The sequence below is a fragment of the Micrasema longulum genome, unplaced genomic scaffold, assembly GCF_059751315.1.
Source record: "Micrasema longulum isolate JH-2025_06_02 unplaced genomic scaffold, ASM5975131v1 h1tg000419l, whole genome shotgun sequence".
NCBI lineage: Eukaryota > Metazoa > Arthropoda > Insecta > Trichoptera > Brachycentridae > Micrasema > Micrasema longulum.
In genome coordinates this window covers 18,029-90,117 of record NW_028277619.1, presented here as the reverse complement: position 1 = coordinate 90,117, position 72,089 = coordinate 18,029, and the positions used below count along the sequence as shown (strand labels likewise).

Here is a 72,089-nt window from a genome sequence, read left to right as displayed (position 1 = left end):
AAATACCGTTCTGTGTGTGAAATAGAACCAGAAACTGACGAGTGTTTTCGACTCGATGGCTGCTCTCAGGTAAGAATCCTGAATAATAAAATCGAGTTGGCTCGTTCGCCTACCATTCTTGAGGTCCTGGGTTCGTTTCTTAGCAGGGCGGCCGAGAAATATAAATGCTAAAGATTGTTGAAACTGCAATGTTTCATTGTTTCTGGACTGGCAACTGAAGACAAAGGCTGATCACTTTTCGTTCATGCAACAGATGATCAAGATACGCCTGCATCCTTTTTTCCAAAAAAATATCGGCGTTCTTATAATTTACCCAAATATTATAATTTTGGTAGCCATTTTCAACAAGTTATAAATAATTCACTCTTAGAAAATTGAAATAAAGTTGGGGAAAGTGGGGTTCGAACCTTGGACCTCTGATCCATTAGTCCGCAACACTAGCCACGGGACCACAACCCGATTCAATTTTGTTTTAAAATGCCGTTCTCAATGCACCACTGGATGAAGGAAGGGAAATGACGGCGATAATAAGTTCTTAAGATCTTATGAACTATTTGCGAAAAATCATAAAAAAAATATTCAAAAATGTTATAAGGATACCTACCAATGTATTTATTTTGTGTAAAATCACTCAATTCAAATTAATATGTCTACTGGTATTGGAAGGCTATTAATTTAATGGTTAACGATATTCAAGATTAATTGGTGTTTCAAATTTTTCATAAAGCGAAAATGTAGTCTGGTTATTTACAAAGCCTGTCGATGGCTATAATTTTTTGTTGTGTGTAGAGATGTTGTTTTAAATAACAAATAATTTTACTGTAAAAAAAAACTGGTATTCAAAACACTAGTTTTGTGATTTTCACGTTAATATTAAGTAACATTACTATTGTGATTAAATGTTAAAATTTAATTCTAAAATGCCTGAATCTTCGTACTTTTGATTTGAATATAATGTTTCCTCTAACGTATCTTTGTTCTAAACTCAATGGCTTAGTTTATAAGTCTTTATTCTTAGCCCCGACCTTTGCTCATCATTACTCATCAAGTCATTAGTGCTTGTAAATTTGATATATTAGGGTTGTGAAACATAAACCTAGCCTAAACGGTTATAAATAATGCCACACGTTATTGCACTTTATTCGTGTACCTTTATATCACAGGAAAAATGGTTTGTAAAGGTTAACTATTGTATTGAAAATTATACTGAAAAATACCAGAAATTCTCTTTTATAGTCAAAAACAAGTTAACCATTTTTATAAAAGCATTAACATCATCATCACCATGCACCTATTTGTATCCAGTGATGCATTGGGTTTGGCATAGGTACACTAAATTGTATTTCGATCATCCGTTACATGAAAGAAATACTTCGAATAAATAAAATTTGTTGATCCATAGAATGTGCATCTTAAATATCTTTATAATTTTTAATATTTTACCTTTTTAGCTTGTACGTGTAACTTAAAATACTTTTTAAATGATTTTAATGCTTTACTCAACTTTTTTGACTTTTATTATGTACATGTAATTTGAATACGCTTATTATACTGCTTGTACGAGGTTTTCCTGTAATTTGAATTATTTAATACCAAAAACACGTACGCTTTTTGCTTGAAGAAATTTCTGTTTTGTGGCCCGAAGAGTATTCAATATCCTGGATGAACATATTAAGTTCTCCAAAACGAAAGCCGTTTTAAGGAGAAGTGTACAAATTTGGATTTTGCCTTAGGGAAGAGACTATTGGAGGAGACTGCTGCGAGATATAGCATATATTTATTAACTATTAAGCGTGTTGTCCCGATGTTAGTAATAATATGTTTGTGTAATAATTTTTATTTTTCTAGCTATTGTGTAATAAAAACTGTTTTCATATTTTTTTTAAAACAGGTATTTTTAATTCTTCGTCAAACTTTTTTTTCGAACAAGATATGCAATGGATTCTCAATTCATTGAATTAACTTTATATGACCACTCATGTGTGGTCTTAAATGAGTTAAAATTCAAGAATGTACTCATTATCGCATTTGGTAGTATGATTTCTCAATATTGGAGAAAAAAGGCGACAGTCTCCTTCTCGCCCCGGTATGCAAATGTGTACAGGGGGCAAGCCGTGTCAGGAGATCGAACCCTGGACCCTGTGTTGTCGCTTAATTAAATCCTCAAGCGATGGTATCCACTACTGTACGGCTGGGAGGAACAAATCGTGGACAGGAAGGATACTCATCAGCTCTAATTGGTAATTACGGACGTGTCCAGACTTTTTATTGTCTCTAATTATTGGCACCACGATATATTTTTTTAATGTTCGTGGAATGACACCGCGGAAACGCATTTTTGAATTTTCATACGGCATGTTTGAACACATAACCTGCCTAAAGAGGAAATGCGGTGGCAATGAAATTTAAGGAATAAGTATTTAAAGGTAGTTTTTTCGTCATTTCCTTGCAAATTAATTATGCTTGACTGAAATTGATAAAATTGAGGTTTCGCCGTCCCCTTTTCCACATCCCAAAACTGAACTTATTTTGTTTTTTTTTTAGAAAGAACATCAGAATTAAATTTAATGATTCTGCACTCTTCCCGTTTTTCTAAATTATTTAACGTATTTGTATAGGTGGGTCCGAAGCGGCAGATAAAACTAGGGACTTTTTTGGGTTTTTGGATGATCCTAACTCCCATAAGAAACAATTTATTAAAAAATCAAAACGATTTAAACACGTCAATGCTAAATATCTATGGTCATTGTTCTTTTTCCATTATCCAAGGAGAGAATACTAAGAAAAATCAGACCGTATTTAATTTTCATCGATTTGTTAAAAAGTCACAGAAAAAGTCTGATTGCCTGACTGCGAAGGTTTTTTGATACTGTGAGATACAAAAGTATTTTTATTTTAAAGTAAACTTAAAGTTCATTTTAATTTGAATACTTTTAAAAGAGAATTTTATCATAACTTTTGGGTAAATCAATATTTCATATCCTTCCAATCCATCTTCATTGTAATACTAAATATCTCCGGATTAAAATCTAAATTTAAAATTTTAATTTATTGCAGGAGAAAAGGAAAATTTTGAGAAGAAAATACGAAAGTCTCGACATTTACAAGGCCACTTTACTCACTGCGTAACATTCACTGACTTGCCAATGTTAACATCTACAATTTCCTAAAATCTTCCATTGTTGACTTTTGTGAAGTAAAAGAGTTGAAACCTTTATTGACGTGGGTGCGATTCGTTTGTCTGGGTTGGCGCTTTTTAATTTTTGCACTTCTTTTAATACCAGTTAGTTATAAATAAAAATGTTTTGAATTGGACGCTCATGTTAAATAAATACTTTAAGATAGACAATCTTCGTAAAAACATGTTCAATTTCACATATTTCGATGTAACTAAAATTTCTTTATTAAGTGTTTTAATTATTTGTAAATAACCACTTATCGACTTTTCTATGTTTACCGTGTTTGAGACGTAACCGTATTTTTGTCAGGACATCAATTAAACCAACATGCAAAACCCACTATACACCTTCACCATAGCTGTTGCAGAAAAATATAAAACCAACGGCATGCGTTTTATTTGATAACATTTAGTAAAATGTTTGATCACAAAGGCTTTAAATATAAATGATTTTTTTTTATCTTACTAGTATAGTAACAAGTAACAAGTAACAAGTAACAAGTAACAAGTAACAAGTAACAAGTAACAAGTAACAAGTAACAAGTAACAAGTAACAAGTAACAAGTAACAAGTAACAAGTAACAAGTAACAAGTAACAAGTAACAAGTAACAAGTAACAAGTAACAAGTAACAAGTAACAAGTAACAAGTAACAAGTAACAAGTAACAAGTAACAAGTAACAAGTAACAAGTAACAAGTAACAAGTAACAAGTAACAAGTAACAAGTAACTAGTAACAAGTAACAAGTAACAAGTAACAAGTAACAAGTAACAAGTAACAAGTAACAAGTAACAAGTAACAAGTAACAAGTAACAAGTAACAAGTAACGAGTAACGAGTAACGAGTAACGAGTAACGAGCAACGAGTAACGAGCAACGAGTAACGAGCAACGAGCAACGAGTAACGAGTAACGAGTAACGAGTAACGAGTAACGAGCAACAAGTAACAAGTAACAAGTAACAATAATGTGTGAGTAAAAACATATTTTTTTATGATTATTTTTTGCAAAACACAATAAAATTATTTACAAATAATACGGCTTACAACTATAGTCAGAAGGCGCAATTCGGAAAAAATGCCCACAAAGACTTCAACGTAAGAGCGCGGGCTATTTCTTTTTTATTACTCTATGTTAATATATAGTGCATACATAAAATGTGTCCTGGGCTCACATGGTATCAAAAAATACAAAAGTAATGAAAATAAAATTTATGCACGAGTAATAAAAAATAAAAAAAACATGTTATACAGTTTGAATGAAAAACACGTTTTAACAGTTTTGCTTGCATGTAACTTATATTATTTTCAGCACAGTCCTATAAGAGTTATTTCACTATACAAATCGTGGGCGGCGATTATGATACTATTTGATCATTTCGAATTCTTGTGTTTTGACCAAAAGGATATTAAATATTATGTTTTTAAAGTACCGCGTGGTGAAATAAGGACAAATGGTTTTAAAAGGCAAATGCAGTAACATCAACATACTCGCTGGAAAAGGGTAATTCCATTTCCAGAAATCAAGAATAGAACACAATGTGCTTATGGTCCATTATTTTGAACTGTCTGTGTGGGCAGAGCATCAAGTATGATAATCAGATGGAGCTGTGTCTTGCTATTGTTCGCAGTTTACGCAAGTACTTCAAATTCAATAAATCTCAATAACGCGTTGACAAATCCGAGTAATGGCAACATTATACGAATCAAAGAAAGAATCAATCTGTGGAGAGAGTAAATTACTATGAACTGACTTTGACAAGACACTAAATTTGTCAGGGCAAATTAGTACCTTGCTTGTTAGGAAATTTTTACTCGTGTTTCGATTCACTACATAAAGGAGGAAAGTTGTCCTTTTCTCATAAAAAAATACGATTGTTATGTTTTAAAATACTGGTGATGATATTCTAGAACAGAATGGAATGTGTTGAATCCCGATTTATTTATTTTTTACTAGGACGTTATTTAAGTTAAGTATCGATGGATGGATATTTTAATATAAAACAAATCATGTCGATTGAAATTTCACGTAAACGAGGTTTCGCACGGATTTGAATTTAGAAGCAAGGTCTAAAAAAAGCTTAAATCAAAATAATTTATTAAAATGGTTGAATAAATGATAGTGCTATGCGTCGCGTCAGCTGGTGAAGATTAGGAAGAATCGCAGTATAACCATTAACACCAAAAAGAGACAGTGAAGGCCTCGGTTTTCCCAGTGTTCATGTACGGTGTGGAGTGTTGGACACGGAGAATCTGAAAAGAAAAGAATCGAAGCTTTCGAAATGTGGTGTTCGCGGCAAATGCTGCGGATTCCGTGGACGGCCAGACGTACAAATACGAGTATATCTATACTCTAGGAACTACATAGACATAAAAGTAAAACTTACATCCTTGTGTTGGAAAAGATTCTTGTCGTTTTTTGCACACCTTTTCTTTTGACAATTAATATTATATTTGCTTTTTGTATATACAGTATTGACATATTCGTTGCCTTAATATTTTAATATGATCTTTAGCGTATTAAGTAATTTTTGTAACGTTTTAAATAGCTAAATTAGATTAAAATTTATACTGGAACTTTCTAGAGCCTCAACTAAGGTATGTATATGAAATCCAGATTTTGGTTCCTCACTCTTCAATATTGACATGGTATCAGTCACAATAAAATTGATAATCTGAAATTTTGGTGTTATTTTTTCCAATTTTTCATTAATATAAAACTCGCATGGAAATAAATAAATATCAAATGTGTAACCGATTAGCTGATAAATATTTTATTCTGTTATTAAATCTATCTTTGAAGAATAACTGCTTGGATTTTTTTATTATTATTATTATTTTTATTTTTTTAAAGAAAAAGAAATATTTGCGTTCTTATGATTTACCCAAATATTTAATTTTGAGGGCCATTTTCAACGAGTTGTAAATAACTCACTATTAGAAAATGGGAATCAAGTTGGGGTAGAGTGGGATTCGAACCACGGACCTTTGATCCGTGAGTCCGAGACGCTAGCCACAAGACCACAACCCAATTTGATTTATCTAGGTTTAACGTTATCGTAACGGTGATCTTCGCTGAAAATTGAAAAAAAAACCCACTCAATAAAAAGAAGTTCTAATTTTCTGCTATAATCTATTAAAATATTCTGATATATGCAAAAAAACGTTAAAGCAATTACTGACATTCCCATCTCTACGCCAGTAAACTATCATTCAAATCCCACTATACACCTTCACCACAGTAGTTCCACAAAGAAATGCTTGAAAAAAATAATGTCCTTTAAAAATAACCCAAATACCTTTTAATATAGTAAGTACATTATACGATGTTCCAATGTAATAATCACCCTATACCTAGAAAATTCAAGATTTTTCTTTTCTCTTCTCCCCCATAGCATCAAACATGTTTTGTTTCTCCTACAACATCTAATTTTTTCATAAAATGCAATCAGTGGACGTAAGGGTTAGTTACTAAAAGCATAAGTTGTATCAGCACGTCGGTAATTGGTAATATGCAATTATTTTGTAACATTTAATATGGTAAAATATGAATAAAACTTTATATTAGGTCCTCATCAATTGTAATATTACTGCCAAACAAAACTAATTTGATCAATATTTCGTTTATTTGTCTTTACATAACACAATGTTCTTTTGCTTAAGGATAGCATGCATTTAATATCTAAACAACAAGAAAAGATCACCATTTATAACATTCACCTGCAGAAATAAGATAAGATAAAAAAAAAGATTTCTGGTATAAAGCCTAAAGTTAATAAAGGATATAAATATAACAATTTCAGTAAATTACTTATGAATGAAACTGAATTAACTTATGCGAGGATTGGTAATGAGATACATACATACATCTATGCTAATGTAATTATATGTATTCGTTATAAATCAATTGTAGTGATTTTCTGTATACATAATTGCATAAATATAGATGGTAGGTACTTAGTATTAATGTATGTTCGATCATAATGACAAATAATGTTAATTTATGAAAAATGGTATGGGAATGTTAATGTCTAAAGTATACTTATAATCCTAGTCTCTTCAATGAGGGTTTTGACACGGGTTAATTTTTGGATTAGCCCATTTGTTCACATCAAATCATGTTTACGTGAGTTAGTTGTTTATCTATTATTAATGTTAGTAAACATAAGTATTAAACCACTTAACGACTTTTTACGTCTACCGGTTTCGAGACGTACCCGTCTCTTAGTTAGGACACTCACTACACCAACATGCAAATACTGAATACACTTACTCCTTTACTATGATCGTAGTATACATAGTATTTACGAAAAGTCGTTTAAGTATGTTTCGAAACCGAGAGACATAAAAAGTCTAATACTAATATTTACTAACATTAATTAATGTGTTTTTTTCCATAAAGTTAATGCTTTGATCATAAATTATATCTCTTATTTTATTACTTAGACCAGTTATATTATTTTGAACAATGAAAATTAATTTGTAAATATTCAGCAACTTAGCAGGCAACATAGTCTGGTTGTGGTCCCGTGGCTAATGTTCAAACTCTACTCTACCCCAACTTGATTCCCATTTACTAATATTAAATTATTTACAACTTTTAAGTAAAGTGGCCACTTAAACCAGCCAATTACAGGTCATAAGTCCTGCAGATGCCTAAACTTATATATTCACTCGCGTTTAATCGAGTGTTCATGCATTGCTCAGTGTACGTTCAAGATGCTGAAAATTGTTGATTTATTTGTTGGTAAATAATGAAAGAGAAAACATTATAAGTTGTTGGTGTTAACATAAGTTTTTACGTATTTTTGCCAAATGAACACAACCATAAAAAATAGTCGATAATGTATTCTCCTCCATTGTTTTACAATATCTTGATAGAGCAAAAATTTTTCTTTTAAACGACGTATTACCTTTACCATTTTTTTAAAACTTTTTGAGCTGATTTTTAAATTTGGAAAAAAACAGACACACCTTACATCAACACGAATTTGTCGTTGAGGTAACACACTTGCCATGTCTGTCTAGATTATGCCATGACTATATTTATTGTACATTTAAATATTTTCTTTCAATGTTTAGGTTAATTAATCGATTGCATTTTGTATCATTAATGCCAATCTATTAGGTCTCTCATAAACCGTTAATTGGCATAAAAAACACCTAATACTATGGTTAACATATTACAACAGAGATGAAGAAGGTGATATAGAAATCTAGGCATGAACAGGACCTGTCATAGGCTGGTTTAAGCCGCCACTTTACTCACTGTGGAACATTCACCATTCTGCCCATATTTAAACATATATATTTCTACAATTCTTTTATCTGTTGATGTTTGTAAAGTTTAAGAGCTATTAACTCTATTTATGCGGATGAGATTCATCTTATTGAATTATTTCACCTACATACTAGGCAACGCCTGAAAACCTCATTTTTTCAATTTATATACTTCTTCACGGACCAGGTGGATTGTTAATACTACGGTTACTCTTAAAAATATTTTTTAGTCTCTTTTACGATATCTACCTGTATTTCACATATTTTTGGATAGCTTCTTAAATCAAAAAGAAAAAAAGAAATTATACAACATTTTCTATGATATGGTCAAAGGAAATGTTTTGATGGCCAGGGCCTGTAAAAAATTGATTCAACCTTTTGTTTGGTAATCACAATGTGAAGTATGAATCATTAAAGCGATAGTTCAGCAATTAATGCGTGGGTTGTGAATTACCTTAGACAAGGACGATTGTATAATATTCATGGCCGATTTTATCTCTCTCGACGGAAATTTATTTGTGCAACGCCAGTTTGCAGACGTAACAAGAGTTTCAATAAACATTATTGATCTTGAAATTACCTGCTAAAGGATTCTTAAGTGCAACAAAGATGTTCATAGGTTAATGCTATGCCCTATAGCTCTTAAATTTTATTCAAAGAAAAATAATAACAATCTTCTGTCAAATAATTTTATGTGTATGTGAGAAAATTATAAAATAATAATGGAAAATTTGAATTATGATTTAAAAAAACTCTATGGCCAAAAATTAATAAATTGAAATTTAAAATAAATAAAGCAAAATATTTGAATTTAAGAAACAAAAGAGTAAATGGAATGCCGTAAACTGTAATTTTATTTTTTATTTTATTTATTAGGGATATCAACAGTAATACATGTAACAAAAATACAACAAATAAAATATACAGTGAATAAAACCAATGACAGATATCCACAGAAATACATTAAATACACGTACAATACATACTAGTGTGTTTGTGTGAGTGTAAGTGAGTGAGAGGGTGGGTGTTATATTGGAATGAGGGTGGACATGTGTGTAAATATTGCACAAGTGTCAAGTGTCGAAAATATAAATATATTTTAAATATTAAGAATTAGAGATAAAATATAATAAAATAAAATAAAATAAGATAAAATAAGATTTTATTATTGAAACTAAGTATAAGAAAAAAAAGTATGTTTTAAGACGCGCATTTTAAATGTTATTTTTTTACAATCAAATGGATCAATAAGGGGAAAGTTCAAATTATATTCACTAACAAAACGTATAAGTGGAGAGTTCTGGGCATAGTTCGTACGAACTGCTGGCAGATGAAATAGAGAGCTCGACGTGTGACGGGTGCTTAGCCGGGGACATTTAATGATAACTCCGACAAAAGAGCCGGACTATCAAGGCGTTCACTAAGTATGTCATGAAGCACCCCCATGTCCAACAGTAGACGGCGATCTTCTAAAGTAAGCAAGTGGTGTTTTTTGCAGGAAGACATATAATTGAGATCGATATACCTGCATCTCCAGTTAAGATGTCTAAGAAATGTCCATTGAATTTTCTCGAATTTTTCTTTATGTGTGGCATATTGTGGAGACCAAACAGAAGAGGCATACTCGAGCAAACTGCAAACATGAGCAAAGTAGACCATTTTAATACACGCGATATCTTTAAATACCTGACATGTACGAAGTACAAAACCAAGGTTTCTATGTGCACGGGTCAGTATGTCATCGGAGTGATTCTCAAATGTAAGTTTGCTATCAAGAATAACACCCAGATCGCGTACGGTATCAACTCCTGAACAGGTTGGTTTTCTAATATATAATGATATGGGATGGGATGTCGACCTCGCGAAAAAGAAGATGTATTATGAAAAACTGAATGAAGCTAGTGAAATGAAATGTTTGGGTGTAATGATGGATTCGAAATTTACATTTCATCAAAATACTAAGATGGTAATGAAAACGGTTGCAAAAAGAAATTCAATTTTGGGAAAAATTAGACGATTTGTTGAAAAGAATTCAAGCAAAATTATTTACAAAACAATTATTGAAACGAATATCAACTGCGGCAGCATATTATTTTTATCAAATCAAAAAAAATTAAACAAACTAACTATATTAAAGAATAAAGCCTCGAGAGTTATTTTTTTTAAAACCTATAAAACAGTGTCAATTCGATGTAAAATATTTAACAATACGGTGATATTTGTGCATAATATTATAAATTGGCGGCCTCCGTGGTGTAGTGTTCAAGACGCTCGACTCACAGACGGAGGTTCCGGGTTCGATTCCCGGTGAGGTCACCAAAAAAAAAAAAAGTGATTTTTCTCAAGCCTGGGTGTTCTGTGATGTAATTCACCAGTGTAATTGGGCCTCCTGGCCTGTTGTGTTGCAAAAATAAAATAAAATAAATTCTTTCAAAAAACACAGATTTGACCATAAACATTAACATGATCACAATACCAGTGAAAATGTTAAAATCAGACTCCCATTAATAAAAAAGGCAAAAATCACAAAATTTCATTTTATATTAGATTTTGTAAATAGGGTCTAAAATTCGAGCCGTCCATGCGCTTAGTAGCTGCAGACCTGTTGTAATCTAACTACTATTTTTATAACCAATTATTTTGGTTTTTTAATTTTTTTTTTATGTATTATCGTTTTTATTCTTAGTTATTTTTCTGCAAATTATAAATGGGGACTAGATTTTTTACAGTCTATGCGCCCTGCAACCGCAAGACGTACTGTAATCAAGCTCCTACTCGTATATGTTATTGAAATACATCATAAGTGGAAACGAGAAACTAGAATCCCAACCATCCATGCGCTCTGTAGCTGCAAGACGTTTTCGGGTATTTATTTATTGTACAGTGCCTTTAAGGTACTTTTATAAATGCAGATTTTATTTCATCTAAATATGTTACGGATGACCGATAAAGATACTTAAAATTTTTATACAAATATACACATTATAAATTTCGATTTTACTATATTTTACTATTTTAGTCAGGTGAAGACAACTTTTATGAATTCCCATTGTAATGAATAATTAGTTTTTTTTTTCGATTTTATAAAACGAAAGCACTTATTGATAAAGCCGCCATTTGCAACTACTCGGTAAAAAAATGATTTACATAAATAAATAATAAAAATAAATTTACTGTCGAATGAGAGCATGATAGATGTGTCAGGGGCAATACTTGAATGTTTTGAGGATTTATTTTTAATAGTATTTTGAGAAGGTATGCCTATCATTGTAAACAAATACTGGATTTAACCTTTCTGGTTCTTAATATGTATATATTGAGACGGTGTAAAGGAAAATCGATATTGATGTACAAAAATGTGTATATTTAAATAGGTGCGAAGGATTTCACGGTCACTGTTATCAAGATGTTTATTTTTTGGGTGATTTAACTCAACATGGTTCCCAGCACTACATGCAATAAAAATGAATAGAAATGTGCCTACTGCCGACTGCGACACGGTACAAATTACTAGTACTTAAACACATACTTTTATCTACAAAACGCTCAGTTTACCCTAAAGATGGCTCCTGCAATGGTGGCTGAAACGTCGGAACAAATCCAACACACACGGTATCACCCAAAAAAGAAACATATTGATTTTTATGAAAAATTTAAATAACTTCCTTGGTAACATGTAATTGAACATGTTAAAAAGAAAATTATGCCTATTTTATTTTTCAGACAGAAAACATAATTTGACTTTATAGATAATATTGAAGATAAATGTTTACTTCCCATTGTAATATGAACCAGGTGTTTATTTCATAATTAAATTACAATTAATCGAGGGTGCTTCTGTTTTCTGAATAAACACACTATATTGTATAGGACTCTTTTTGTAGAGCCGTTAGGTTTACCCGCTTTACGCAGCATCAGTTTCTTTAGTCTTGGACACTGCTGATAGCTCGTCTTCTGTTCGTGTCTGAACTCTGAACTATAGAACTAGAAGCGCTCTGTAGACTTTATACGAAAATAAAAGTACATACATTAGAATTTCTTTGATTGCATTAGTAAGACTGAACTAACATGACCCGCTTCTCATGCTTAGCTTGGTAAATGACCAAGTTCAGGAGTAAAGATCACGAAAGGAATAATTATCTCCCGGGAACGATTTTCTCTTTGTCCCAATCCCCGTTCTTAGATTAAGCCTTTATCTTTATACGCGCTCTTTATAGGATGGACACGTTCATCTCACTCGTCACGAGAAATCCTGATGTCCTGATACTTCAAACACAGTATGATTTATTTTGTTTCCTTTTTAAATTTAAAAGGCATTTTTTAATTAACTTTAAAATAAAAATCATTATGGTTCTAAACTTTGAGTGAAATTAGTAAGTTTAGAACAGCAAATCAAAAAAATGTTTTTTTTTTACACGATTTATTTTAGGATAAAGATAATGTTTTTTTCGTATAAATGCCCCGTTTTTCTTACGGACGGAATTTTGTTAGGAAAACAATGTTATATAAGAAACAATAAAAACAGTCAAAACAGACTAAACAATATTGCATTTTAACAATGGCGTATTAATATTTGTTGTTTTCATTTAAATCATGAATATTTCTGAAGAAATGGGAGTGGCTTGCTCACTGTTATTTATTCCTTTTAACTAGAACTTAATGAGAACAAGTGGAACCTAATCGATTCACAGAAAACACCCATTAATACCGCGACACACTCATATAATATAGTATACCATAAAACTGATGAATAAACCTCATGACTAACTATACAAACAGTCAATGCTTATTTTTGTAGCGATCAGAGTGACTTCAAAAGAATTTTCTTAGTATGTAACCAAATATGTTTATTACATTTATCAAATACGATAAGGAAGTTCAGCGGTTATTTATTTATTTATAGACTTTTAAACTAAGACAATAAAAAAATAAAAATATGTATCGTTTTATCATAGCTATGATTTTTAAAGTTTTGTAATTTTGAAACTACTCCGCCCGTGACCTCATAAGTTGTGCTTCTATTTAAACGTAGAACCCCTTAGCTGTCAAATACACTGCACGTTGAAAAAAACGGCTACCCGAAAACCGCAAATCTATCACAATATCTAACAACGTTATTTATTTGTTCACTCAAGAACTCGTGACTTTTCAAAATAGTTCAGTTTAATTTTTTCATGCGTTTTCGAGGAACTTCGCCACACAATTAAATGCTCTAATTTTTTACCGCATGTAAGACAACAATTTTTTTATATACAATTACTCCAAGCACTAAACTTCTTCCTTCGATATCGTTAAATGTTCTATTAAAGAAAAACAAAAACACGTTACGTCAAATAAAGATCAAGTGTACCTTAACAATACGATATTTATAAACTTGTATTAGGGAACTGTTGGCTTTGTTATTATCAGTAATATTAAATATTATAGTCTAACGTTTTATGCAGCAGCTCAAATTGCAGTAATTCAGTTTTCTTTTCAATCAATATTTTATATTGATGCGATCTGACAAAGTCGTAAATGGAATCGTAACTATTTGTGCCATGAGGCGAAATTCAAATTAAAAACTTCGAAATCATTAATTTATTTCCAGCTTCCCCCTGTAATTGTAATTTAACATACTTCAATGATAAATTGTTTGAGGTTTCCAATTCCGCTGTTGATTTGCGATCTAAGTATTTGCAGGATCAAAGATTTTCAATCCTGCATCCGGTGTTTGCGGGATCCCGCATGATCCCGTGTGAAACATTGCAGTTTGTCAAACTTTAAAATGAATATTTTACGCCCTACCAGGAATTGAACCCAGAACATCAAAAATTGTTGGCAAACGCACGAACCGCTTCTCACCGCGGTGGAGTTATCTCCAATCGATTGTCTTATTCAGAATGTTTGCCTGAGAGCAACCATCGAGTCTAAAAAAAACACTTGTCAGATTATATTTAACACACACAGATCTAGAACCCTAGCTACTCTGTAGCTGTGAGACGTATTGGGGTGTTATTGTGCACGCAGGTATGAGAAAGTTTTCACAAAACTGTTCTTGAACGGAAACCGTTTTCCTGAGGAGTGGAGCACCAGCTATCTTTCCATGTTTTTGGCGGTCTTCCTTGCAGGTGATGTCCTACGTATATATAGTGGGTAACTACACGCGGAATTATTATACTATCCATCCTTTTTCTGCGGTCTCTCCGGAATCTCTTATGCCACCGTCTCTTCCTGCTCTATTTCAATGTTATCTGTCTGACGGGTCTCTCTTACAGAATTTCAAACCCTCTCCCTGAGAGTCCTTCTTGCTATATTGCGCAGTACTCTCATCTCAGACGTACGAAGAAGGTTTTTGTTACTAGCTATGTCAGCTCCAGTTTTTTATGTCATATGTCATGATGGGCCTGAAACAGGTCTTGCAAATTCAGACCTTGCTATCTGTGAGCACGCGCTTGTTTCGCCATGTTGTGTCTTTCAAGCAGCCGAGTGCCGCTGTTGCATTATTAGTTTGCTCCCTAAATTCATTGTAGATTATTGGAGTAGGTCAAACGTTAATTATTCTTGATAATTATGCGATAAGGTTTTTGCATTTAATAAATAAATAAGTAAATATGGTTATTTGTTAGAAATAAATGTCCGTGACATTACAAAACTAATTCATTTCAAGTTGCGTAGGAAAATGCATTAAATAAACATAAACATTATTGGCATTCTCGAGTCGAGTTCGAAATAAATGTGTTGCGAACGCTTTATGTTATGTGGTGTGACGGTAAGCGACCGATGAGCATTGATTCAAGTATTATGTCTCTGTTACGTCACCCGTTCTTGTGGCCATATATGGCTGGCAATTGACCACGGCTTGGCCAATAATTGGTCCCCTCACAATCCATCCGTTACCGGACCCGTTTTGCTCTCGAGTCTGATTTTCAGGTGTTTATTTGTCAGCTTTTGCAGGGCCGGACAATGCAACTCATTTAGACGACACTTATTTAAAAAAAAAAAAAATGCGGTTCATTCAAACCTTAAATCAACTTTGCTTGTGTATGCGTGACAGAAAGTTTTCACATAAAATATTTTAGTGTGCCTCCGAAGACAAATAAAAAGTCTGTCTTTATCTAGTTCGCCTACAGGCACCATCATAGGTTTATTAAACATTCAACGGCCTCTTCATATTTTGAAAATAATCAAGAAAAATATTTTATATTTCAGGTTTTTTAAAAAAAAACATATTTTGTTGACTTGTTAATTTTTTTAATAGACTCTTAAGAATTTTTACATATTTTGAACATAAGAAAAAGTTATAATATTACATGTTGAGTTTATTTGTTATTTAATAGACTTTGGATCTCGTTAAAATAATAGGGCATTTTCATACATAAGGAATTACGTTGAAGATGTTTTTTACGTTAAAAGCTTTTTTTACGTTTAAAATGATATAAACATCAATATTATTTTTAAAAAAACGTGTTTTTTATATTTTTCGGGTTTAAAAACGAGCACATACAAAACGGCTCGCAGTTGGCGTTACGTCGTTTTGACGTCACTTGTAATGATTGACGAGTTCACTTCTAATAAGTTAGGCGCAGTAACGTTATTAGTACTTGCCGTTTGTCCCATTGGGCGCAAAATGTCTCGTTTTTACGTAATTCAAAATATCCATATTTTAATCTTGTGTAGAAAATTTACATTTGTATTTTTGAAATCGTTTATTCATTGTGCTTCGATTAAGTAATAATTTATAAATTACGGATATATAAATACGTAGAATTGACTTAAATGTACTAAAATTACAAAAAAAAAACAAAGTAATAAACTAATGTTACCATTGTGCATTAATTCGCAGTCCACGCAATTCATATTTTTTAGTGATCGTTTCACAAAAATCAACTGTTTCTTGAAACTGTTTCTAAATAACAGTTTAGTGCAACGTGAGCCAGCACGTTTTACTACCATCCAAGAGGTCATGGGTTTGATTCCCGACATGTTCGATTTGAAACGTTTACTTGAAAACGTTAGAATATTTTATAACTCCAGGTCTGCCTTTTGAAGCTTAAGACCAATAATTTAACTTTCATGCAACAAAAAGTGATCGAGTTACGCTGCGGTTGGTGTAATAATTCAGTGCCCTATGCACTATTAAGTGTGGATTGAGAAACGATGACGATGATGAATTTATATGATTTTGTGTTATTTATTATAATATTGCCTACCTACTAATAAATAAAAACATAAACCTTTTAGGTATGCACAAGAACAATCTCAACGGTCACATGTTCCTTTTTTGTCGAACCAAAAAATAATAAAAAAATGGGTTGATGAAAATACATAAAAATTATTTTTTTTTAAATCCCGAAATCCAGCCCTGAGCTTGTGAAGTTATTGCCCCGTGAGAATCCCCAAATGTTGACGCTTCCCATTCATGTGTCGATGGTCTGGTAATGAGAACTTTTGGTTAACACTTTTCATGGGACTTTTGGGTAACAACGACCGCAATGCGATGTTAATTATAATAGGTACTTAAGATGAAGACCTGAATAGCTAAGTCAACAAAGCGCTACTGAAATTATTAAGTTCCTTTTCGAGAGCTTTCAATCAAAAACGGTTTGATTTTGTAGTGAACCTGAAATAAAAAATGCATACTTTAAAAGTACATACTTTAGGTTTTCGTGACATAGATAAGATTTACGGATTTTTGGATACATAGACAAATATCTCATTAAAGGCAAATTAGTGATTACGGTGTATAACAGTCAAAGCATTTACAGGATAACTTATTTATTGGGATACAAATCTCAACTCCATCATCATCATCGTAAGCTCAACAGCTCTGGGTGAGCCTCGGCTGTATCTAGGAGTCTCCTCCACTCTTGCTGGTCTGCTGCCCTTCCTTTCCAGTTCCTCACTTTCAATTTTGTCGTATCCACACTGATGCAGTCCATCAGCCCCATTTTGGGCCTCTATGGTCTTTGTCGTCCTTGTGACACGGATAGAGTTAGGCGTTTTATGGAGTTTTTTAAAAAAAATTTTTTTATTTAAATCTTAAAATAGGGCACACATATCATACATATTGTTATGTGTGTTCTAATAATAACATTGCAAATATATTTACTTTATAAATTGTTTATCACATATGTCTTGACCATTATTTTAAATTTTGAAATGTTTTTTTCTTCATAAATATTTTTTCCATTTCGTAATACTTTTTAATTGCTTTAAATAAAATTGAATTTTGTGACTTTGCCTTTTTTCTAAATGGAAGTCTAATTTTGTTCTTTTCTCTAGTATTGTGATTGTGTTCATGCTGGATCCGATCAATTTTTTTCCAAAATTCTGTTTTTTTATTAGAGTTTATAATTTTATGAACAAATATCATTGTATTGTAAAATATTATTTGTTTATATGTTAATAATTTCATTTCATTTACCATCGACTTTACCCTCGTATATCTGTTTTTTTTCAAAATGATTCTAAAGGATTTATTTTGTAATACAGTTAGTTTATCTATGTTTTCTTTGTTTGATAAAAATAAAATGCTACTACAGTAGTTAACGTGTGGTTCAATAATTGCTTTGTAAATAGTTTTGCAGGAGTCCTTATCAATAAATCTTCTGATCCTTCCCAAAATTGATATTTTTTTTGCAATCTTATTTATTACCATCTTAGCGTTTTGGTGAAATGTAAGTTTTGAATCCAACATTACACCTAAACATTTAATTTCAGTGACTTCGTTTTCGTCATTCCAACACCACGGGATCAAAAACCCGCGTTCGTTTCTATCATGTCCTGTTTTAATTGGCTGATTTAAAGGATCACCATATTAACAGTTTACATACTCTGTGAAAAAACTTCCTCGAGTCACTGTATGGTAACCTGAGGTTACCTTAGGTTAACCTTAGGTAACCCGAGGTTAGGAAATGATAACTTGATACTCACCGTTTCTTTTCAGTTTATTAAAATTACATGTGTATCTTGCTTAGTGGTCTAATAAGATTGCATCTGTTTTTCTAAATTAAATGTTTTATTTTTGATGTTTTATTTTTAATATATTACAACAGAGATGAAGAACATATCAAAGAAGAGAATACAGAAGTCTAGGCATCTACAGGGCTTATGACCTGTCATTGGTTGGTTTAAGAAGACACTTTACACACTGAGTAAAATTAACCACATATTTTACTATTCACCTGCCTATAATTAAACAGGTATATTCCTTCAATTCTTTCATCTGTCGATGTTTGTAAAATAAAAGAGGTGAAATATTTAATGATATTGATGATATCCATAAATGTCTCACGTATGTCTCAGGATACTAGATATTTTGTCATTTTTGGAAATCCTGATAGACAAAATATTTCATTTAAATTTATCTAATATACCTAAATATGTAATATTTCTTGGGTGTTAAGGTTTACTTAAAAATCCGTGGTTATTCTCACAGTAGTTGCCTATATATAAATTAATTAAGTGTAATTGCACGCCGGTAATATCAGAGGAATAGGCGAGTAAATAGTGTTACATTTTAACTTAGTTATGCAGAAAGCAGCCAGTCCACAATTTCGAAAAAATGAGATATTGATGTTATCGGGTGCAGTAAGGTCGATTCTATGTTCTGCTAAAAACAGCCAGACCGCTTTCATATAAACAAACTGTATTAATCACCCCTGGAAAAAGGTGTTGATCATAAAAACGGCATTTCTCAATTTGCAGAAAACACCCACAAAACTAGAAAAATCTTATGGTACTTTAAAAATCTTTTGAACTAGTCAAATACACAATAAGATTCTTGTTTGTAATATATAAAAAAAACTTATGTATTCATTGTTTATCGTTTGTTAAAGTGAAAAACATTCAAACTATTGTGTAGATTTTATAATTCACTCTTTTCACGAAATGGCTATTATCTCAGTTTCACTTTTCTATGGCTGGCTGCTTTCTGTATAACTAAGTTTATTTAGTATTCTGCCTTTAAGTTCTTAGGCCGCAGAAATAAAGCAGTAAAAAGCCGTTATTAAGATAAATATTTCACGTCAACCTACCAGAAATAAAATCCGGGACTGAATTCGTGATAGGAAAAAGCGCTTACCACTAGACTAGACTACGAGGCGAACAACTAAGAAATGTGTTATTTATCAGTGTGTGAATAAGGAAGTGTAGCAGTTTTTAAAATTTATTTATTCATTCAAAATAACATTCATTTAAATATAAATAAACTTATTTTATTCAATAATTTGATAATAACTTAAATCATTGAAATCAAATTCATGAACTTATTAAGGCTTTTTAGGCTGTGCCCGTGTCAAGCCATAGTAATTAATAACAAAAAAATACACATTAAAATGAATTAGATTAAATTATAGTGACAATAAATTAAAATGGCAATAGAATAAGGATCTAGAAAAACAAGGTATAAATAATAAATAATAAAATTCCAAAGAACAAAAAGTAAAAAATATAATCACATATAAATATTAATGCATAAATAAATTAAACAAATTAAGAATTATACATAATAAAATATACGAAATAATAGTTAAATAATAGTTTACAAGTAAAATACAGTAATATTGAAAAAGCAAAATAAAAGTATCACTGAAATCAATAGAAAAAAAAACACATTAAAACATAATTGAAATGATAATTCAGATATGGTTTCTAGAAATATTTTTTAATTTGTTAATACACTTTCACACGCCAATTTTTTTTTTGTATCGTATTTTTGAAGTCAGCATATGCACTTATTAGGATATCAAAATTTAGAGATAAAAATTAAAAACAGTCATTAAAATGCATGTCGTGTTGGTTTTATATTTTTGTGCAACAACTATGGTGAAGGTGTATAGTGGGTTTTGCTTGTTGGTTTAATTAGTGTCCTGACGCAGTCACGGGTCCGTCTCGAAACCGGTTGACATAGAAAAGTCGGGAAGTGGTTATACACAAATATTTTATAACATTTAGAAAAAAATATTTTTTATGATTCTAATAATTTTTATGACAGTATTTCATAGCTCATTATTCATTTAATTTAGTGAAAAAAAATCTTGGTATTTCCCAATTATTTATAATTAGAATTAACCAATTACAAAAAATTATGGTGTAAACATCAAGTAAATGCATTGCCTGATAGAGTTATGAATGGAGAATTGAGTAGGCCCAGATTGTCAGTAGTAGGAAGGTGCGGTTTTAATCAATGGCTGTATTTTAAGGCGCTTACGAGCTAATGAGGGCGGCCTTGCAATAACATCCGCTCTTACGAAATGTCCAATGTTACCACGTGTACCTACGTTATTAGGTCTCTTTCAGGTTTGATGAACATTTACTTACATTGGTGAAAAAAGGTGCAAAAATATAAGGGCGCTTAACAATGGGGCGAATGAAGGGTAGTAACAAACAAATCGATTATGAAATATGATATCAAAAAAGGTTTGTGCAAAGAGCTGTTAGTTAAAATTAAACTGTGTATCCATAGAAAACGAAATAAAAATTAATCTTAACATTATTAAACAGAGATGAATAAAATTTTAGAGAAGGTAATATAGAAGTCTAGGCATCTACAGGGCTTATGACCTGCCATTGGCTGGTTTAAGTTGCCACTTTACACACTGTGTAACATTCACCATTTCGCCCATATTTGAGCATTTACATACCTTCAATTTTTTCATCTGTTGATGTTTGTGAAGTAAAAGAGCTAAAACCTTTATTTATGCCGGTGAGATTAATCTAATTGAATTATTTTATCTCCTACTAGGCAACGCCTGAACATCTTATTTTTTCAATTTCCATGCTTCTTCGTGAATCAGGTGGATTAAAAACATTGAACAATGTTTGATTATGTCCAAATGCTTGCAGACTGGCTGGGTTTCTTCCCTAGGGAGTTGTTCATATTTAAATTTATTTCAACAGAGAGGGAAATCTATCTTAAAAATGTGAACCGAAAATTCACCTTCTTCCTATAGTGTCACTTCTCGGTAAAGGTTGAGCATTATCTTGGAGATTTTTATTTTGTCCGCAACTGTTCTTAATAATAACTTGGAACTACAGTGAAACCACTCACTCTCTTGAGTTTTTTAGCCGGAAATAGTCCGTAGTACTGAATATTTATTTACTAATTTATATTTATTATTTCTTAAATGTTCACTTTTATTTTGTAATTTACGTAGGGGAAGGGTGTACAAAATGACATAGGCGGGTAAAATGACAAAGTAATCATATCTTAGAAACCAAACTCTTGGTCATGTTTGAACCTGCACAAGAATGAGCACTGGTACGACACATAAATACTCACCAATATTAAGGACGCTAATGGCGACCGCCCGAGGAGGACGTGTTGCGGGTTACTTTGTGAAATTAAACAATATTTTTGCGGCGCGGACACCGAAGGTATTATCATTTTATTATTCTTGTATTATTCTATAACACAAACTGAAAGAATATGTTGTGTCATTGTTAATCTTCATGAAAAACTATAATTTTGTTAAAATTTACAAAGTGCAATGTGATATTTTTTAATGTTTTTGAAAACTCACGTAGTGGGGCAAAACGACATATGTACTGGTAGGGTAAAATGACATACTATCTCATTTTTCCCCACTAAATACTTTTTTTTCTTTAGAAGAATAATAATGTTTCGCAATTATGTGCGTAAAACATGACATTTGAATAAAACTCCAAATATATCAGAGGCTAGAGCTAAAAGTTCTAAAAAACATATCCTGGAAAAGTGTAAACAAGGTATGTGTAAAAAATTGATTATTATTGATTCAGACTCTGAAGACTTTCTACTTACATACAATGAAGATGACTGCTCATGCATTTATTGTAATGAGTTATATACGAGATCAAAGCCAGGTGAAACATGGTTAAAATGCATGAATTGTGGAAACTGGGCTCATGCAGAATGTGCGGGTTTAAATAAAAAAAACAAGATTTTTGTTTGTGAAGTGTGCATTAAATATTTTAATTCTTTAATATTCATAAAAAACTTATCAATTCTGTTTTTAAAAAATGTTGAATAATCATCCCATCCAATTATATATCGTATGTTGTTTTGTACACCCGGTGGGACAAAACGGATTTTCGCAGTATGTTTTTATTTTTGTATTTTTATCTGATAGATTCGTATTTTTTCCTACAACAGCAGTGCTTACATGTTAAAAAATAGTGTACATTTTGAACCAAAGAGTTTTTTTCTAAATATATTACCAATTATTTTTTTTTTCATTTTACAAAAAAATCTATGTCATTTTGTACATCCTTCCCCTATCTTTTATTTGAACCTATAAAGGTTATAAAACATACAAGGCTTATTTTATTTAAAAAATGCATATGAATGAAACTGTTATATCATATTTAACATTGTAATAAAACCAATAAGATATGAAAATAAATGATGAACTAAAATTATATTTTTTATGAAATTCTTTTATAAATCTTTTGTTGGTTTTCATAGTTTGTACTTATATTAATTACTACAAAACTTACAACATTTTCACAAATTGATTAGCTTGTTATGTTTTGGCCACATACTGCGTACAATAAATTAAAAATGTGTTGACTACACCTGAATGTCTAAGCAAATGATGACATCATAATAGTGGGCTGAATTTAGAGGTGTGTCTTGTACCATAGAATCAGTTTCACTTCGCTCTATAATGTACAAGCGATATGGAATTGATCTGTACAGGAAACGATCGATAAATTTAGCGATCCTCTTATGACTTCTATCTAACATGGTTACATAGGGAACACAAGACCATTAACTGAACATGCCGATATGATTATAACAGCCTTGTTCAAAATGAGAGAAATTAATAATGTTTTGTGATTTGTAAAAATAGAAAGAATAGAATTTTAAATCGGCCTTTTTTGTATTAGTCTAAGATGAATTTATTTAAAAAATTTAATTCGGTTGTAGTAAACAAAAAATAATATAATCAGGATAGAGAAATTTTTGATTAAAATAAAAAAATATGTATCTTTATATGGTCAAGGTAATTTATATACAGGGCTGAAAAAAATATTGGTTAAAAAATCTGTGGTTGATTAAGTAGAATTATTTATTTTTGGTTTGCGACATGATGACAAATTTTTGTAATATGTTTTTTACTTTAAAATTCATTCGTTATTAAAAATGACACAAAGTTGCTTGTCGATTAAAAAATATTGAATTAAAATGACATCAACAATGTTTGAGTATGTCCAAATGCTTGCAAACTGGCTGGATTTTCTCCCTAGAGAGTTGTTCAAATTTAAATTTATTTCAACAGAGAAGGAAAACGTTTTTGAGAAGGGAATATGGAAGTCTAGGCATTTACAGGGCTTATGACCTGTCATTGGCTGGTTTAAGTGGCCACTTTATACACTGTGTAACATTCACCATTCTGCCTATGTTTGAACATCCACATTTCCTCAACTCTTCCATCTGTTGACTTTTGTGAAGTAAAGGAGCTGAAACCTTTATGACGTTGGTGAGATTCATCCGGCTAAACCAATTCACCTACTAGGCAACGCCTGAAAACAATTTTCCAATTTTTATTCTTCTTCTTTTACCAGGTAGTAATTCAACAATGTTTGAGTATGTCCAAATGCTTGCAGACTGGCTGGATTTTCCCCCTAGGGAGTTGTTCATATTTAAATTTATTTCAACAGAGAGGGAAAACGTTTTTGAGAAGGGAATATGGAAGTCTAGGCATTTACAGGGCTTATGACTTGTCATTGGCTGGTTTAAGTGGCCACTTTACACAATTCCCTTCTCAAAAACGTTTTCCCTCTCTGTTGAAATAAATTTAAAATGACATCGTTTGAAAATATGGTTAGTGTACATATTTTCCAGTAATAAATTAATTAAGTAGTTTTAGATTTTTTTTCAACTAGTCAGGTATCTACTTATTTGTATAATAACTTTCTGACCATTTTTGAAGTAGCAAAATACTTTCATTTTCATAACCAAACTCACGTTATAAATTAAACCAAATTGTATAGTATTAATTCTTTATTGAGAAGTTAAAAAGTATTTTTTTACTAATAGGTCCGACACAAAAAATCGCGTTTATACGTAATTGCATGTAAATAATATTTATTATTCAATCTCTTTTTGATTAAATTAAGGCATTCTGTTATTAAGTGGAGACGTTTATTGACATTTTGGTAACTCATTGAAAGTTTTTGATCTTTTAAAAATTAGTTGTTTTTAGTTCAATCGATTTCAATAGACTTAAGTAGGACTGATCATCTTACATTAATGTAATATAAAATGATAAAGATACGATGTGATTGATGTAACAATGCTGTGCCCTATGCACCATTAGGTCCTGAAAATGAACCATGACGAATCTCACATTTTTTTAAAAAGATGTTTCGCGCCAGTCTCCTGCAAGGGTCTGTTGATTTAGACAAAATCGTGTATTTTGTTAAAGTATTTCTTGGGAATCTGGCTCTGAAAAAGAGAATGCGAGTTTAGTTTCTATATCTTTTTGGTGCAACTGAAGTCTGTATCTCGTATCGAGACTGATTGAAACAATCATAAAGCAGAGATCTTTGACAGCAGTTGTATCTAAGTGACGTCAGCTACCAGTGGGCGGGCTGTCATCCTTATAAGGAGATGGGCGGTCCTGGTGCGGACTGCCTACATGAACTGTACCCAACTGGCTTTATGCACTGTTTATAAATTTGTACGCATTAGATAGTGGATCTTATTTATTAGACGTATTAGTTGATGTTTGTATTGATAGGTGGCTATTTACATAAATATTAGTAAAAAACACAATCAACAATAATCCATCGTGATAAGACTTTTATGAACATTTTATTTTAAGAATGATTTCAGCAATATAAATATTACACTTTGTTAACAATTCAAGAAACAAGTATGGTATTTTTTTTGGATTTATTTGTGCTTTATATAGCTCGTTCATAGCATCTAAAGAACTATTAACTTAAGTGTGCATATAAATATATGTTATTCTTCATTTATAATTAAACCATGTACTTACTTATAAATTTTTTAAAAAAAAGTAATTTAACCCGTAGACAAGCTTCGGCTTTGCAGGAACAAAAATACAATTATGTATGTTACTGATTTGTTAAAATTAATAAAACTTAAAAAAATAAAAAAAACTATTTCTTTCTCTTAGTGGTGGGGGTCAGCACTATGCAAGCTCCTGACATCACTGCGACCTGTGAAGATCTATTGTGACGGGTCCCCGTAAAAAGTTCTCGCACTCTAAGCTCAGGTCTATAAAAAGCCTGGCTACTGTATTGAAGCCGAGAGTTTACATTTTTCTAAATCTCCCCCTCCAAGCCGAGTAGGGGGCGAGCTCTTTAATATCCCCAGCTTTAACCAGTGGTCCACCGAAGATGAGGCTCCTTTTATGATGTAAAAGATCATATTCACATAGAATGTGTATAAGTGTTTCCTCATCTACACTGCAGAACCTACATATAAGAGTTTCGGAAAGGTTCATTCCAGCGAGGTGTTTGTATAATCTGCAGTGCCCTGTAAAGGCTCTAGTCCTCTAGTGATAACCCTCACTTGATTTTGGCTGAGCTTTATTAGACCAAAAGCAAAATTTTGGTCTAATAAAGCTTTATTTTGCGAGTACACTTTTATCAGTCCCTTATCTAAAGAATACATATAAACTTTCAATAACATCAAAATTTTTTATCAAAATTTCTCAAGGACACGTTTTTTCAAATTAATTTGAAATATTTCAATGCTTTCTATTTCTTCAGGTTACTACAGCTTCAACTTAAATACAGCTTCAATCTCTCGTACAATGAGTTTTGGGACTTTGCTTTTCCTCCTAATTAATAATCTTCTCTTTTTTTTATTCCTTGTTTCATATGTTTGTTAAATTTTATTATATATTTTATTAGTCCCCTTAATTGTTTTATATATAAAAATTGTAATATTTTATTTTAAATGTTGCTTTACTTTAGGCGAACCAATTTCGTTGTGCATTCTTTCTAGATTGGAATAAATATGTATTTAAATATTATCTTTATCGCCCTATTTCGAAGAATTTGTGTACTTTTAATTTCCCCTTCATTACGATAAGACTGATCACCTTATCTTAAAATATCTTAATAATCTAAAAAAAAACATGATAACAAATGAAAATAATAAAATAAAGTTATTTAAATATTACGGTTGTGTTATTTGCTCTTATCCAGAAAATAAAGCTTAATCAACTTTTTACGGGATATTTTTTTAATTACCTACTAATTATGGTATTTTACAAATAATTTATTTACACTAGAAAAAACACGTATCAGAGGTCCTAGGTTCGAACCCCGCTCCTAGTTATTTACAACTCCCACCATAAATGTCACCCAAAATAAAACTATTTGGGGAAATCATAAGAACGGAAATAATATATTTTTTTTATAAATGATTCAGTGATTTGAGCATTGTTTTTTTGTTTCAATTTTTTTGTTTTAATATAAAAAAACTTTTTTTTTAACAACTCTTTTGTACTTTTTTCTACCAATCGGTTTTAAAGCTACACACGCTTCTTTATCAAGGTATAAATAACAGCACAGTTTGTACAGTAAACACTAAATATGAAATCGATATGGAGCTAATTATTAAGTATTTATGTCATGTTCTTGTAAATATGCGAAGTGTGAAATGAGATGGATTCTATTTTTTAAACTCGATAGGAGTGGACTAAATATTTTAACTAAACAACTTTCTGATTCCCTACCATCAAACATTAAACCTACATTCAACACAACTTATAATATAGGAACAAAGTTTAAAAATCACAAAGATAAAGTACCTTAATAAAATAAATCTTTAAATTACCAATTAAATTGTAATGATTTCGATTCAATCTACATTGGAAAAACTAAAATAAACTTTAATATTACAGTAAAAGAACACGAAAGGTGGCTAAACAATAATATTTGTTCTGAATTTGCAAACCATCTGAAAAGACACTGGATCAAAAGTTCTTCGTGTTGAAAATAAAATACTAAAATTATGCAACCTAGAAATCATAGAAATGAAATAACCGATTCAAGATCGTATCCACCTCACTTTGCACTTCCCATCTTTACAAGATTATCATGACAAAAAGACTTGAATTATTAGCTCTATATGTTTCAATTTAACATTGAGTATACTCGGCAAAAATAATAAAATATTAAATTCATTAGTAAATTATACCTTGATAAAGAAGATTGTTTAGCTTTGAAACCAATCGGTAGAAAAAAAATATTGGTTGAAAACAAAGTTGTTGTGTTTATATTTTATTTTTATGAATAACCACGAAGTAAGTGTGGCGGGTCGACAACGACGGCACGAGCCGAACATTGCCGAACGCCGACGTAGAGCGTACGAACGGGCCAAACCGACCAGGAGAAAACTACCGGATTCCGACCTCACCGCACGCGTCTTCGAGGCACAAAATTACCGCCAATTTAGATTTACCAACTTCATTTTATTTTGCCTAATATAGTTATTGGAATCCTTCTTTCAATGTGTTAGCCTCAGTAGTTTAGTTTCGTGAATAAATCTTTGTGTAAAACGTAAGTACCCTGTTTTACTTGCTCTCATTCTGTGCACCCACATAACTTTGTACATCACAAAACTAGGCCACCAACTAGGTGCCTACATAAAGGTGGTAACAACACAACAAAAGTGGTATACCCCGACGTTTGAACACGAAAACACAACATTAAACAATCAATCACGGTGACCCCATTCAAATTCCATAAAAATTGCGAAAAATTTCAGACAGAAATATCTTCGCTTGACAAAATTGTACAACAATTATTTTTTTTTTCGGTCGGTACATGAAAAATTTAAAATTTCATTTTTAATTTGATTGCACTTTTAATTTATTTGTAATTAATCAAGGTTAATCTATTTCAAGGTTAACTTATTGTAAGGTTAATTAATTTAGTATAATAGAATTATATTATAATAATTATAATATATAATAGAATTAGATTTTTCAAAGACCGAGCGAATCGAGTGAATTTTTCTGTCGGTAACAATCTTCAATGTAAATGTAACTAATGTAAATGTAATTAATGTAACTAGTGAATTGATTAAACTGTGATTAATTTCTTAACAATATTACTCGGCCGGGATTAATTCAAACAGGTGATTCATAATTTAACTAAAATTATTATAAACAAACATAATATAATACGTTCGAGCGACTCGCTCACCAAAAATCGCACGCCGAGTAATACATTCCTACAACACATATAAATTTTATTTTTTATTTTTCTTGAGTCGAACACACAAACAATTCACACGAACATTTACATAGGGTGCCAGATTGAGTAGAGGTACTTACAGGGTACCGGAACATAATTATTTTTGACAAATATTATATGGCGAGACAAGCGTGACGTAGGCATCCGAAAGTTTTCTCCTTGTGAACGCACTGCGGGAGTAAGTTTTTTTTTTTTACCAGCGAAATCTATCGGAAATATTTTTCAGCTGGCGCAGTCGTGCACAATACTTGCAATTTGTAAAATTTTATTTTTGTAAACAACTTGAAACTATCAAACAAACAGATATTCGGGCGGCTAAGCCGACGAATGTTTAACTTAGTACGTGGACATTAGTATCCATACTTTTTTTCTATATACATTATATCGTGTGACTGTACTATATATGTTTATATTTTTAACCTAGGCTATGCATGTTATTATGTGTTACAGATTTGAAGTTTTACCATAAACATTTTTAAACTTGATATATTGTACAACGGACAATCAAAAGGAATATTAATATTGAGGGGACCACTCAGGCTTGGAGAATACAAATACCTAATAGTTGGAAAATGTGTTCCGCCGTATGGTAAAATAATTATTTAAATTTTCTGTTTTTAATTTTCTTTTCTATAACTTGCACAGTACATACATAACAAATAGTGACTCTGACATTTAAAAAATAAATATTTTTGTTTGAAATTTAAATTTAAATTTAAATTTAAATCTAATAATTTAAACTTAACTTTTTAATACAACTACACTCATTATTGAATACTTTTATTTCAATATTTTAACTTATACTGTAATCATTATTACATACATTTTTCTGAATTTTTTTTTTAAAAACGAATATTTTTAAACTGTAAACAATGGCTAACAAGGACAACACTGACTTGACAAATATCAACACAGCAAACAACATGTTCCACACGGATAGGATTAGCGTTAAACTACCACAGCTATGGGTGAACAACATCGAACTTTGGTTTAAACAGATAGAAGCACAATTCGAGTTGGCAAACATAGTTTCAGAAGACGCACGTTATAGTCACTTAGTGTCAAAACTTGAACAAACGCACATAGAACAAGTTTCAGATATTTTACTCATGGAACCGAACCGAGCAAAATATACGAGGCTGAAGGAAGCTATAATCCAACGCATGGGCTGTCCACAGGACAGAAGGAGAGAAAAACTGTTTTCTTCCTTACAGCTTGGGGATCGAAACCCATCCAGCCTACTTAGAGAGATGCGGACGCTAGCAATAGGTTTACAAATAGACGAAACGACGTTGCAATACTTGTGGATACAACAACTGCCCAAGACGATCCAAGCGCATTTAGCCATAAGCGAAGATGACTGGGATAGGCAAGCGACGATAGCAGATCGCCTAATACAGGTGTACACACAGGATAATGTAGCGGTAGTAGGTACCAACAATAAAAATAACATTTGTAGTTTAGAACAGTCCGTACAAGCTCTAACCCATAAGGTAGAGAGTTTATTTCACACAATCAACAAACAGCATAGTCACAACAACAATAACAATAGATTCAAACACACAACAAGTAACAGCAGTAACAATTTCAATAACAACAAATACAACAACAATTTCAACAAAACAAGCTATAGGGCCAACGGAAATAACAAGAAAACTATTCTTTGTTACTTCCACACAAAATTTGGCGATCAAGCTAAGAAATGCGTCACACCATGTGAATTTAAACCGCATCTAGCTTCAAAAAACTAGATGGTCGAATCATAGCGGAGGCGGCTGATTCAACCAACACAACACGTCTCTTTGTTAAAGATCGGGATACCGGTGTGTCATACCTCGTTGACTCCGGATCGGAAATATCATTAATTCCTAGATCTTTACACAAACGCCATGGAGAAAAGTCTAAGCTAATTCTCTATGCAGCGAACGGGACTACGATCCAGAATTTCGGAGTTACCACGGTAACACTGAATCTGGGATGTAAACAAATGTTTACATGGAAGTTTATAATAGCGGATACGACACGCCCTATTATAGGAGCAGATTTTCTCCACAACTTCCACCTGTTAGTAGATGTTAGGAACAAACGGTTAGTAGACAATACAAACGGCAAGATAGTCAGAGCATTTGACATCTCCACAAACAACAACATAACATGTTCCATATCATTAACAGACAAAACCAACATTTACCACTCACTCATATTGAAGTATCCACAACTAGTAGATATCAATAAACCATACGCAGGGCTGGATAAACACAACACAATCCACCATATAGATACCCGTGGCAAACCCGTTATGTGTAAGACTCGTCGGCTGTCCCCAGAACTACTGAGGCAGGCGAAGCAAGAGTTCGATCACATGGTGGCTCAAGGTATTTGTAGACCCTCCAAGAGTGAGTGGGCCTCTCCATTGCATATGGTGAAGAAGAGCGATGGTACTTATCGCCCTTGTGGCGATTACCGTAGCTTAAACGCACAGACGGTACCTGATCGTTATTCCTTGCCACATATCCACGATATATGCAATGACTTATTTAACTGTAAAATTTTTTCCAAAATTGACTTACAACGAGCATATCACCAAATTCCAATTAATGAAACTGACATTAAAAAGACAGCTATAACCACACCATTCGGGTTATTTGAATTTGTAAGAATGCCATTCGGACTATCATGCGCTGCACAAACATTCCAACGTCACATCAACGAAGTCACAAGAGGTCTAGAAGGAGTACACGCATATATCGACGATATATTGATCGCTTCACCAGACGAAGAAACACATGTGGAACACTTAAAAGCTTTGTTCCAGCGACTTCAAGATCATGGAATGGTGGTAAACCCATCTAAATGCGAGTTTGCCAAGAAAACACTGTTATTTCTTGGTTATGAAATTTCGGCTGAAGGCATCGGACCCTCGCCAACAAAAGTGGAAGCCATCACGAACCTCAACAAGCCAGAAACCATTAAGCAGTTGAGAAGATTCTTGGCCATGGGAAACTTCTACCGAAGATTCATACCACGAGCAGCACACAAATTGATACGACTACACGATTACCTCAAGGGAGCAAAAAAGAATGACAACAGAAAAGTAGAGTGGAACGAAGTCACTACACACGATTTCGAAGAGGTCAAGAACTCGCTGATCAACGCCACTAAGCTTAGCTACCCAGAGGAAAGCAGCAAGATGTCAGTGTGGACAGACGCCTCAGATTACGCAATCGGAGGCGTGCTACAACAAACCACAGACGGCATCAACTACAAACCGATAAGTTTCTTCTCAAAAAAGTTGAACAAGGCTCAGTGTTCATATAGTACGTACGACAGGGAACTACTAGCCATTTTTGAGACTGTAAGGTACTTTCAACATTATCTGGAGGGCAGAGAATTCTGTATATACACGGACCATAAACCACTACAATTCGTGTTTAGAAGGAAAAGTCACGACAAAGAAAGCCCCAGACAACTCAGATATCTAGACTACATCTCACAGTTCAGCACGGACATCAAATACATAAAAGGAGAAGACAACGTCGTCGCCGATACCTTATCAAGAATCGACATGATCGAACAAGAGGCAAACATATCGTTCGAAAAGATCCATAAAGAACAAAGGCAGGACAACGAACTACTCGCACTCTTGGACGACAAGAACACTGCTCTGAACCTGATCAAACCCAACATGCAGGGACAAGAAATCGTCTTCGATCTCAACAAAGGCAACATGCGACCGTACATCCCAAAAACGCTACAGAGATTTTTCTTCAACCAAGTGCATAACCTCAACCATGCAGGAGCCGACGCCACGACCAAGACCATCAGTCAAAGAGGCGTCTGGAAAAATATGAAAGCAGACTGCGCAGCTTGGACGAAGGCCTGCATACCCTGTCAGAAGAGCAAAGTCAACAAACACACGAGGACACCGATCATCAAGATCGACATGCCGAGACAGAAATTCTGCGTGGTCCATGTCGACCTCATCGGACCTTTTCCACCATCAGAGGGACTGAGGTACTGCCTCACATGTATCGACCGATACACTCGATGGGCGGAAGTAATCCCTATCGCAGATATCCAGACCCACACAATCATCAGAGCCATCTGGGACAACTGGATTGCGAGATACGGCGTACCGGAGAAAATTATAACTGATCAGGGTAGGCAATTCATGTCTACGGACTTTAACTTGTTTTGTTCCAGATCAGGCATAGCACACTCCAACACGACGCCTTACCATCCACAAAGTAATGGCATGATCGAGCGATTTCATAGAACGCTGAAGACGGCCATTAAAGCTCACCACCCTGTTCCGTGGACAAAATCGATCAGCACCATACTACTCGGACTGAGGACCACACTGCGCACGAATGCAGAGCACTCAGTAGCAGAGATGCTGTATGGGTGCAAACTAAAGTTACCAGCAGACATCCTGGAGCAGACGAACGACTACATTGACCCGGACTCCTACACTAGGCAACTGGTAAATTTCATGCAAAACGTCAAACCAAGGCCAGTCGAGCACCACAATAAAGGTAACGTTTTCATCCACCCGGAACTAAAGAGAGCCACACACTTGTTTCTGAGGGACGACAGAGTGTACAAACCCCTGATGCCGAACTACAAGGGGCCCTACAAGGTCATCACCAGGGCGGAAAAGACGGTAACACTGGACGTGGATGGCGAACATAAAAAGGTTTCGCTGGACAGGTGCAAGCCGGCGTTCCAGACAGCGGAAGAACGAGCCAGTCCAGCAGAAACGGAAACACCAACAGAACAACCGGCATACACAACGCGTAGCGGCAGGAGGGTGATACAGCGTCAGTTTTGAAAAACAGATTTCAAAACTTGGAAGGGGGCTGTGTGGCGGGTCGACAACGACGGCACGAGCCGAACATTGCCGAACGCCGACGTAGAGCGTACGAACGGGCCAAACCGACCAGGAGAAAACTACCGGATTCCGACCTCACCGCACGCGTCTTCGAGGCACAAAATTACCGCCAATTTAGATTTACCAACTTCATTTTATTTTGCCTAATATAGTTATTGGAATCCTTCTTTCAATGTGTTAGCCTCAGTAGTTTAGTTTCGTGAATAAATCTTTGTGTAAAACGTAAGTACCCTGTTTTACTTGCTCTCATTCTGTGCACCCACATAACTTTGTACATCACAAAACTAGGCCACCAACTAGGTGCCTACATAAAGGTGGTAACAACACAACTAAATAAGTGATTCAAATAAGAATTTTATAGACATATATGTTAATTTAATAATTGAAATAAATTAACAATGGACTAAATAAATTAATAACGAGTGTCTTATGTTTATATATCTGTTCCTCAGAGGCAGACGGATGCAAATCCAGAATTTGATGAAAAATGACATTTCGATTTTCGTATCCAGTTTATGATCATGTCCATTGACTTTGTAGAAATTTAAGCCTTATAATAAAAGAACCAATGTATTGAGGTACTGAAAATACAAATTAATGTTCTGAATTTTTAGAAATCACTTAGAGACAGAAGATTTTTTAGGCCATTGTTCCACATTTGACGTTTCGATTTGCATCCGTCTGCCTCCGAGGTACATATATATACAAGCTAAACCCGGCAATTCTTCGCTATTGTTAGATTTGAGTACTTGCTAGATATATTAAATGAACACAATGAAAGTTTGATATCAACTATCGTTTTTCGTCCAAAAAAGATATGTACGTATAAAATATTATTTTTGTGATTTGGTTTACATAAATTTCGAGGACAAAAAATTTTGATAAATAGGTGCTCGAACATTGTTTTTTTATCACTGTCTTGCAGATGTCTCCCCGATACTGGGCAAAAAAGACAAATGCATGTTAGACTTTTTGTTACAAAATCGACGTTTTGCTTTCCCGTTTTCCACACCTCAAAACTGAACCGATTTTGTTATTTTTTTAGACAGTATCAGAATAAAATTTTCTGTATCAGTCCGTTTTGCGGTTTTTAAAAATAGTCATATTTGTATACCGTGCGCCGTGCGCCCAAAGATAGCAGATAAAACCTTTATTTTTTCGGGTTTGGATGTTTCTAGTTCCCATATAAACTATTTTGATAAAAACGAAACAATAGAGACACGCCAATGGTAAATATCCATAATCTGTAAAAAAAAAAGCTATGCGCTGGTTTGGACAAGCAGAGCGAATGTACAGTGAAAGAAAGGCTAAAAATATGTTCAATGCAAATGTTGATGGATGCAGAAATACTTGAATATGGACATGTTAAAAGTCGGAATAATCAACGCGCGTGCATGAGAAGATGTATAAATGAAGAGCAAGCGAGATCTGTATGCGATATATTGATGTGGCGTTCTATCCTCTCTGTCTACTTTTACGGGGAAACAGTGTGATGGTTTGTTGTTATTGTAAAAAACCCTTGCTCTAGTACCATAATCCAGAGAGAAAATACGAGAATACGTTTGTATGAAGAAAAGTCGGACCACGTTTCCTCTTAAGATTAATTATTATTTAGCATATTTACAAAACTTTACGAAGAAATCCTTAGAAAAAACCGTTCGGATAAACGTAAAAAAGATGTTGTAACTTTTCATTGGTTAGTAGGTACCTAGGTACTTGTTTATGATTGAATTTCAAAACATAAAATAATTAATTTTCAAATGAAAAATTCTTTTAGCAAATGTCAAACTCTGCTCAGGGGTGCACTTTGGTTAGGAATGAGATTTAAAAAAATCTATCGAATGTCAGTTAATATTATTTTAGTTTTACCAAAAATCCAGTAAAAAAAAAGGTTAGAAGTTGTAAGGAATTTAAGGAAATAATCTGATTGGGATCTATAAAAATTGAATGTTGTTTGTAAACCTTAAAAAAAAAACTTTTTTATACACAAAAAATAACATCCATTAATTATTTTGCATACACATTCTCGACAAATACAACCCTGGTGATAGATTTACGCTCCTAATTTTTTTGTACTTAATAAATTGAAGATTTCATGAGCTATAAACCTTTTCGTGGTAAAGATGTACATTTATCTGAAAACTTCATGTAAAACCGCATGAACATCGAGGACGCACAAACGAACATTACCTTTTATATAAATATAGAATTAATTACCAAGAAATAATCCAATTTCGTTTGACATTACTAAAAAATCCCTAGAGGCATTTCAATCTAAAACAGAAATAGAAGAATACTTTTTCACTCGAAAACAAAATAAAACAAGCTGTAGGCATCTAATGAGGAAAGTGATTTTATCCTTTACTGATTTAGCATTTCATTCATCAAAGCTAACTTCTAAAAAAACATATATCCTTACCTGTTGTTTTCACTTTCGGATTTCTTTATTTAAGGGCATTATTTGCAAACCCGGCAAAAATCCACATTTATTTATTTTGAGCAAATCACAAAAAGTTGTTACAACAATGGCTCCAACTTTTTTTCATACAAAAATGTTTATATTAACCAGGTTATATTTAATATGTAATAACATAATCATTACTAGTGATGAACCAATGGTGATTATGTCAATAAACAATAGTAAAATATTAATTTAAATTTAAGATATTGCCAACTTTGCAATACTCACGCAGAGTTTACCACATTTTTTTATCTTTTTCTTACGTTAGCCTATTAGTATAAAAACTTATATTAACACTTACTTTAACTACATATCTGATTACATCATTTTATAAAAAACACAACATTTATTTTTAAGTTCATTAAACTCTTTTCATTTTTCATACATTCCGGCATCTTTCTTAATATGTGCATGTTTGCAACAAACCCAACAATTTAAAAGTCATATTCTCACAAATAAAACAATATTTTAATCTGACAATGTAATAGTAGTTATCGTTAACAATTGTATTCTGAATAAGTTCCAATTCATTTTTATTTTTTTCAAGATTTCGGATTTTGCCGAGTGTGCAAATAATACTCTCATTAATACATTAATCAATAAGCGGCCCCGTGCTAAAGAAAAATCATTAAAAAATGACAGTTTTTTCTTAATTACAACGATAAATTATTACATAAAACAGCTATGTGAGTATAGTTATCTAATAAAACTGTTGAAGAAAAAACGTGTCAAATTTTACAAAATAAAATATTTGGTTTTTGATACGTATTTTGTGAATCTCAAGAGAAAAAGACGTTTGCCCGTAATCAGTACGGCTAAGTCAACACGGTGTTTGGTTGGTATGTCTATAATAATTTGTTCAGTTTACGTATTTCTTTATGGCAATGAAATGGGTGGCCGAGCCGTGATCCGACATTTTATTGTCATTTAATAAAATTCCATAAATAACGCTCGGTGTTTTTATTATGACAAGGAATGCACTTATTTACATTCTTGGGTAAATCCAGTTTATATAGAATAATACCGACCAACTCTTGGATTGCAAGTATTTTATTTTAAATTTTCATTATGTTAGCTTTTACCATGGAATTTTCCATTGAAAGTTTATTAAATTTCAAGGTGCCCATTTATTTCTTTATAATAATTTTCTAAAATTTAGAATGCATAAGAATTAAATCCATTAAAATATTTCTAATCCTCGGTTAAAGCAAACATGTTTTATACACTACAAATATGATTGTTAACAAACAGCCTCTTGATTTGACCTTGTCGGCAGATAACTGATGTGTGTCATACTGAGTTAGAAGTTTAGACAACAACCCGCTGACAAATTGTCAGAAGCAGACACTCGGGTCGCCGAACACCTGATGCCTTGTAAGCAGGCAAGCATGACGAAGGCTCTCTGGAAGAATCAGCAGTGCATGGCGTAGCTAGCCGAATGGCCTCCGTTTGATGATAATCCGGTCTAATCCAAAAGCATTTTAGAATTAACTATATTTTGAACCGATACACGAATTTAAATGTAAATTAATATGCATTGCACGGTGCATAAATTGATTTCGTGAACAAGGTAATGACATGATTGTAATAAGTCCTGTATATGTCTAATTTCCATATTCTCTAGTAAAACTTGGGATATGCATATGTTTGCGTTCCGTTACTTTAGGGTGTATAATTAACTTAGATTTCTACATGTTTTTATAATTTTACCTATCCATATGCATAAATAGTTACACAATTTTTATTTTATTGTATTTCATATCCTGATTCTTAGGTAAATGAGATATCTCAGTTCCCTTTGATAATTTATTTAACTTACAGGTTTACGATTTCAATTTCCAATAAACCTATCCAATCATTCCAATTACGCCGGGGTCACAAGGCATAGGTACTCCTAACTATAGAACGTGCCAAACACGACGCTTATAACGTGCAGTATCAATTTGTATAAGTGCTTTATTGTGCACAAAATTACCAATTACATATGATTATATATTGAGTAATTTTTCAACAGTCTGCATCATATGTTGTTGTTTCTTAATTCTTCATCTATTCTAAGGAGACTTAAAAGGAAATGATCACCCACGCTTCTTCAACAAGTTTCTATGATAAGTATTTCCAAGATTAGTCATATTACCAATGGTGAACTTGTTACCTACCGCGAAATCGTAAAGTCTCTTTAAATTTACTTTACATACGTAGTACAAGTCAATTTGCAGTATATTACTTTTCATTAACTTGGGTCGTTTACTTCGTTTTATAATACTAACCGTTTTAAAAATAATCCATTTAAAAAAAAAAGAATTTGGTGTAGTGATTTAAAATCCTAAAGCGTAGCTTTTATTTAGCCTTTCGAGGTTTTTATGAATACACGTTATATTTTACAATATATGCCGATATTGTTGTATGTGAATATTTTATGCTCTAAATATGTACATAGAAATAAGTTCTCATTAATTATCTTTATCGTTAGAATAGTACACCTATGTCAAATAAGTTTCCATTATATATTTTTGTTATAAAATATGTATTATCCAGATTTTGTTTTTTTCTTAATAATGCATATTATAATTGAAATTTTTGTGTTATTTCCAACTTTTGTTATTTTGATTTTAAAATCAATGTATTATATTTTAAAGTTGTTTAAGGTTTATCTGATTTTTCGGACTTGGACTTGGAAAAACAGGGATGAAAGTAAGCTGAATGCTGTCGAAATGCGATCTCTCAGGCGAATGTGTGGTAAAACTATGTACGATAGATGCACAAATGTTGAGATCCGTACATTATGTAAGGCTGAGACAAGCATTATCGACAAAATCAAGAAAGGAGCTCTGCGTTGGTTTGGACATGTAGAACGAATAGACAGCGAGAGAACGGCTAAGAATATTTACAATGCGAATGTTGATGGATGCAGAAATAGAGGATGACCGAGAAAGACATGGCATGACCAAATCCAACAAATACTTAAAGATGGACATGTCAAAAGTCGGAATAATCGGCGCGCGTGCATGAGAAGATGTATGAATGTAGAGGAAGCGAGATCTGTATGCAAAGATAGAGTGTTGTGGCGTTCTATCCTCTCTGCCTACCCTTACGGGGAAACGGCGTGATGGTTTGTTGTTGTTGTTGTTGATTTTTCGGCCTCGTTTTCTGTAATATTGTTTTGCTCGTATTAAACATTTGTAAATATTGTATGTTCTGGCTAATATAACCAAGAATGGTTAGAGCCAAAATTAATTAATTTTTTTAAAAGTGTTTACACCGAAAATAATTTATTTTTGAAAAGGAAGTTCAGTAATTTTTTTATAAACTATCAAACTAAGTTTAAAAAAAACATATTTTCGTGCATCGTATTATCGGCGCTATAATTTTTTTAAGTTTGTAAATTTGAAATCACAACGTACGCGACGTCACAAGTTTTCGCCAGAGAGTTCTGTTGATTGGTGAGGAGCGGAAACCGGAAATCTATCATATCAATCTATCATTGGTTTATCCGAGTGAACTTGTGACGTAGTTCATTTTAATTAAAATCATTTCTATTATTTTTTTCAAACATTTTCGAAAAATAACGCAGTATAATCAACTGCTGTAATTTAATAAAAGAAAACTTTTTATTTATATTTTCCCGTAGCTTTGAAAATTATGATTATTTAGCTATTCATTTGTTTTAAAAAAATATCTGTTATCTACTTAATTGTATCAAAAATACTTTCTGCTTTTATATATACACCTTTTGTATTTACTTAAACACAGTCTTATTTTTGCTCGTCATACTTTAATTTTAAATTTTTTTATTTTTTATTATAAATTTAAATTGTTTTATAAAGTTGAAAAACTTACATCTATTCTTTTTTATGGATGCAAATCCTGGCAATTCACTAAGGATGCCTCCTGAGAGGACATGGAATGATAATGATGATGAAAACTTTATTTAATCAACTACAGCTGAACACACCAGACCAGACTGAACACTCTTAATTTACTCGCAATTTATTTTGCACTGTTGTGTTATTGAGACAGCGTGCATTATGCCTACATTTTTAATTTTTTCCATATTCTTTGTAACGTCAGCACTAAAATCTGTAATAATTTGTCAGACATTCTCGGCAGTTTAAGGTACCTATATTATTATGATTAGTAAATCAGGTTTAAGGCATATTTAGCAAACAAGTGTGTCATAATGTCAAAAGGCAATATTTTTACAACTTTATGGTAAAATGCTACCTGATTTAAATATTATTTGTAATCCAGTCTCAGGCATTGTGTGTCACCTGTTATTTATGCATTATTTTAATATCATGTGTTTTATATTTTTATCATGAGAAATACATAAATTAGGATCATATCGGAAATACTCCTATAATGCAGTCAGTGGTTAACACGTAAAAATCATTTTTGAACTCTTGGTTGGTTTTTAATAGGAGTTTTTTTTTTCTTTTTTTTTAAAAGAATGTAACACGTTATAGGCGTACAAAACGTTCGTTTTGCCACCTTAATATCAAATAAATGACGACGTACTTAGAGATTCCAATTATTAAATAATAATCTCGCCACTTTCGAATTTTGATGGGTATGAGAGAAAAAAAAAATTTAAATTTTTGTTTTTTTAAAAGTTATTGAGTACAAAGTAAAAGTATAAAAAAGTGGGTTGCAAAGGTTAATAGCAAAAAATACTCTCGGTTCATAATTTTTTTTACGAAAAATACATTATTACAAATCACGGTATGATTTTAAACTATATAATATTTTAAATGCAGCTCGAAAATTTTTGAATAAAATATGATTGTCGTATAAGAAAAATATTGTTTGCAACATAAACAAAAGTTGTACGTTAACTTTGTTGACCGACAGGCACTAACACATGAACATAGGTCATTAAACATTCTAAAGCACTGTACATATTATAATATATCTTAATGCTACAAAACAAAGTTTCAAACACTATTTTCAATGTGTTTCATTAAATTATTTAATTCTCATAATCTAGGAAGACCGACTTAAACATTTTTTTTATCAAAAATGTGTATGTCAAAAACAGATTTTTTGAAAGGTTATTAAAAAACTACTGGGTTATTTTTAAGTTTTTAAGTACTTGTTTAAAGTAAAGGTAAAACCGTTCCAATAAAAGATTCAGATGAAAAATTGTTTTACTTAAGTGTTTGTCCAGCATAATGGCGATTAAATTATTCAGAGTTCTTTTCCTTGTTTGATATGATACTCAAAATAATATCAACAATAAAGCTGACATATCTGAAATATTTACGTTTAAACAATGCAGCACCCAAGGGTGAACCCCTAAATACAATGGGGAACGGGTTATTTCTTACCAGAAAATAAAAGCTATGGTATTTGTATAGACCTCCGAGTCAAATCATAAATTTGTCGAAATAAACAACGAGATAGGTAAAAAGGGGTTGATGTAAAGTCATATCATAATTTCTTATAATATTTATCTTTAAAATTATCACTATGTACATTGGATAGGGCAGCATTATCAAAATATTTTAGTCAATTTAATTCGATTAGGATAAAAAATTCAAATTACCTCTAAAACAAATTAATTCAGGAATACAAAAAAAATTGATGTAAAATATTAGAATACTGGTTTTCATATGGTTGAATTGTTGAGCCATACATATTATATCGAAATCTAAGGAAACTAATTTCAATATTTTTTTTGTAAAGAATTGTATAAAAATTAATATAAATAGGCAATTATCCTATAAATAGCACTAAAACTTTTAGAGGACTATAATTGTAAAATTGGCAAAAATAAAAATATTATCTTAGAAAAAAAAATAACACATTACAACAGAGATGAAGAACATTTAAGAGAAGGTAATATAGAAGTCTAGGCATCTACAGGGCTTATGACCTGTCAATGGCTGATTTAAGTGGCCACTTTACACATTGTGTAACATTCACCATTCTGCCCATATTTGAATATGTACAAAAATTTGGACAAACTCAAAATATTGTTTAGAAAAAAAAGTTTATTTTTATTACGCATTTATCATAAAACCTTGAAGCGATGTTGTTTTTTTGCAAACAAAATATTTATTTTATTTTCTGTTTGTTTAATACAAAACAAACGGGTACCAGTTTAACGTCCGCGTCTCGGGGCCATAATTTGCATAAATACTTGAATTGTCGAATTGAAAATTGATTTTAACATTTCCATTTTATTGCTCCTGTCCCTCGTACTGACATATCCTGCGTGCATTTTTGTTATTTTATTCAGTTTATTTAATTTATTTATGTTAAAACAAACATGACAACTAACGTTGCAGGGCCAGTGGCGTGCTGATGTTTATCTTTCTAAGGACTCCATAAACCTCAAACTCGTCAAAAGTTGGCCATTTCAAGAAACACTAAAATCATATTATGTAACATTAGGCAAAATACTGTTTGTTTTTTGCTACATGTTTTGTGAGAGCCGTGTTTTGTTTACACGACTTGATTAAATTAAAAAGTAAAGGACTGGATTAAACTCCCTAGAGAGTAGTTATTATGATCAATACATTGCAACAGAGATAGCGATGGCCATATTACCTTTAAAATGTTTTCCATCCTCGCTGTATTATGTTAAATTTAATGTGAGACAAAAAAGATGAATTGGCTCTGGGTTTATTTTAAGTCATCTAAAAATGCAAATATCAACAACTGGAGAGAGATAATTATTCTTATGCTGAAATAGAGTCAATTTTAAATATTTCTAGTCTACAAAAACGTAGAACTAATATTGACTCCATATATATGTTCGGCATACTAAATGGTATAATCGATGTTCCATCATTACTGCGACAAGTAAAATTCAATATTCCGACTCGTAGATTTATGAAATGAAAACAATAAAGTGCTGTTCATCGATCAGCATAGAACAAACTATGGCCTAAATTCTCCAATGACCCGCTTTTATCGTATTGTTAACTCAAGACAAGATCTGGACTTTTTTGGTTTAAGTTTACAACGATTTAAACGAGAACTAAATAAATAGTCCAGATCTTGTCTCGATGTCCCTTATGTTTGTCGATGCTTCTTTTCTTTTTTTTTTCAAATGTTTTAAACTATTCTTTTATTGTAATATTTAAACCTTATAAATTGTATACATGGACAATGTTCGTTAATAAATAAATAAAAGGTCCACTATTAGTAAATTTTTTTTTGGCAAATCAATAGAATTTGTTATACAATAAAAAAAGTATTTTGGAAAGTATATGAATTAAAACTCCTTTTTCTAATTGGGATTATGTACAACAAAACAGACAGTGATTTCGTTAAAATAGTGAACGACGCTAACCTTGGAAAACAATTCCTGAATTTATAGTAAACCAGAAGATTTGTGAAAGAATTTACGCGTTTATAGGTCTGTATACGTTTTTCATAGAGCTCCATTGCAATAATGACTCGTAAATAATGCAGTTTGCAATGTGAAATGTTTTGACCAGAAATGTAAGGCAGGTGCGTTTTATTTCATCCTTCCACAGATAATGTGAATATTCTTGCAACGAGTGTGAGAATGTATACTACCTGTGAGCTGTGAGTGTCGGAATATCCTTGAAATGAGTATGGAAATATCGTGTCAATATTGAAGATAGTTTTGTTATGAGAACATAATGCTATTACATGCATAATATAGTGCAAATAATGTTAAAAGTAGGTGTACTTGTCTAGAAAGGTTATTTTCATTTATCCATACACGTAAATTTTATTTGTACAACTATCTAAATAAATATATTACATAACATTACATAAAAAGGGACCAAAGTGCCACATAGATTATTTAATTTTGAATTATCAAATGAAGGGTTTGTAAATAAAAGCACCATTTTCATAGTAAAGTAATAAATAATTTACCCGATATAAATCATATAAATGAAGGTAAGTTTTGAGACAAATTATTTATTTGTAAAATATTTTAAGATTATTATACTATCCTGATCTTAATTTATTAGCTTATTTCCAATCAATATATTTAGAATTTTTTTAAGCTAAAAATAAAAATGTTCTTAATTTTGTAACCATGTTTTTAGTATTGCTATTATTCAAATTTATTTCCACAGAGAGGGAAAACATTTTTGAGAAGGGAATATGGAAGTCAGCCAGTCTGCAGGCATTTGGACATACTCAAACATTGTTGAATTGCTATTATTGTTAACATGTTATTAAAAATTGAAGAAGTAAAATAACTACTTTTTTTTCACTCTCCTTGATTAATTTATGCTCTCATTTTGGAAAAATGACTATCGTAAAAGATTGAATCACACAGAATTAAAATCAAGTTTATTAACACTTAGGAATTAACATATCTTAAACCAAGCAAACAATCCACTTGTAAATGTAATTAACAATGAAAAAGTCGCCTGAGAGTTTTTTTTATTTATTTGATCGCAACAAAAGTAAAACAGTAGCTAAGGAATTCCCAAAATACACTTTTAAGCGGTGTCACGTCGCGTCGTGAATAAACATCGAAATTTATGCTTTTTAAATTTCATACCCCTTACAAAGACGAGTTGCTTAGCTAACGCCGAAGTATCATATTGCAATCTCATTCATCTCATGTCTTAGTAAATTATGTACTATGCATTGTGAAGGAATAAAAAGGAAAAAAGGGTTTTATATAGACGAGGAGGACATAAACAATGAGAAGGAAGCGAAGTTGATAAGGCTATACTCGTTCCTCGGGTCATGTCGACATGTCGTGACGAGGTATTGTTCGGAGGCTTCCCTTGGTAATAAAATTAAAAGACAACAGCTAATGCCTCTTCTAATACTTTACGCGTATTTTTCTCAGCTGCATGAGTTAAGACTTACTTCCTAAAAATAAAAATTTTATACACAATACATACTAAAAGCTTTTAAGTACCTAAATGGATTAAGATGGAGTGTCTGTTTCCATAGTGCATTGATTAGCACGTTGTATTACTTTGTATTAAAACCTCAATTCAATATCTGACGGGAGGTTAGAATTTTTCTTTTCATGTATAAAAAACATTTGACCTATTCTGAACTAAAGGCTTAAGATAGTTCCTGATCAGGTCACGGTCAGTGGTGTGTAAGGTAGCATTGTAAACAATTAATTGGCGGCCTCCGTAGAACAGTGGTCCAGACGCTTGACTCACGTAGGAAGATTCTGGGTTTGATTCCCGGTGAGAATACAAAAATAACAATGGGATTTTTCTCAAGCCTGGGTGTTTTGTGATGTAGTTCACCACTGTAATTGGGCCTCCAGGTTTGTTGTGGTGCAAAAATAAATAAAATCAAAATCAAATTACCCATCAAAGTACTGATTCAAATAAAGTAACTCGCTTAGGTTTTCAACAACACTTTTGAAGTAAAAAGAGTTGTTTTTGTTAAAAAATCCAATCTTCAAATAGGGTTAAAGGAAAATTTGCAATAAGTCAGTATATTTATTTATTTTTTATTTGTCTGTTCTTTATTGAAAATAAATTAAATTGTAAATTTTTATTATGTATTGAAATGTAAAAACCTAGCTTGGAACGGGGTTTGTGGAATAATCTACCCACTAATGTTAGAGACACCCCTTCTTTATTTACATTTAAGTCAAGATTGAAATGTCACTATCTAAATATTTAAATTGTTTCTTTATCCTTCTTCTTTCTTTTCCATCCCCTTTCCTCTCCATAGTAAAGTGTATTTTTTTTAATGTAAATTTATTCTTGTTAATCTTTGCTTTTAATTTTTGTATAGAATCGTAAGATTCAATATGTCCATGTATTTATAATTTTTGTAAACTGAACTGTTTGGGTAGGTAGGAAAAAATTGCCTTAAGGCAATATGCCCGCCCTTATGTGTATATTTATTGTATATGTATAAAAAGTGTCAAATAAATAAATAAACGGGTTTTGAACCCTTGTTAGCAGGGCAAAGTTTAAAAAAAAAATGTTGATATGATAAAATGTCCAAATAAACTAGCGGACCCGACAGACGTTGTCCTGCCCGAACGTTAGCTTGTCTGCTATTTATTACCTTGGAAAAAAACTTTTCATTTATAAGTAGGTACCTAGGTACTTGTTTATGGTTGAATTCCAAAACATAAAATAAATATTTTTTCAAATATGGCATTCTTTTTGCAAACGTCAAACTCTGGTCTTCTTACCAACAGAGAGGTGTACTTATGTTGGAATCCGATTTAATTAAAAAAAATATAAATATATATTATTTAAGTTTTATCAAAAATCCAGTAAAAATAAATAAATGGATAGCAATCACAAGAAATTTAAGGAAAGAATCTGATTTTGATCCACAAAAAAATGCTGTTTGTAAACATTCAAAAACAATATTTTTTACACGCAAAAAAACAACATCATTCCATTTTTTTGTAAATGAATTCTCCTGGAATGCCGCTCTGGTATATCGATGAATAAACCATTTATGCTTCTTACTTCTTTTTTACATATTGGATTCAAAATTTTAATATCTACGAGCGCGCACAGTGCAAAGATCTATATTTCTCTGAAAACCGCACGTAAATCGGTTAAGCCGTTTAGGAGGAGTTCGGTGACATCACACGTACAAAGGAGTTATATATATAAGCATAAATCCAGGATAATAATATAATATACTTTAATAAGAAAATGATAGTTTTTGAGTATAAATTTTTATTTATTTTCATTTTATATAATCTTCAATCAACCAACTACTTAATATAACAATAAAAATAATAATATATTTGTTAAGTGTTTTGGTGCATGTATTTTTTTAAACGTTAAAATAAATATGAAAGACATTTTTAGCGAATCTGATAGTAAAATACGTCACCGTGCCGGCAAAAGTCACTAAACTTTAAAATAACAATTAAATTAAAGTTAAATATGCTAATCAAAGCGTGAAATTATGTTATTTAAAGGGCAAACATCACAAGGTAACCTAGTTGGAAAAAAGCAGCCCTAATCCGGATTATTAGTTTTTTTATTTTGTGACTTTATATTATTTTATCTTAAAACGTAAAAAAAACAAAATATCAATCTAAAGAAAAATATTGTTTTAACCACAAAATTATATTAATTACTTCTAATATTTATCTTCTTTCCCCAACTCTAAAGCTTGCGTCCAAATAAGCAAACGTCACTTAACCACTTTGCCTAGTTAAAAACTTTCCAGACATTTTAATGTGTATTAGAAGAAAATAGTTGTAAATGGAATTTATTAAAAAGACATGAATAATATTATATTATTGAATAAAATGTATGGAGCTATACTGACAAATTGCATTAAGTAAAAAGTTTTTATATATGTATTGCAAATATTTTTAAATAGTGGTGCAAGATGTTGATTTCAAATTTTATGCTATCCCTAAAATAAAGATTACTCTTTCAAAGCTTTTAAATTGTGGGAGATATAATGCGTTGAAAGAATAAAAAAGCTTTAAATGCGATTATCTCGGAACTTGTTTTAATGACTTAATGCATTGTCAGTAAAGCCTCGATATTATGTAGGGTACGTAAAACCTCCAAAATACGAAAATCAGATTTTTTCTTTATGTCCAAACTTTTAAATTGCGATTTCTCAAAACGATGTTTTTTGGGTTAGTTTTTGGGTCATCCTGAATGGCAACAAAAAATATCCATTTGATATTTTTATCTCCTTATTATATTATTGCTAGATACACTTGTTTTTAAATCTCAAATGATTAATGAAAATGTATTTAATTTAAAAGATTGAAGCAATTTCAAGAAAAACTCGGGTATTATACGATACTAGATTAATTTTTACAACCTAAAAATACGTTTCTTTTAAGAAACATTTAAAAAGATTATTACCCGTATGCAGAGACAAAACTTAAGGTGAGGGAAGTACATTCTTATTTCAAATGCAAGGAATAACCCGAAGGTGAAGACAATAGAATGTACTTTCCTCACCTTAAGGTTTGTCTGTGTATACGGGTATATATCTATAACTCGCTTATGACAAATAAATTGAAGTAGAAAGACACTAATAGTACTTTTGCGATTTTTTACATAACTACGCCTTTTTCAAAGGATGATGAGATAGATTTTTTTCAACTATTAATATCAGTAATAATACTTTTTAAATCATTTATGCCTCCTAAAAGCCTGAACCCACTTGTCCTTGGTTCTCGAAGTTCTGGACGTCCACTGCTGACTGTTCGTCGGCAGTTCATATTAGAACTACGAGACGTGAAGAACGCACAGGAGTTGGAAGCTGATGGAGATGCCTAAAGGCTCTTTGTGGTCACCATATGATCCAACTAGGAAGTGGACATATATAGAATAATGAACTTTTGCGTTAAATGTCTTGAAGTAGGCATTTAAAATTTTTATGTACAAAATAAATCTAACTGTTCATTAGCATAAATAACTGATGAAAGGGTTTGAATTACAAATTGTAGGTCAATTTTATACTTTGAAAAAAATGGGTGTTGGCATATCATTGGTAATCAGTTTGTTCAGCACAAAAACCGTATTCATTAAGCGATTCACCGTATGAGATAATCATGCGTGTTTCTTTTTTAGGCAAAATAAAAAAAAAATATCTCCGTGGATGTTATTTGAGTAAAATGGAAAATAACACGAATACATCTAATATTCAGTCAAGATAAAGCTAGCATAACATTTAGTATTTTTAATAGCATTTATTAATTGAGAAATACGTATACGTAAAAAAATGCGTATAAACCTAAATTTATATTATTATTTCACAAATAATATATAACTTTGTACACGTTTTTTAAAAATATATAAATACGTTATTGCATAAAGGACTAACTCTTAAAAGATTTTATTTAATAAAACTTTCACTGTTTATTTTCAATACTCTCCTTATTTTTGTCCAGGCAGATAAAGAATACAGAACTGTTCTGTGTATGACATGGAACCAGAACCCTTAACAAGAGTTTTCGACTCGATGGCTGCTCTTAGGTAAAAATCCTGAATAAAGAAATCATTGCGTTCTCCTACCATTTTTGAAGTACTGGGTTTTATTTTTAGCAGGGTCACTTCAAACAAAAGTCACTCACCCTAAAAATGTCAGTTTTTTTTTTAAAGCCAGTCAACAGGTTTAAGTAATCCCTAATTGATTAGCATTTATGAGTAATACTTAATCTAAACAGTCTTAAAATCTACCTTAATTTACAAAATGTTTAATTAACAAAAGGTATAAATATGGCATAATCTAGGCGGAAATGGCAAGTGTGACATCGCGAGTGAGGAGAGGTTTTAGTTAAATATATTTTTAAAATGCAAACGTCACCATGGTTACGCAGTTAGAAAAAAGTTGCGTAAATCTGAATCGTTTATTCTTGACTGAGTGGCTTTAAACTTTCATAATATATTAAAACATATAAAAATAAAATAAAAGTATTTTTTCAAGTAGTAATAAATTTTAACCACATCATAATAATAAGTCCTAATATTTCCTTCTTTTAACCAACTCTTAAAGCTTGCATTGTCCAGATTATAAACAAGCAAACGTAACTTTACCAAACTTTAGCCACCATTCCATATTAAGAACTTTCTACATATTTAAAATGTATCAGAAGGAATAAATTACTAATGAAATTCATTGAAAATATATGAATGTATTATGTTATACATAAAACCTCCAAAACACAAAAGTCTTCAAACTTTTGCATCGCGATTACTCAAAATGTTTTTTGGGACGGTGACGAAATTCAGTGCCCTATCACTGGATGCGGAAAGACGGATTATGAAGATGATTTTTCAAAAAATGCTTATTCCGTGCATCGCCTAATGTATCGCTAGCTATTAATAATACAATTTGTAAAACAAATCATGATTATCTTTAGATCGATTTCTCTATATTGTAAACTTATGTACATACGCATGTTGTTAATAAGTAGGTAGCCATGATTTATCGCACCTCATTCACAGGTTTAACGCCACTAATTAATAATTCTTTGTCTAGAAATAAAAGCTTACAGACGATGATTACAGAGGTAATATAATAATATATGATGAAACGGCAGTTTGTTTCTAAGAGTTTCCTTGTCAGAAGTACAGGAGGCTCTGCCTGAAGAAATGCTTATTGATTCGGGAGGCGACGATACTCAATGCATCTTTTTGTAAGCGTACGTCAATACATTATTTTGTGGTATTGTGCTATGGAAGAGATTGCCCATCTTGTGTCCAAAGGCAGAGACGACCGTATGCTCACATAGGTACTACACACTACACAGGTACCTACTAATAAATTTAAAGGTAAAAGAAAGATATGCCTGACACACAAATGGCTCCCTTGTACACACGAAAGGAAAAATATTTTTCTACTTTACTCTTAAAATAATATAATCTTTTCAGTTTTCGTTTTATCGCTTTTTTTTAAAAGAGAAAAAGTATGACAGCGAATTATGACAGTATTATTATTTTTTTCGTGCTTTTTTTGTGCATTAAATGGCAGTATAAAAAAATGTTGCCTTACTTATTATATACAAGGCTTATTTGTATTTACTGCAATATGTATGATGTTTCTGACTCCTCTGATTATCGTGTGAGGGTCTAGCGGGATAGTCAACGACAGTGTTTAGTTTAGTTGCAAAATAGTCACTTAAACATGCAAGTTAAATACCATTAGCTCTATAAATTAAGTTTCTTTACCTCTGTCGAATTGTCTATCATATGTATATTTCTTATAAATAATATTTGGGATATAAATGTATGGTAAAATGTACCATATTACAGTGCTTTATGCATCATAACGTGTGGTTCCCTGGTATCACGCGGACTAATGGATCTGAGTTCCGAGGTTTAAACCCATTTTCACATTTTCTAATAGTGAATTGTGGTATTTATAATACAACTTATTAAGAATTTATTTATTCATCTCAAATTAATTAGCAGTTTACGTATTCAGGAACTTATTGCTTTTAAGGATGTGCCCGTGATAAGCAATTATAATTAACATAGGGGAAAACCTATTAAATTAAAAGAAATTACTGAACAGTTCACAATTACAATTTAAAAAACTAAACTAAATATATGCATAAAAAATAGAAAAACAGAACCTAATCTAAAAAATAGACAAGCAAATTTATATCAAATTAAAATGATTATAATAAAGAACTCAAAGTAAATTTATAAAAATATAAGAAGAGAAATTATACATCTTATAATTATAAACACAATCTAATATACACACCTTCACATGAAATTAAAAAGTTTCTATAATGGAAAAATTTGGTAATTTACAAAAATACAAGCATTTTACCAGAAATGGATAGCGTTTTTTGAGAAAAAAATATGGAAGTTTGGGCATTTACACTAAAACATTTGAGATGTTTTCTATCTCACTTGTTATTTCTATCAACCTTGATCAATTCCATAAGTTGTAAAATCTAATACATGTGTATAAACATTAGGAAACGCTTCAAATATTTAAAACGTACATTATAAGATAATTTTAAGTAAGAAATCAATACAATAAAATATTCACACTAATGTTGTAAGTATATTTAATATAAAAGATATATCAATGAAAATTTGAGATGAAGGCACATTTGGACATTGTTATAGACAGATGATTGATTTAAGTTTACAATAAAAGCTATAAAGTCACTGAAAAAGTAAATAAAAGTAATCTCATATTGTGTTTGGCTGTAGAGGAATGTATCTATCTTGGATTCATATCACATAAAATAACCAATAAAATAATCAAACATGGTGGTCCAAAATGATAAAGAAAACAAGTTCCAACAACGAAACGATTCACGGCGCTCTAAACAATAAGGTATTTTGTTAAGAGAAATAATATAATTCTTTGCTGTCTCCATAAAAATGTATATTAGGAACAAAAATAACAATATTGAATAGATTAAAATAATATCATTCTTGTACCCATAAGTTGAGAGATTCTTAAAGTTTTATACGCATATGAATATTTATCGTTTGTTTGATACGCAGTTTTAACATTGTAGAGGTAAAGTAAGACCCCCGAGCCGTAGCCAGCCTTTGTTATCAAGGCAGGGTGAATGTTATATTTTTTATAAGTATATACTTATTTATTTATACTTTTGCATTGTTGCATTCTTTTTTTATACAGAATAATGTTCCCTCACTTAGGTGTCTCGTGCCGAGGGAAACATTTTACAAGATGTGAAACATGCCTAAGATTAGCTATTTAACAAAGTTAACAAAATAATAACAATAAAAAAACGTAATTAATCCAAATAACTTAATTATAATTGTAGCTATAGGAAAATTTCATAATCCGTATGGTGCAGCGTACAAAGATCATATGTTACATGAAAGTTAAGTGATCAGCCTTACGTTTTAGGTTCTAGTCAAGGAACATCCAAATTCAAATTAACTTGTTTTACCAAAATAAAATTACAAATAACCAAATATTTAAGGCGTTACATTCGTACAGCATATCAAAGCAGTAACCCTCGAGCAATGGTTAGACATTATTAAGGTATAATCTAATAGAAAGTGTATTTGCCTCTTACACATAATTTTACTGATCTAAAAGATGTTGATTTCCAAAATGACGATGTTCAGTGTTCAGCTGCCCGACTGTTCTTCCAATCGGCATAACCAAAGGCAGATTGGTTCTGGAAGCCGGAGGGTATGTGCTAGTGCTGTCAGGAACATAAACATTGATACTCTCTAAAATAGCTGAGTATTGCAAAGAAGAACAACGTTTTCAATCAATATTTGAATGATTTTAGCGGAGGTAAACACGTACCATTAGCTGGGTTGTATTAAAAACATTCCGCAAGTTAGATTTACCTGTTAGATTTACGTATAATATTCTTAAAGACTGCCACATACACCATTTTTGTAATTTTCCGCTATGTATACAGCCAAATGCTAGATATAAATAACATTTGTATTATTCAGTAATTTTTTCTCGGTCTTCCTCTATTTCTGTATCCATCAACATTCGCATCGTAAATCTTTTTAGCCGTCCTTTCACTGCCCATTCTCTCTACATGTTCGAACCAAAAAAGAAGCCTCTTCTCGATTTTGTCGATAATGTTTACATAATGTAGAAATCTCGACATTTGTACATCTATCGTACATAGTTTTACCACACATTTGCCCGAGAGATCGCATTTTGACAGCATTCAGCCTACTTTTTATCCCTGTTTTTTCAAGTCCATACTTTGCTCCCATACATCAGGGTCGGAACCGGGACTCTATTATGAACTGTTAATTTTGCCTCTTGCGACAAACATTTATTAACCGAGGTTGATTTAAGTGCATGGTTTACTCTGTTCCCGGCACCCACCCTCATTTCGATCTAATTCATTCCATCCCTAGTAAACAAACTTCTCAGATACACAGATTCCTCTAACTGTTTTAGTATATTCCCCTTCACAGTGATTTCTCAATTAAGTCATACTTGCATTTTTTTCTGGTTAGTAGCTAGGGCAGGCATAAAATATGCCTTGAATTTCTCCTGAACGAACATTCATTTGCCTGTTCGGTACGTTCTTCATAGCTAGTCAATAATCATCATCATTCCCTATTCGCACATAATGGTGGATAAGGCACTGCGTTGGTACACCAATCGTAGCTTTACTTCTTTATTTTTGTTACATTAAGGATTATTAGTATGGTGGCCTCCGTGGTGTAGTGGTCAAAACGTTTGACTCACGCACGGAAGGTTCCGGGTTCGATTTCCGGTGAGAACACAAAAGTTCAATTCGATTTTCCTCAAGCCCGGGTGTTCTGTGCCGTAATTCACCGCTGTGATTGGGCTTCCTGGCCTGTTGTGGTGCAAAATTAAAAAAAAAAAAACAGTATTATACTTCAGGTGCCGGTCTAGGAACTATGAAATATTCTAGTGTAAAAAATATTTTCAAATGAATCGTTTTTTGTCAACTATGTCGAAAATTGAACCCAAATGCGAGGCAGATAGCAACTTTTATTACCATTTTTGTATAATAAAATAATATTATCAATACTGTTTGTAAACTTCTCATACTAGCAGAAAAACATTGTTCGACATATTTGCTTTTAGGGATTTTTTTTTCTTAATATAGATAAGTCAGCAAGTGGAAAAATAGATGTAGAAGAATTTTATGAAAAATATACCACAACACTTAAACCAATTGAGAAAAAAATATTTCTTGGATTTGTTTCTTGCAATAGAAAAATAACAAGAGCCTGACTGTGTTTTGGCAAGTTTAACCTGAATTGGTCTTATTTGTTTGTCCATATGTGTTTTGATGTTAAATAAAGGTTTTTTTTATCAAAAAAATATTCCTACAAGACAAAATAATTGCCAAGTTATATTTCAAGTGGTCTAAACTGAAAAACGTATTTTTCTTATTGAAATTATAACTTTAAAAAAAATATCTGTCCGATTACTTATTTTATATGTCAATTATTTTACCTTTTAATTAATCCGTTCGTTTTGATTTAATGAAAATTCTATTTCTACTAACTTAGGACATAAACATAATAGCAAAGTCGTGTAAATATTGTGAAAAAAAACGTAATAGATATGAAGCGTATTGCGTAAAACCAGTTATATGATATTGCGAAATGTGAATAATCTATTTTGTATTATGTGAAAATACTCGTTTATTATGTTCGTAATATTGATCACCGTCACTTATTTCAAAAGGGCATTTTTCAAACAGAGAAAGATGGGTTTTTTCGGAAATTAAGAAAGGAACTCTGGGCTCTCTAGGTTCTTGATATCGAGAAAGTTCTTTGTTTCTGTCAAAACACCAATATTTGTTTTTATTTTTTGTAACCTTTTAACTCATAGTGTCACTGTTAAATAAAAATATCCGTTCATCAAACACCAGAGTCGTATGTCGTATACCAACGATATGTGCATCTGACAAGGAAGGACAGTTTGTTTTGTATACGCTTGGAGCCACAGCACAGCGCAAGTTTAAACCCAGAGGCGCAGAGGTGTGTCCCTGCGATGGTATCGAACCAGTAAACGGTTGGTTTACATTGAGATTGACGATAGTATGCACCATACGCCATTCCAACCACCGAAGAACAAAACTCGGTGTTTAAAAAGAAAAAATCATTGAATAATTCGACTACATTTTTTGTTAAATCACACAAATAATATTCATATGTCAACGGGTTTTGGAACAGGACTGATTTTTTGTTGCGGTGTAATAATATAAAAAAAGCTAGGAATATTTTACAATACAATAATATTTGTGTATAACATTATTAATTCTGAAAAAAAAACACAGAATTTTGGAAAAAAATTTTAAAGCCAACATGAACATGATCGAAATACCGGAGAAAATTTAAAAATCACATTCTCATTTAGAAAAAAAGACAAAGTCGCAAAATTCCGTTTAACAATATACCTAACTAAGTGACCAAAGTACCTAACATGATGACAAAGTACATTATTTTTCTAAAATTAAAAAGTTAAAATTAAATTTATATCTTTATATATTCACTTTTTAAAGCGCCCTTACGGTATAATATTACAAAAATGGCGCTCTTTAAGTTATTCATAATTAAAATAATAAAAATAATATTATTATATGGGAAAAAACATTCATGAAGAAAAAAAAATGAAAATTCAAACATATGGTTAAGGAATATGTGTTAAACAACTTGTAAGTGAAATATCTGTACATTGTTATTCGCCTCGTGGTGTAATGGTCAGCGCGTTTGCCTACCTTGTGAGAGGTCTCGGGTTCGATTCCCGACATAGTTGATATGAAATATTTATTTGAAAGTGTGTTTTCACTTCAGAATATTTAAAGTCCCTGGACTGGTAACTGAAGCGCAATACTGATTATTCTACCTTCATGTAACAAAAATGATTAAGAAACGCTGCGACTGGTGTACCAATGCAGTGCTCTGTGCACTATTAGGTGCGGAAAGGGAATGATGATGATGATGTGATTATTAGAGCACACATGCAAATATGTTTATATGTACCCTACTTTAAGAATCAAAATTGAAAATTAAAAAAATAAAATTATAAATTTACGGAGGTAATGCATAGTATTATATCATACATTTTTTCTTATTTTATTTATTCATTCATAACATAGTACTAACATATATTGAATGAATACAATGAAATATATCAATACGTAGAGCTTAGGGCCAGTTGCACCATAAAAAGTAGGTTTTATTTTTCGTCGAAATGGTCAAAATAAGTGGTTTTGTCTTCCTTTTTTCATAATTTTTTTTTAAACATTTTGACTAAAACAGAATGACTTATTTTAAAATTTTTTTAATTTGTACTTTTTTGCTGCAATTTGCCCCTTATAGTGATACAACCAGGAATGACCCGTGCCAGTAAAGTACATATTTATGTGATAAATATTTAATGATTGATAATAATAATTGATAATAACCTTGATAATACTGTTTGAAAAAACTCCCTAAAGTCACCGTGCGGTAACCTGACGTTACCTTAGGTTTACCAAAGGAAGCCTTAGGTTAGGAAATGATCGCCTGATAATCACTGTCTATTTTCATTTAATTAAAATTAAATGTGTGTCTTGCTAAGTGATCTAATTAGATTTCATGTCTTTCTCTCAAATGAATGTTTTATATTATATTTGTATCCGTGTACTTTACATTTGGTCATTTGCGGAGATTCTGGCGGACAAAATAATTCATTTAAGATTATCAACAATAATGTATGTTTTAAATTATCAACAACAAACAATAAAGTAATAAGTTTGTGATATGTGATTTTTTGAGTGTGTTGAGGTTTTTTTTACCGATAACAAAATTACAAATAATTGAATAAAATTCGCAACGCTAACTACATCACGGGAACGGGTGGCTAAACAGAAAAATACATTTTAAATACAGTATGTAAAAGTATCACTTGCTTTAAGGCATAAAAATATATGTGTTGGTGTGCGCATGTAAGAATACTCTGAGTAAGTGAACAGCTTATGATATTGTGTTTTATCAATAATTACACGACGTCTCACATAAAATACTTTACTGTTTATTTTTGTTATTTTAAAGGACCCAAAAAGTTAAAAACTAAAAATGATCGATTAAGAGCCGGGTTTTGGTATCGTGGTATAATCACAGACTCACGGATCAGAGGTCCGAGGTTCGAACCCCACTCTATTGCAACTCGAAGTGGTTGAAGTTAAATAAAGTACTCACTTTTCATTCTAAAAATATAAATAAATATAATAACGATGAGCAATTATGTTTTTATTTTTCTATTTCATGTACTCGTATTTAAAATTATATAAAATCTTATAAATAAACAACTGAAACAGTGTAAGTCACTCTCCATGCATAAGAGTAAGTCTCTTTTTTTGGAGAGTTACAGTAATAACATATACTAGATGTGTAAAAGTAGATATGTTTAGAATTTTACAAAAACGTGTACTTCTTATGAAAATTATAATTATGAATAAAAATTAAAAAAAAAAATTGAAAATTAGGAGGCGGTAAATTGAAAGTTTTAAATTTGATATTTATTATTTAAATGCCTGTAATTGACTTAGTTTATTTAAAGCTAGTTTGTTTTGCTTTTTTTTTATTATTTGCAGTAGGATTTTGGACTTGTGAACAGAATAATGATGCTACGTCACCATAGACTAACGGATCATCGTATTTCTTTCATAGCGATAGTTGGAAGACCAAACTACTTTCAATCCTGATAAAATATATCATTCCATCAGGAAAAATTGTATTGATAAACAAAAACTCTTATTAATAAACGACACGACTAATTATTCACTTTAACAATTTCTCTTTTATACCACATGAGAGAAGCCGTGGGTAAAAGCTAGTAATTAACAATTTACAAAGAATTGAAATTAATTTTTTAACCCTTTGTGCTTAAAATGATTCATCAACAATTGTTTAATATGTATTTTTGGTTTACAGTGTGACATTTTGTTGTTTGGTTAATATTTTAAACGGTAAGGGAGTTTTGACAGCATAATTAATAAAAGTGATTTGACTGCACATATTATTTCAGTATTTGCTTTATAATCCAAATTGTCATTCTGTTGTAATAAAAATTCGAAATATTTTTTTAACAGCCTATACATATGGAGAAATCCAAGGACTCCCTGGTGTGTTCGCCAACTTTTTATTTAATTCTTTGTTTCGGTGTCAGAAATATAATTATTTACAACGTTATGGCCGGAAATTATTTATATTGTCTTAAGACACCGGGCGCCAAGGTGACAGTTCGGATCCAACGTAGCAGCTACCTACCCGCAAAGCAATCGCTAAATAATATTAAGCACAATACTTTGAGTTTGTCCAAACGTTTGAAGAAAAAAGGTTGGATTTAACTTAATTAACATATTAAAAGAGGGATAAAGAACATTTGAGAAAGCTTAATATGAGTCTAGGCTTACGATTTACAGTAGTATGTTTGAATATCCACATTTCTTCCATCTGTTGTTTTTTTTAAAAAGCTTGAGAGTTACTTTACAAACGATCAGAAAAAAGGCTTATAAAAATATGGTTAAAGAAAATCATAAAAACACTCATTTCTTCTTTATATTTTTAGTTTACTTTCAGTGCTGCAAAACAGCGTTTATTCATTTTAATTAGTAACATATTGTATTTTTTGTTATCCACTAAGTATTTTTTGTGACATTTTATTTAAACAGGCTTATTTTTCAGAAATATTTTTCCACACATTTTTATTATTTTTTATTTTATTAAGTAGGTATTAATTTTTTTACATTTAAAGATCTTCGATGTTAACGATTGTCCCCATATAACATTCTAATGCTAAATTTTCTCAAAAAAATAAGTTGTAATGGAAGAAATACTTACTTTATGTCCCTATGAAAAAGCAAAGCGACAATACTATCTATGCTATAATTTTCAATTTTTTTTGAAAAGGAAATATTTGGGTTCTTATTATTTACCCAATTATTTCTATTTTAGGGCCATTTTAAACGAGTTGTAAATAACTTACTATTAGAAAATGGGAACAAGTTGGGGTAGTGTAGGATTTGAACCTTGGACCTCTGATCCGTGAGTCCGCCACAATAGCCACGGGACCATTACCCGATTAAAATAATCACAATCGAATAATAAGTCATTATTTTAACTTGAAATACAATGATTTTAATAAAAAAATACCTTTGCGGATTTTTATTTGCTTTGAATTTTTAAAAACCTACCTACTACAAGACCATGTCTGCAAACAAAGTCATTTTTAATTTATTTTTTTATTGAAATTTATTACTAAACTAAATATTTTCAGAAATCATATTAAACCGTTTTCGAATTAAGTGATGTTTCCTTATAAATATAATCTGAAAATTAACAACGTGCTTAAAATGATTGATGTCTAGCTATGAACAAATTTGTTATACATAAATTACATTTTACAAAGGATCTAAGAGTGCTACGATATAAAAGTACCCTTTTTATACTCAAAGTCATAAATCAGGCAAAACAAACATGGTTCAAAATAATTACACCCTTTCCATCCTAAACAAAGAATTCAATAAACCATTGATTCGATAATATCGAAGAAATTATGCATTGAAAGAACCACGTAGAGAATGACGTATAGCAGGCTACATACATAGAGATATTACCTGTTTCAATTTAGACGAACTATCTGATATTTGTGCTCTCCAGCAATATTCTATACAAATGGAAGTTGAAGGCGTTCAACATTATGATTTTACTGTAATTTATCTATTCACTTACAAGTGCTGATCGCTATCGATAATAAATTATCAATTTCTCGTTTTGCTGTGTCTTTTATTGTATCCGAACAAACGACGCATTAAAATAAAATTTAATTGGCCAAATCATTTAAAAATATCTTTTTCCATATTTATCAGCGACATTCATTAAAATTACTTTCTGTCCCAATTCTACTTACAGCCATCCATGTCAAAAACTTAAAATTCATTTTCAATTTGAGTGTCCATAAAATTAGCGTTTATTATAATTTACTACATCATGATTATTGAAATATGTAATGCAAATAACAAGGTAAAAAAACTAATATGTTATAAATTGTAAATATAGTGCTATACACCTGTTCTAAGACAGCTAGCAATGATTCCTTTGCAATTTTTTATAATTTTTATTATTGTAGATAATTTACATATCGCCATTTTTGAAATATAATAGGTACCTCTAAAGTGTTTTACAAAGTAACAAATCAATTTAATTTTAATAAAAAAAAAACAATTAAATAAAACAATTTATTTTGTCTTCTCGTGCTACGGATTTATTAAAATGATTTATAGAACAAGTCAGTTTTATGTTTCTTTCGAAACATCACTCCAGTCTTACAGCTTCGCACCTCTGTTGGAAGAGCATTTCATGCCATCCACGTCTGCTACCGCAAATGCTCGTTCACCGAATTTAGTGCGGTGGTTGCGTACGAGTAAAACTTTTCTTATCGCTGTATATTTATTTATTTATTTATTTAACTTTTTGTACATAATGTTATTTGTACATTGGCGGGCCTATTGCCAAATGGCAATTTCTTCCAACTAACCAATCAAATAAAAGTTTTATTTTTATAATTCAAGTTACAGAACATATTCAACAGAAAAAAAAAGAAAAAAAAGATTAAAAACTGAAAAATATATAAAAATAGAAATAAACGTATTTGTTTATAAATTACCTTAAATCAAAACTATTACTCAATGGGAAAAAGGAAAAAAAGCGGAAAGAGGAAAAAGGAAAGGAGGAGAGATTAAGGAAGAGAAAGGAGATGTTTCTTCAGACGTGATTTAAACAGAGATAATGTAGTAACATCTTTGATGGTGGATGGGAGATGATTCCACAGTCGAGCCGCATGGACACTATATGAGTTAGAGAAGAAAGAGGAATTGTGTATGGGTATTAAGGGAGTGCCTTGAGAATGAGAACGAAGAGGTAAACCATGAACTGATAAGCGTTGAAATTTTTCACACAGGTGTATAGGAGCGTTAGGACTATGAAGTACATTGAACAGAAGTGAGAGGGAGTGATATATGTAGTTGATCTGCGCGTAAAACGTATGTCAGCTAGTTCAACAGCGTTGGTATTCTGAACGGAATTGCTCGCGAAAAAATCGCTCTGTTGGCGTGAATTTAGAACGTAAATACGCGTTAAAAATGCGTTTTCTATACGCGATGAAATGTATAGTTATTTGATTATTGAGGTAACAGAGTTTGTATTCCACCCTCTGTGTAAAACGTAGCAATTGTAATTCCCGAAGCATATTTATTCCATAAAAAAAAACTTTCAAAAGTAGATACAGACACAAAGTCGAAATAAAAATATTTATATAAATATTGATAATTTTTTTTATTTTTTATTATGTAAAATGTCATTTTATCATGCTTAAGACTCGGTCTTTTATTTGTTGTCTTCCCAAGTCGTCAGCCTTTGGGTGACGTTTTGCAAAATAACTTTTATTCTTGAGTTTCAATAATCTTCTAGTTTAGCCCTTGTGTCCTTACTACCCTTAATGTTCAGTCGTTTTTTTGTAATATTTATTGAGGTTTTATTTGTGCCCGTACTCTTGAATTGAAACGCTTGTAAACACTAATGTCTGAGCACCTGATGACAAGTAATTAGTTCGTAGTTTATCGGGACAGTTATTGTTTAATATTTTAAAATGTAATATAGTGTTTTGTTATAAAGCATATGTAATTTTTTGAATAAAGACTTTAAAAAATAAAAACGTTAATATAACTCTTTGGTAAATTGATAGGAATTACGCCATAAAAGGTAGAAATTTGCATTACGGATCTTTAAATCTAAACTTAGTGATTAATGCACCAATGAATCTTTACTTATATTTTTATGACAATTCAATTAAGGAGCATGAAAACACAATTATTATAAAATCAACCCATGTTATGTTTTTTGAAAGCCCATTTTTAATTATTTTTAAAGGCATAACTTATTACTTTCATTGTAACAAAATGTTTTCTACAGAAAATTACAGTATTACAATACTTTATATTTGAAATTAAGGGGATAACAATTATAACCTCCATTATATTTGGTAATCAGAGATTGATTTAATAGTAATTGAGTATTCCACAATATCAAATCTAAAGTACAAGTAATAATATGGCTGTTGAAACACAAGTTTTTCTTATTGGAACAGACAATGGGCTCTGTGTAGGGAATGATGTATGTATGTATGTAGACTCGTATAGAAACCACTAACCATTTCAACTTTTACCTTTGTACATGTTAAGCGCTAAGTTGTGATGATTTAACCCTTAGTCTACACTGAGCTTCAAACTATCAATAAAATATAAAAGGGCACTATATTTAAATACATTACCAGTGTATTTCATTATAATTACCAATTTTTTTATAATTATCAAAACAATTTAGCGATTTCACTTATATGTTTTTTTAAATATATATTATTTGAGGCGATTTACCACGTTTATGGATATAAATAAACAACGTTTGATAATCTAAGAGTACAGTGCACATTTTATATCAATAAAAGTGTGAGATGAAAAAATATGTTTACATAAATTAGATGAGCAACAAGTTTTTATCTTAAAAAACTAATATTTTACATTACCATTTAATCGGAAAATTTACTCAAAATACATTTTTAAATAATAAATTAATACTGTATTACTGTTTAGTAAATTAACTAGTTGGTAGTAATGTTAATGTTTATTTTTGCATAAAAATGTCTGCCTTAAAACAGTTTGTACCTAGTTAGGCCGACTAGACATGATCTGGATAAATTAATTACCTAAGTGTGTATGTAGTGGATAAAGTTATTGCTATTATGTATCTTTTTTGGGTGATACCGTGTATGTTGGATTTGATCCGACGTTTCGGCTACCATTGCAGGAGCCATCTTCAGGGAAAACTGTGTGTTTTATAGAGAAATGTATGTGTTTAAGTACTAGTAATTTGTACCGTGTCACAGTCAGCAGTAGGCACATTTCTTGTTTTGTAGGAAAGAATAATTATGTTTATGTACTAGTAATTTGTACTGTGTCGCAGCCGGCAGTAGGCACATTTCTATTCGTTTTTGTCATATGTAGTGCTGGGAACCATGTTGAATTTAATTTAAGCCCGTCGTCTTTGTTTATATTATTTGGATGTCTGTGTATTTCAATTGCCTCTTTTATTATTCGTGCACTATAATTACTAGTTTTATGTAGAATTTTTGGTTCAAAGGCGAAAAAATGTCCTGTGTCTATAAAGTGTTCCGCTATTGCGGATTTGTCTGGATGTCCAAGTTTACACGCTCTTTTGTGTTCATCAATTCTCATCTTTGCTGTGCGCCCTGTTTGTCCAATATACACTTTTTCACATCCTTGGCAACTTAGTTTGTACACGGCTTCAGTTTCCAGAGGATTTTTATCTTTTGGTTTTACTAAATGGTCTTTTATTTTTCCCACAGTCCCAAACGTTGTTGCAATATTTTGTTTTTTCAGCACTTTGGCTATCCTGTCAGTTACATTCTGTACATATGGTAGGTATGCAGTCCCTCTGGTAATATCTTCTTCCTTGTTCTTCTTTGTCCCTTGCGATTTAATAATGTTGTCAATTTGTTTCTTCTTATATCCATTATGCTCCAATGCATGTGAAATTTTGTTGAACTCTTCGCCCTTTTCGGAATCTTCGCATATTCGAGTCGCTCTTGTTAGAAGTGTATTTATTAATCCTCGTTTTTGGGCTGGATGATGATGTGAATCAGCGTGTAAGTATCGATTCGTATGTGTTGGTTTTCTATATACCGTATGCCCAAGACTGCCGTTTGGTTTTCTTTTTACTTCTACATCCAAGAATGGAAGAGAGTCGTTCGTTTGTAATTCCATTGTAAACTTTATCAGAGGATGTAATGCATTTAAATGATCTAGAAAGGTATTTAATTCATTCATCCCATGTGGCCAGACTGCAAAGATATCGTCTACGTATCTCAGCCACACTTTCGGTATAAGAGTTGCTGTATCCAATGCTGTATCTTCAAATTTTTCCATGAAGAAATTTGCTATCACTGGCGAAAGTGGAGAACCCATGGCCACTCCTTCTATTTGTTCATAAATTTCACCTTGAAATGAAAAATAGCCACTTTTAAGGCAATGTTCAAACATATCGCACATGTCTTTTTCATAAATTTCACTCAGAAGAGCCATCGAGTCTCCCATTGGTACATTAGTAAACAGCGATACTACGTCAAAGCTTACTAAAATGTCCTTTTCTGTCACAGATATATTGTTAAGAAGGCTTACAAAATGAGCCGAATCTTTTACAAACGAGTTGGTCTTTCCAGTATGTGATTGCAACTGTTTCGATAAATACTGCGCCAGTTTGTAAGTTGGAGCTCCTATATTGCTAACTATAGGTCTAAGGGGCATATCCTTTTGTGTATCTTGGGAAGGCCATATATCGAGGGTGTCCTTGAGGCTTTCACAAATAGTGTCTGTTGCACTTCTTTGGGTATTTTTGATGTTTTCACTAATTCTCTCGTTTTTCTATCAAATTTATCGGTTGGGTTCCTTTTTAGTTTCCTGTATGTAGATGTTTCTACTAAGACGCGCATTTTCTGTATATAATCCGTTTTGTTTAATATTACAGTTGTATTGCCCTTATCTGCTGGTAATATAACAATGTCTGAATTTCTTCGTAATTCTTTTAGGGCTTGTCGTTGAGATGTTGACAAGTTCGATATTGGAGGCTTCGCTCGTCGTAGAATGATACTCGTATCTTGGCGGATTTCTTCCGCTACAACCGTAGGTAATTTGCGTAGAGATGCTTCAACTCCACAGATGATATCCACAACTGGGATAAATTTAGGGGTTATGGCATAATTGAACCCTTTTGCCAATACTTCTATTTCACTTGAGCTTAATTTGTGATTAGATAAGTTCTTAACCACCGTATTTGGATCCAAACATTTGTTGATTTTGGTCTGCGTCTTTCGAATTTTTTCAAATTTTCGTTTTTGTTTATTTTCATGGATAAACTTCACTTTTTCCGATTGACGATAAGTAATCGAATCAATTTTTGTCCAGTCATTGGGTGCTAATATTGCACTTAAGTATAAATGAAGTTTGTAGAGAATTTCAGATACACCGTTGAGTAGCTTGCGTGTATCGTTAATCCTCTCTCTTATTAAGGCTTGTTCTGCTCTCTGAAATATTCTCTCAGCTTTAGGTGATTGAATATGTCGTTTAATTGTAATGAAGTGTGGTGTGACTACCTGAGCACGGCAGCGCAACAAAAAAGATAGAGTATTTAATAGCTTGTCTCTTTTCTGTCTGTTGCTGTCCAGCAGGCGTGTAGAATTGTAAATTTCCTCCCCATAGAGGTTAGTTAAATAGGTGCGAAGGTTTTCACGGTCACTGTTATCAATATTATGTATCTTTTTTGGGTGATACCGTGTATGTTGGATTTGATCCGACGTTTCGGCTACCATTGCAGGAGCCATCTTCAGGGAAAACTGTGTGTTTTATAGAGAAATGTATGTGTTTAAGTACTAGTAATTTGTACCGTGTCACAGTCAGCAGTAGGCACATTTCTTGTTTTGTAGGAAAGAATAATTATGTTTATGTACTAGTAATTTGTACTGTGTCGCAGCCGGCAGTAGGCACATTTCTATTCGTTTTTGTCATATGTAGTGCTGGGAACCATGTTGAATTTAATTTAAGCCCGTCGTCTTTGTTTATATTATTTGGATGTCTGTGTATTTCAATTGCCTCTTTTATTATTCGTGCACTATAATTACTAGTTTTATGTAGAATTTTTGGTTCAAAGGCGAAAAAATGTCCTGTGTCTATAAAGTGTTCCGCTATTGCGGATTTGTCTGGATGTCCAAGTTTACACGCTCTTTTGTGTTCATCAATTCTCATCTTTGCTGTGCGCCCTGTTTGTCCAATATACACTTTTTCACATCCTTGGCAACTTAGTTATGGTATATGGATATATGGCCTTCCCAAGATACACAAAAAGGATATGCCCCTTAGACCTATAGTTAGCAATATAGGAGCTCCAACTTACAAACTGGCGCAGTATTTATCGAAACAGTTGCAATCACATACTGGAAAGACCAACTCGTTTGTAAAAGATTCGGCTCATTTTGTAAGCCTTCTTAACAATATATCTGTGACAGAAAAGGACATTTTAGTAAGCTTTGACGTAGTATCGCTGTTTACTAATGTACCAATGGGAGACTCGATGGCTCTTCTGAGTGAAATTTATGAAAAAGACATGTGCGATATGTTTGAACATTGCCTTAAAAGTGGCTATTTTTCATTTCAAGGTGAAATTTATGAACAAATAGAAGGAGTGGCCATGGGTTCTCCACTTTCGCCAGTGATAGCAAATTTCTTCATGGAAAAATTTGAAGATACAGCATTGGATACAGCAACTCTTATACCGAAAGTGTGGCTGAGATACGTAGACGATATCTTTGCAGTCTGGCCACATGGGATGAATGAATTAAATACCTTTCTAGATCATTTAAATGCATTACATCCTCTGATAAAGTTTACAATGGAATTACAAACGAACGACTCTCTTCCATTCTTGGATGTAGAAGTAAAAAGAAAACCAAACGGCAGTCTTGGGCATACGGTATATAGAAAACCAACACATACGAATCGATACTTACACGCTGATTCACATCATCATCCAGCCCAAAAACGAGGATTAATAAATACACTTCTAACAAGAGCGACTCGAATATGCGAAGATTCCGAAAAGGGCGAAGAGTTCAACAAAATTTCACATGCATTGGAGCATAATGGATATAAGAAGAAACAAATTGACAACATTATTAAATCGCAAGGGACAAAGAAGAACAAGGAAGAAGATATTACCAGAGGGACTGCATACCTACCATATGTACAGAATGTAACTGACAGGATAGCCAAAGTGCTGAAAAAACAAAATATTGCAACAACGTTTGGGACTGTGGGAAAAATAAAAGACCATTTAGTAAAACCAAAAGATAAAAATCCTCTGGAAACTGAAGCCGTGTACAAACTAAGTTGCCAAGGATGTGAAAAAGTGTATATTGGACAAACAGGGCGCACAGCAAAGATGAGAATTGATGAACACAAAAGAGCGTGTAAACTTGGACATCCAGACAAATCCGCAATAGCGGAACACTTTATAGACACAGGACATTTTTTCGCCTTTGAACCAAAAATTCTACATAAAACTAGTAATTATAGTGCACGAATAATAAAAGAGGCAATTGAAATACACAGACATCCAAATAATATAAACAAAGACGACGGGCTTAAATTAAATTCAACATGGTTCCCAGCACTACATATGACAAAAACGAATAGAAATGTGCCTACTGCCGGCTGCGACACAGTACAAATTACTAGTACATAAACATAATTATTCTTTCCTACAAAACAAGAAATGTGCCTACTGCTGACTGTGACACGGTACAAATTACTAGTACTTAAACACATACATTTCTCTATAAAACACACAGTTTTCCCTGAAGATGGCTCCTGCAATGGTAGCCGAAACGTCGGATCAAATCCAACATACACGGTATCACCCAAAAAAGATACATAATATTGATAACAGTGACCGTGAAAACCTTCGCACCTATTTAAAGTTATTGCTATTTTTTTTAATAAGCTATGATGAAATGAAAAAAAATTATATCAAAACTACTTCCAAACATGTAGAGAGTAAAGTATATTTGTTAATAGTATAAATCTCACAACATGTTAAAGAAAATACTCCTTATATACGGTAATAGACATTGATATATTAGATTTTTTTTCAAATTATTGTTTTTCATTAAAAACCCATAAATTAAAAGCGATTAATTCCTTATTATTTCATTGTTGAGTCCGTGATGGGCGTGCTTGTTAAACAATCGTTCAGAATGACTTTTGTCTTATACTACATAAGACTTCTCCATCTAGTAGCTAAAAAAGGTGTTAAGTTAATAATTGCTAAATTTTATGTTTTTTTTCATTTTTAATCGTTGGGTGTTTAAAGGGTCAATACTAAACTGTTATTATGCGTCCATTTGAATATATAGGAGTGCAGTTAAAAACAAGTACTGAGGCGTATACTGCTATAATATGCACTTTGATTTTTGATGATCCCCTTTGAAAGGAACAGCGATGATGACTGTTATTTATTCGTGAAAATGATGACAAACTAATGACTTCATTTACTTTTAAATCTCATACATTTGTTTACCAACACCTAAGGGCTGCATTATAAAATAATAATATATCATAGACTCTGCTGAGGCAGAAAACTTTTAGTTCTCAGTAAATTAATAAATAATGGGTTTTTAATTATTTGATTCTGTACTTTGGTTAAGCTTTTGAAGATATATTAAAATTTGCTTGTTTAATTTTGTAATAAATTCGTATAGATGCATAAAATATAAAACAATATTTGAAAAAAATGGAAAAATAATTATCTTCATACATATCTTTTTCTCTTCAAATAAGTATTTTAAAAAGAAATATTATTTTACAAAAATATGCATTTAACCAAACAGTAAACGTAGCATCAGTACGAGTTGCATCTATGTTATAATTTATATTACGAATTATTTAAAACGTTTTCTGGTTTTAAAATATGTTTGCTAAATTAAACAATTTATTGAAATCGGCATGTTTAACACTATTTTTATCGTTTTTACTATCCCATCAACTATTAGTTATTTATTTATTAGTTCTATCTAAAATAGGTAAAGTTATGACCTAACATATTTTGATTTCATTGTTCTAGTTCATTATTCTTAAATGCAACTTGAGGTTTTTAGATCTACTTTTATATTTTTGTAACTTCGAAGGCAGTGGTAGGGTTTTAAAGAAAAAACAAGTTCATTTGAAAAACGGGGTTTGGTTTTTCGCTTGGAAAAACTGATTTGTGCATTTAAAATTTTATGTTCAAGCGAGGTGTATTAGACAATTTGGACCAAATATAATAATACAATGTTCAATATTTACAAAATCTGAACTGGTCTAATCTTAGATTGTCCTCCATACTCTACAATTTTCATAGTTGACGATTTGAACCAACGCAGTGCGGAATTAAATTTTAATAAATAAATAAATTTCAATTTAAACATATAATAGTGTACCTTAATGTGCAATTTGTCAAATTATTTGACTTGATAGAAGGATCGCCTTAAAAATAAATATAATTTTTCATATCTGTACAAACTTGCGTGGCTTTATCGCATCGTAGTTGCATATCATTGGATGTCGGTAAAAATAAAAATGTATATTATTAACCTTTGTACGGGTAGTGAAGGCCGGATTACCGGATTGCATTTCACAATAGAAAATCTGGGAAGAATACTTCGCAAAGAGGATAGAGAATGCCCTCGGCAAATCGACCACGATAGGATAATTGTTTACAATTTTTAAAGGAAAGATAAAGGGCTTGTATGATATCTCCCCGGGGCAGAGGATGAACTAAGCGTCAGCAATTATGCCGACAATAGCAAAACGTTCCCTCGGACAAGCATCGTTTAATCCCATGTAATAAAAATGATATCCATGATAATAGCATTTGCATATAAATGAAAGACTTGCCGATGAATGAGGCGTTCCACAGTGATTTGCCTCTTGGTTCTTGGTTAACCTAACTTTGTATGATGCTTTTCCCAAACCTTACTTTGCCGAGTGAAGTTTCTCCTTACCTAGTAATCTTGGCCTGAAAACGTACATAACTCTAGTTTCTTATTTATTCGTTGCCCGAGAACGACTTTAGCGTATTTCGATAATTCATTACACAAAAACAAAATTATCATTCCAACGCGTCGGTCTTAACTTAAAAATACATAAGTCATTGCAATGAAATAACCTTTTAAAATAGAAATTTTATTTCAACTTTTAGAAATTAAACCAAAAACTTCATGCAAAATAATCATATACCTTCCAATCACTAGATATAAAATTACTAAGCAGATTAACCTAGCTGTCCTAAATATTCCCAATGACTAAAATATGGTGCTCGCGTATCCACTTGACCGGTAAAATCAATAGTAACGACCATAATACGATAGTAAGATGCAATTTCTAATGTTTTAATGTTGCGAAATGTGTGTAAACATATGAAAAAATCAACAATATTTGAGTATGTCCAAATGCTTGCAGACTGGCTGGATTTCCTCCCTAGGGAGTTATTCATATTTAAATTTATTTCAACAGAAAGATGAAAACATTTTTGAGAAGGGATATGGGAAGTCTAGGCATTTACAGGACTTATGGCCTGTCATTGGCTGGTTTAAGTGGCCACTTGTTTTCCCTCTCTGTTGAAATAAATAAAAAAATGAATAACTCCCTAGGGAGGAAATCCAGCCAGTCTGCAAGCATTTGGACGTACTCAAACATTGTTGAATAAACTACCTGGTAAAAGAAGAAGTATAAAAATTTGAAAATTGTTTTCAAGCGTTACCTAGTAGGTGATTTGGTTCAACCGGATAAATCTCACCCACGTGATAAAGGTTTCAGCTCTTTTACTTCACAAAAGTTAACAGATGGAAGAGTTGAGGAAGCGTGGATGTTTAAACATGGAAAGAATGGTAAATGTTACACAGTGTGTAAAGTGGCCACTTAAACCAGCCATTGACAGGTCATAAGCCCTGTAAGTGCCTAGACTTCCATATCCCCTACTCAAAAATGTTTTTATTCTCTGTTGAAATAAATTTAAACATAAACAATGATTAAAAAAGCATTTTGGCTGTTAGAAACGAAAATATCATAAATAACATTAACAAACTGCCAAAAAAAAAATATATATTATGTTTTTTTTTTCAAATATATTAAATATATCAAATAAATTTTATGACTGTTTGTTTGTCAAGATCCAATTCAAAATAAAAAGCTAATGATAGAAGGTACTGAAAATTTACATAATTCTCTCACATAAGAGTAGTATTTTTCTATTCAAAGTTAATAAAATAAATATTCCATATCAGATAACACCAGGAAAAGATATTGTAGGACTGCTTTCGAGAAATTCATATTATTCTTGATATCTTCATGTACCACCAAAGTAGACTATGCGAGAAACAAGTTGAATAGGGTCATGAAAACCTGGCTATCTCAAACGTTTCTTACTGGATTCAATACTAGGTCGAAACAATCAATACGAATAATCGACAAAAATAATTATGGAATTCCATATCAATTTATTTCCAGATTGTTTTTAATCGATTCGTTTTAACGCTTGGTGAATTTCATTACTTCTATTAAAACTAATAGTATATTTTGTTATTATTTATGAAAACTATTCATAAATAAGTACTTTTGGAAAATAAATCAATGGTTTGATAAATTTGTGCTTAATAATTTTGGATTTTCTAATTCTAATAGTATTTGAACGAACACTAGTCCCGTGAAAATCCATCATAATACCATTTAAAGTTTTATAAGCAGCTTGGCTATACTAAATATGTTTTTTTTTTACTTCATCATCATCATCATCATTCCTTTTCTGCACCTATTGGTGCATAGGGCACTGCATTGGTAGAGCGATCGGAGCGTATCCAGTCCAGGGACTATAAAATATTCTGGTGTGAAAACACCATTTTAAGCGAACCATGTCAGGAATCGAGGCCGAGACCTCTTGCATGGCAGGCAAACATGCTAACCATTACACTACGAGGCCGACTGATAAATCCGTCTGTAAAATGAAACCAGAACTCTAGTTTTGTGTTTTTACTCGATGGCTGCTCTGTATCTGGTATTAAAAGTTTAACTTAGTTCTTAAGACATTTTAAACTATCTTAATAAAGCCTCCGTGCTCTAGTACTTAAGACGCTTGACTCACACGCAGAAGGTTCTGGGTAGGATTCTTGGTGAGAATATAAAAAAATAGATATGCCTTTACCCAAGTCTGTATGCGTTTTGCAACTTTATATGCGTCATCTTCCTGTTTCTTAAGTTCACTGGTTGGCGTGTTCGCTTACTATGCTCGAGGTTCTAGTTTCAATTCCTACCAAGGTGGAAGTAAAATAATTTTTATAAGGGTGGTTCTAGAATGAATTTTTTTTTTCTTGGACTGGACCAATAAACGCAACGATTTTTCAAAAGATTTGCTGCAATCAAGATATAACACGTTTTTATTTAAACATTTACATTTTACAGTATTAAGGGTCTATGAAATATTGTGAAAAAAAAATGCTACTTATTAATAGCATAAAAAAAATGTTTATATTTGGAATTTTGA

At 31.8% G+C, this 72,089-nt stretch overlaps 2 protein-coding genes across 2 annotated transcripts; one reads left to right on the top strand and one right to left on the bottom strand.

Annotated features, from left to right (window-relative positions):
• Positions 1 to 17,212: 17,212 nt before the first annotated feature.
• On the bottom strand, positions 17,213 to 64,270 carry LOC148281691 (uncharacterized). The gene is made up of 2 exons (XM_088226288.1): positions 63,650 to 64,270; positions 17,213 to 17,401 (listed from the first exon to the last, which is right to left on the bottom strand). Exons 1-2 carry the CDS (start codon positions 64,268 to 64,270, stop codon positions 17,213 to 17,215), a joined length of 810 nt encoding a protein of 269 aa, XP_088082414.1.
• Positions 64,271 to 65,867: 1,597 nt separating this feature from the next.
• LOC148281690 (uncharacterized) lies at positions 65,868 to 66,488 on the top strand (the record flags this gene model as incomplete). Its single annotated transcript, XM_088226286.1, has 1 exon — positions 65,868 to 66,488. A coding segment is annotated over exon 1 (621 nt), but the record flags the coding sequence as incomplete, so codon positions are not given.
• Positions 66,489 to 72,089: the final 5,601 nt, after the last annotated feature.

What these genes read in the sequence shown, in the direction of transcription:
- LOC148281691 (XM_088226288.1), bottom strand. Translation starts at nt 64,270, where the DNA reads ATGCCCCTTAGACCTATAGTTAGCAATATAGGAGCTCCAACTTACAAA. An exon ending in ACGGCAGTCTTGGGCATACG is followed by an intron (nt 17,402 to 63,649) that starts GTATATAGAAAA and finishes AGGACGACAAAG; the next exon opens with ACCATAGAGGCCCAAAATGG.